Consider the following 72,089-nt stretch of genomic DNA (forward strand, 5'->3'; position numbering starts at 1 on the left):
GCTCCCACCTGCTGTCCCCACTGCAAAGAAAAGAAAAAGACCCTTTTCTTTCTTTTTTTCCTGGTTGTTTTGTTTCAGCATTATTATTCCTGTTATTTTTCCATATACATATCTATGTTTTTTTTTCCTTGGCTCATTTTAGGTCTGTTTCTTACAGAGAGAGAGAGCAGAAGAGAAGAGAAAAAGCCTTGGGTTTTTTGGAGCATGAATAAACCTTGCATTTCCATGAGTTATTCATGAATAATTCATGAAAATGCATGATTAATTCAGGTTCATGAATTATTCAGGAATAATTCTCGAACATTCCTGGTTAATTCATGCTCACACAGCGAGTGAGTTAGGCTCTGGGGCTTGGTGAATTCCTTTCTCCCTGAGACAGGAGCAGAGAGGCTCAGGGATGGCTGCTTTGTGCCCTTCCTGCTTGTTGCATCTCAGAAGAAAACACACACAGGAATCAAAGGGACTTCCCAAACCTAATAGATAAGGCCCTGGGCTCCTAAACCAGGGGTTTGTGGGTTTGAGTCCCAGCTAAGCTGATTCACCACCCTTCCAGCAAGTGCCTCTGTTCAACAGGTGTGAGGTCCTGGATGGGGAAGGAAGGGACCTGAGTTAGTTGGCAATGGGAGCACCTTGCTGCCTGATGCAGAAGGACAAGGGTGCATTCACGAATAGGAAAAAGCACTGCACAAGACCTCCCACATGCAACCTCCTTGCAACCAAACTACAACATTGAGGAAGGTGGTAGGAGGTGACAGGGTCACCCTGCATCAAAAACATCCTCCATCAAAACACCGCCTGCAAAGCAAAACAGGCAGCTTGTGAGAGCCTCCTTTCTAAAGGAAACAGAAGGTTCAACATGCAGAGTTTTCAGAGGAATGCTGCCTTGCCTGGGACAAAGGTGCAAAAAACTTACTGCCCTGGTTAAAGCCTCAAACCATTTAGGAATATCGTTGTGGTTGGACTTGATGATCCAACCAAAATGATGTCCTTGCACGTGTGTTTGCAAGCTCCTTGACTTGGTGACCTGTGCAAGCAGAGATGTTGAGCTGGCCATGCACAGCTCTGCTTTCTCTGTGCATTTCTCCCAAAAACATCACCACTGCGGTTTCCTACCACAGGGCTTTCCATGGCTGGTGTGTACAGGATGGCTGCTCATGGTGAGGGGTGATGGTCCTGGGGTCACCCCTGTGTTGGGACAGTCCCGGGGTGATGCAGACAGGCATTGTCTGGCATTAGGGAGGGAGCCACAAGGCCAGACAATTTATTTTGTTGAGATGCTCATGAGCAAAATGAGGTTTTGCAGCGGAGCCTCTGCTGCAGGGATACTGAGCTCTGCAGCATGTTGAGACCTGCACTTCAGTGCCACTTAACAGGGGGACTTAACCACCTCCTGAAACCAGTTGCAGTTGGTGGCTGAAGACCCCACACCTTGAGAGAGACATCAACACCATCTTCCCAGCTTGATGCTCAGCTTTGCAGGTCAGGCTCTCCATTTCTGTTGTGTTCTCCCCGACGTCCTTGGAGAAACGTGGCTGCAGCACTGATCTGCCTTTGGGGAGGGTTTTCTGGCTGGAAAACAAAGTTCAAATCCTGACAGACCACATCTTCAGCTAAAATACAAACCAGTAGCTTTGTCAGAGTCCACAGTGAAGAAAAGGTCCCATGTGGCATCCAGCCTGTGGTTGTCTGGGCTGGACACCAGCAGGAAAAAGTGCAGTGGGTTGGGACCATCTGCAACTGTCTGCCCACCCAAAAATCCAGCCGCATGTGAGATGGGAACATGGCAAGAGAGTGAATCCAAACAGCACTTTCTCTTAGCCCAAAGCAGGTCCAGAGATTGTTGGAAGAAAGGGAGACTTCAGATGTTCAGCGAAATACTAGAAAAGAAGCTCGATTAGATTCACAGGGCGAGAAGATTTCTGTATCCCTGATTTGCAATATTTACAGCTTAAAGAATACATCTGTCAGCCCAGGCAAAACCAGATGTTAAACAGAGATCTAGCTGAGATAAGGTACCACAGCAGATGCGAGAATAAAAGAAGCCATATCTGAATTCTATGTAGTTTAAAATTATGCTGCTGAAGAGGGAGAACTGCATAGGAAGAAGAAATAGAAAAACAATGATGAGGGGGGAAAATAAGAGAGTTACATGACAACGGAAATGAGATTGGATTCTGTTTTTATGCAGGACCTGGTCCAGATAAAATCTGCTTACAAAGTGGGTTTGCTTGAGCAAGCATTGTTTGCTCTCCTTTGAAGAACAAACAATATGCAAAGCAAACCAGATGAACAGTCCTGGGGCAGGAGTGCAAACCACAGGAGAGGAGAGACTGCAGTGACCACAAGAGGAAGACAAATTCTAGTCTCATCAAACAACAGAAAAGTCAAGTGTCCATGTATAAATACACAGTGTTTGTGTTGAATTATTCCAGGAAAACGAGAGTCTGAAGTAAATCCCCAGTGTTTGACTTCATGAAAATTAGCAAGTCCTGATTAGATTTCCCTCCATGTGTTTGAATACAAAAATCCCTTGGCAGATACTTCATTGTGGGCTGCACATAGAATTACTGTTTTCAGGAACCTCTGCTTCTGCATTTCCCAATTCTTTGACAACAAATCCCACACTGTGCCCCCAGCACCAGAACACGTTTCGCTCTCCAAGCTGCATTTGCTGAGATTTAGATTTCAGCTGCAACTAAGGCACAACAACTGCTTCTTTGTGATCTTACCCAGAGATGCACCAGAGGAATCGTGTTCTGCATCTGTTTGAATGCCCCCTGTCTTTATTAAGACAACAATAACTGATGTTTGAAGGGATTTAAATAGCAAACACAGGTGGTCTCAATCTCCCTTTGCATTTCACTCTTTATCCTGGGTTTAGCAGCCCAGACACACACTTCAGCATTTCAGAATGCAGCCACAGTTCAGTAACTGAGGGACAAGAGCTCTATCACTCATTAATTTTTATTTTCATGAGTAAATGACATGGGAACCATCAAGCACCGAGCCCAGCTCTGCATTCCTCCCACGCCGCAGGGAGAAGGGGGATCAGCATGGCCAGATACACAGCCCCGCTACAAGGAGGACACAGAGACCCAGATATTCAGCGATGTCCCTTGTCACCACTCCCTTTTGGGACGGCAGGTTGGGCTGATGGAGTCATTAGGATGGATCTGGGTGACGGTTTTGCAGCCGTCCGTGACAAACACTGCAGCGCAAGTCACTGGCTGTACCGGAGAGCGACCACCTGGTGGCATTTTGCATTTTTAATGAAATAAATACAAGTCCTATCTCTGCCTGTGGTACAAGGAGCAGTGAAATATGATCCAGGCTAATGAGCCTGGAATTAACTGCATTTTAATTAAAGCTTGTCTCTTTACTAATAAGCTAAATTACTCAGAAATGGAGAGTAAAGCAACAACCCCATATCAGCAGACAGCTAGATTGGCACACGTAAGTCCTACCTACTGCACTTCATTAAATGCTTTTCTAGGCTGGAGCATTTGCATACTATTCCTCATGTGACAGCGGCCATAAAATGATGAGAAAAATCAGACCAAACGTGCAGGGCAGGTTGCAGAGGCAGCATGAGCTCCTGCAGCAAATCCACAGGCCCGCCAGGTCTTCACATTTATCAAAATGCAAGTTATTATTCCCCCTTTTCTGCTGCTCTGAATTCAATTAGATACTTTTTGGAGGCTAAAGCATTCTTTTTCTCCGCAGAAAAGTTTCCCCCTCTTGGAATCCCATTCCAAAAAACCTTTGTTTTCACCTCTTCAGCTTTGCAAAGCCTTTTCCTTGAGCTGCCTGTATTTATTCGACCTTTGTGCTCTACACCATGTGTTTTCTTATCTGCTCATCTGGCTGGTTTCTGGGGTTTCTATTGTGAGCTGACTGGGGAACTGGCATAAGCAGAGTTAGTAAAAAAGAAAAAAATCACAAAAAATATGGAAAGAACTTTGGCTGAGGGAGGGTAGAGTCATAGAACACAACAATGGCTTTTAAATACCCTCAGACCTTTTTCTGATGCTTTCAAGTTTTTAGGTTCGGCCTCCTTTCAGTATTCGTAGGGAAACAAGGGAACTAGCAGGAATTAACTGAACTAAGAATGCACCAGAAGCTAAATAGATCAGTCTTGTGAAACTGAAAAGGAAGAAATTAATGTAATTAAAGCTGTAGGTACCCCAACAATATAAACCTGCTTAATTTCAGGTATCTGAGCAGCTCCTGAGAGGGTGACAGGGCTGACCACATCTTTTAAATTAAGCACACGCCTGCCAAGTCACAAAATCAGGGCTAAAAGCAGAAAACTCCTCAGAGTGTCACATAGTAACAAACCACACTGAAAGCTACAGGGACATTCCTGATGTCCAGGTCAAAGTAGAAAGACCAAAAACATAAGAATGCGTTTTTTAGGTTCAGATTTCCTGAGTGCAACGGTGAAGGAGCAGAAGAAACATCTGAGGGCATCATCTCACAAGGAGAGGAAGCAACCCAGCGAGAAAGGACTGATGTGGGAAATTCATCCCATCGCCTCTTGGCACCACATCCCCAGGGACTCATCACCCTTTTCTGCACTGTTTCTGGATGAAAAGGTGCTGCAGGGACACAAGGTCCCTGCTTGGGAGCACCAAATCTGAGTGTTCAGGTTCCGTGGAGCCAACACTGTGCTCCAGCTGCTGCCAGCGCATCTTCTGAGTCATCCCCCCCTCACCCGGCAAACGCAGGCGCGGGTACCGTCAGAGGAGCTCCAGCGCTGGGAGAACATGCTGTTTCATGTTCCTCCACCAGCACAATTCTGATTCCAGAATCTCAACCTGCTGTTAATTAATTAAATATAATCAGAAGCACACTGGCAGCTGCGGAAGGGACTCAGTGGGTGGCACACAGGGTGTGAGTGCCCACAAGCACGGTCAGGGTGCTGTCTCCAGCCCCCTGCAGAACCGAGTCCTGAGGCCAGCATCACTCAGCTGTTTTTTTCCTCCCGTTTCCTCCTGTTTCTGTCAGAAAACACAAAGAGCAGCGCTTTGCATTGGGAGGGGTTGGGCTGATTTTGGACAGGACACTGGGCCAGGTGGGACAGAGGTGCCCACAGGGAACCTCTTCCCTCTCTCCGTGATGTCCCCAGTTGCTGCATCCTGGATCAGAGCTTCTGCAGCAGCACCCGCTCCACTGCGAAAACACACAAAATCCTCCGCTTTTACCTTACATAACCACAGCTGCTAATTATTTCCTCGCGGGGCCTTTCATGCTGCTGAATAATTCAAATTCCCTCTAATCTGTCACAGCTTTGAATGAAAGGGGACAGAGCGCTCACAGATGCTGGTGCATCATGCAAGTCACATTGGTGCCACCACACTAGCAGGATGGTCTCATGGAGGACCCCATCCACAGGGATGCCAAGGGATTGGAAAACACTATCAAGCAGGCTTGTAGCAATTTCTCAGGTAGCGAAATCATCCTTAACCAAGTGTCTCTCTGGGCTCTGTTTCTGGGGCTGGCATCAGCAAATGGGCTCTTGTGTGAGCAGAGCCGTCAAAACCCTCAGAAGCGCAAGCGATTCCCACCCCTGCCTATTCAGTGACATTATTTTGGTACATGACTACTGAAAAGGTGCAAGCATGCTCTCTCTAATTTGCTAAATTGACAAATTCATTCTTCGCAGGAGACAACCTCATCTCCACCTTCACTCTTTCCAGCCTTGTACACTCGGTTCATAACATGAAAAGGTTTTTATTTAATTTCCATTCCAAGAAAGGATTTGATCTCTTATTCGTAGCAGTTTAAATGGACGTGTTGACTGCAAAAATCCACTGCTCGTCACATCAAAGGCTGATCCAACAGTGCCGATTACTCCAGTAATGGAAGTGGTCTCAGGGGTGAGTGAACTAGTACAAAGGGAAGCAGGAGTGGGAGAGACAAAGTGACAGGACTGAAATGGATGGGTCTTCTCTCCAGAGATGCACATCAGTGCAAGAAAGCAGAGGAAGAATCAAAAGCTTAGGAAACAGTGTCACTTTAAATTAGGATATCTGCTGTATAGGACAAAACATAACATGTTTCTCATGTTGATGGCTGCAATTCAGCCCCCCCATCTCCAGCTGTGGGAATGCGGTGCAGAGTCTGGTCCTTGCTCACTTGGTAAATGGCACAGCTGGTCCAAGCTCAGCCTGAAATCCCCCACATTGACTTCACAGACTTGTACAAGATGCAACAAGCACAGCATCAACCGGTGGGGTTGGCTTCATCCCTTCCACTCCCCAGGTATTTCTCTAGTAAGATGCACTCTGCCCTGTGGACCACTTTTATCTCCTGCCAAATTTACCTGCCCAGAGTAATCATTTTGCTGACATAACTGTATTTATTCCAGAAGAGGCTCAAGCCATGAGAGAGGGCTCAGAAAGCAAGAGTGTTCCTAACATATTAGCATGTATAGAGAAAATATGGCTGAATCCATCCCAGTGCTGTTCTTTAGACTGACCTGATGCCTGGCACAATGTAGGTACAGTGAGTCGCAGACACCTGGCTCAAAATGTGGGTGGCAGAACTGAAAAGTCCACCGATAAGCAATAGAAATAATTAAAATAATATAGGAGTGAGCATGGTGATTAGGCCTTGGAGAAGAAAGAACCTGAAAAGGCTAGACATCATATAATAACGTGTATAATGAGAGTAAAATAGATGCTGCTATTCATTGTGTATCAAAAGAGTGACAGACTGTTCAAAGAAATGAAAAAACAATATATTAACTGTCGGGAAGAACTATATTGAAAGTGACCTAGAATTAGCTCCAAAACAGCAACTTTCAGAGTATCTAAAGTTTTATCAATATACAGATAAAGGCTTAGATTTTCATATAGGTAGCATGATAACCACATTGAGTTGGAGCAGAGAAGGATGCAAGTCTGCACCTTGCAGGCTGTGACAATCAGTGACAGAGAGGGACAAGGAGAGCCCAGCCATGTCTCCTCAACTTCTGCCCCTGCCCTGCTCAAAACAGGTGCTAAAATTACTTGGCATATCTATTCTTTAACACTGATCACTGTACTTTTTAGTCAACAGAATGCTCTTATCCAGCATCATCTTTGCACATTCTCAGCTCAGCTGGGAGCTTTGAAGGAGGAGCTCAGAGCGGCTTGAAGGGGTGGGACCAACCTGCACTCAGGGGGACAAGTGACCCTTCCACATCCCAAGCCCCTTTTCCAGTGCTATGTTGTGCCCCAGAGAAGCGAAACCAGCATCAGTTCACCCTGCCTGGAGCATCCTGCATCCCCCGCCTGCCCGCTGGCTGCCGGCCAGGCTGCACTGCTTAATTACCCCTGCACAGATGGCTAACGACTTTGTCTTCTCCTCACTGACCGACTGGAGGAGGCTGGTACAAGTTTGCTTGTTAGCAGTGTGACCCTTCAGGCTGCCTGGTACAAAATAAAAGAGGCTCCGAGAACTCCAGCAGTGCAAAGAATAGGAGGTGGACATATTGCAGGGATATTTTGAATTTGGGAGCAGCACAGTTGGCCTCTATAGATCATCATCATCTGGGCTCTGCACCCGTCACTTGTTCATTAACACACCCCTTAGTCTTCTGCTGCCTGTTTTGTGATACAAACATGAGGGAAACACCAGAAAAAAAGAACATCCCACTGCTCTGATTTCCCCATATCATGCTATAGAGCATCTCCCTCCTCACTGGCTCCTGCAGCATCATCAACACGTGTGAAACACCACCCAGAAAAATGCATCAGCACTCCTAGAAAATAAGGCAGTTTTTACCTGAAGATCAAGCAGCACTATATTTCTCTGGAAAACCCAGTGCAGGATAAGCAGGGACAGAAAAGGGATGTCTCCCTGGAGCAGCGGGCTGGTTTAAATTCTCATTAGGTCGTTAACTGCTGGTTTCATTAGGCTGCCTACAGACAAAACATAATTGCTTAGCGGCTACTGCACAGTGAATAGCCATTTTGGTTTATTAATGTTCTCACAGTTGTAAACCTGCCAGTGAAGATACTTTAACATGCTTTGTAAAGTTTGCTCCTTCTCAAAGAATGTGTCAGGTTGATGGGCTGGTGGTTGGAATTAACACTCCCATAAAAAGGAGTTTTAGTGAGGTTTAACAGCACTTGAAAGTGTTCTGCTCCGAGATTCTGTCCCACAAATCCAGGTGGACCTTTCTCTGTTGGATCTCATGGAAATCTGTGGAAGTTTTAAATTTTGTGTTAATTTCACAGGAGAATTTACAGCCCAAGAGTCAAGATCAAAGCCATAAAATTCCACTTAGGCCCCGAGCTTTGTCCAACCACAGGAAAACTTGGATCTAAAGGTCTGTTTGAAGCCTGGGACTACTAAGTCCTCTTTAGTAGGGTTCTGTTTTAAAGCTTAACTTGCAATGAAGACAGACTCTTATCTTAATTTAGTTAAATGTTCCCCCTGAGCTGGCATAAATTATAATTGCTCTGCTAAAACTCGTGGTTTGTCCTCTCCTAGTTTACTTTTCCTACTTGTACAAGAGCCAGTTATCTCAGCCGTAAACACTGCCCTTACTCCTACAACAGTCTGATGGCTCCCACTTAACTTGTTGCTATGCAGACAAATGTTTGATTGAAGTCTACCTGAATGAGAACATTATCCAGTTCCTGCTGGAAAAAATGGAGAAGATATTTCAGTGTATTCAATGCAGCTGCTATATGAGAAAAAGAATGTCGCTTACATTAGAATAAAAATTCTGCCAGAATCAGTATTCCTTTGCTTCACGCAACCCTTTGGTAAAAGTTCTCGCTCATTTAGGAGGTTTTTATATCATTTCTAGTGTTCACTACATAGTCAGTTATTTAAAGAGCAGTGTAGTTAATGGTGGTCTCTAGCATATTTTTTACTTTTTTTTTTTTTATCTTTCAATATTTTCTTCAACAACAACTAGCCAGTTGCCCTCCCCCTTTCTATCTCCTGTTTAATCCACTTACTATCATATTTCATGGCACAGAACATGATGTTTCCACAGCACCTCCTGCACATGAGCCCGTACCGGCTGCTATTTCACCATCCACCCATAAAAACCAGCCCCCAGCCTTTCCACTCCCACCTCTTCATCTCGCCGTCCGGGAGGAAAGTCAAGGTCAGCCAGATGCAAATGAGGCATTTGAAGCCGAAGCGTGACAGGGCCGTGATTGCTTGATGAGCAAAAGAGGAGTGAAAGGTCTCGGTTGTGCCTCATTTATTAAATCACCATCAGTTGCGCAGGGAAAATTAAGGATGGAGCGGTGACGCTCCTCCGACCAGCTTCCCTGTGTCATCAGTACTGGCACTAAGAGAAAGGCAGGCAGGTTACATGGATCCTCTTACCCTGACTCCTGCTGTGATAAAAACACTGGGAAGATAATAATAATAATAATAATAATAATAATAATAATAGGAGGAGGAGTAAGGTATTTTCAATCACATGAGGTCTGAATTTCCAGCTTTCTTACAAAGAGGGAAGATTTGGCAGGTAAATAATATGAAGGAGCCCGAAATTCTCCAAAATACCAGTAAAACCATTTTTGCCTAGGCGAGCCTTAGCAATCTAAGCAAAGCAGGTTGGCTTTTCAGACCCTCTTGCACACTCCGTTTCTTTAAGTGCATCTCCCAGGGGTGTGTGTTCCCACTATCCCAGCATCCCAACACAAAACCTCATGGTGTCACACAGAGATGTCCCCAAGGAGCTGCTGCCACCCCTACAATTCACATACTTGCGATGGGCACCTCTGTGCTGATCCAAACCCGTTCCTCCCCAAAATCAGCTGGCCAATTTATCCCTGAAAAGCTGGATAATAGCGTTCTTGCTCTTTCAAGAAGAGTCATCGCTTCACACCTATAATCTCTGCACTTCACTCCCCTAAAATGGCCCAAGGACATGGGCAGCATCAAGGAAAAGCATTTAAGGGAGATGAGTTTAACCCAAGAGAGCTGCTCACCTCCTTGTGACAGCTAGGACAAGCCATAGAGAAAGAATTAATAGTCACAGAAATGGCACCTAACAACCCCAGAGCAAGTGAAAAGTTGAATTCAGAGAATGAGGGAATATAGAAGAAAAAAACAAAGACAGAGAGAGAAAAAGAAACAACATCAAGTAACAAGGAGCAAAAATAAAAATCCATCACTACAAGAGGTAGGGAAATGAAGATAAACAATTCAAAGAAACAGATATGTAGCTAGGGAAAACTGAAAAAGCAATTAACAAATAGCAAGCATGATACCCAGAGCCAAAACAAGCCCAGGGAGATCAGGAAAGAGCCAAGATGTGCTCCAAACACGGGAGAAGGGAGTTCATGTGAAAGGGGAACAGAAGGAAGAAGCAGTCTCAAGAAAGGAAAAAAAAAACCTTCCACACCTCTTCCTAAGTATCTAATCCATCCCCCGCCTGCTATTGTTTTTTTAACCCCTAGCTTCTTGTATCATGCAACAGAAACCCCGAAGCATGAGAGTAAAAGTCAGGAGAACCACGGCTTATTGTGAATATTCCTGCATAGCAGACAAGATGCAAGCTTGTGTATCAGCAGGTTCATGTCTGGGTGGTGCAACATCTCAGAGAGATCAAGAAAAAAGCAAAGAGAAAGAAAAAGGGCTCAGAAAACACAAGAGTTTTCTCCGTCTCTCCTGCAGGGACAGTTTTAGACCCAAAGCTTTCTGCTGGTGATTACGGCAGGTCAGGAGGTGCTGGGGAGGTCCAGATCGCTGCCTCATTTGCAAACGCTCAGGCTAATGATGCAAACGATCCCATGCAGCGCTCACATCTTTAATTGCTTCTTTTCCTCCTCCCAGGGAAGCCACGTTGCCCTAGTTACTACAAGCAATATTTTCCTCCTCCTCCCTGCCAAATAACAAGCCCCCTCCTCCTCTTAGCAAGTGCTCCCAGGGTTACCTAATGCTCATCACACCCCTGATAAGGGGAAAGGAACAGCTTCATTTATCACTAATTACACTGATTAACTTCCCCAGTCACTGAGTTCAAGAGCCCCAGAGAGCCTCAGGTTACAATGATCAGAAGAAAAAAGCTCCTCTGAATTAAGCTACAGACCCGTCCTCTTTGCCTGGCAAATAGATACGGCTGCTCTTTCGCTGCCTTATGAAAATCCCCCAAAAAAATGCAAGTTCTGAAATCCCTCACCCACACAGGGCGCTGCGTGGGGTCTACATTACAAGACGCCGTGGGGTATTTGTGATCTCCCCTTGCAAAGGCAATATTCTCAGGAAAACAGAATGTTTGCTTTGTTCCGCCCATTCTTAAAATCATACCAAAAACCTCAGGGATATATTTCTCTTGAATATTTCTATCTATTTCTATTAAATAGCTACCATTCTTAACGAAAGGCACACATCAAACCCTCTTTTTATTTGTATCCAACTCTTCAAAATCAACGTGAGCTCTTTAGAAAGGGCTGCCAGCCCCTTCTCGTACTTTTCCACATTTGGTGGAACATTTTATTTCTGTTGTTATTGTTTGCAACAGTATTTTTATGTATCTGGCTGAGGCTGCTTAAAATAGTACAATGAGATACCAAGGTGGCAGGGATGGAAAACTGTGTTCTTGCTCATCCAGCGTTCCTGTTGCTGGAAGCCTTAAATCCCACCTCTCTGGTGGGATGAAATAGATGCTGCTAATCTAATTTCTAAAATATCAGGCATGAAGACAACACTATTTTAAGACTGAAAAAAGCAAATTTAATCAAACCTCTGCTATTTTCCCTGTTCCAGAATTTATGATAAAGACAAGAGAAGGAGATGTTTTTGGCAATAGGGTGTTTAAACTTCTAAAAAAACCAAACAATAATAATAGCAGCATTGGAGGGAGCAGAGTAAAAATTGCCTCACCGTTCAGATTTGAACCCCTAAAATCTCTCAGAGGCACATATAGAGTCAAAACCCACCTTCAAACCTCTGCTGAAATATTTATCATTCTGTAGACTCCCACTTCTTCAACATCATATTACAGAATCAGGCTTCTCCCTTCGTGTTTATTTGGCCACTGTTTGTATACCTGTGGGGACAGAAGGTAACTGGAAGGGAGGCAGAAGCTGGGGGTAAAGCAGAAAATAAATCATGAGCGGCGGTTTCACAGCTGGTTTCATTGCTGACCATGAGAAAATGCTCTTGGGCTCCTGATTTGAAAACCAGGACCTTTCTTGTACCTCATGTGAACACCAATGAGGCTGGGAGGAAAACAGCCACAGGTTTGAAAGAGCTGGGATTTATCCCCATAAGCATATAGAAAAGAAACCAATTAATTCTGACTAGATGTAAAGTCGCAGCCCAGAGAGGTGAGCCCAGCACCTCCTGGCAGCATCCATCAAACACCCAGGTCAGAGCACTCCTTCCCCTCCTCACAATTTATTTTTAAAGCACTTCTGCTGTATTGATGTTGGGCCATGAAAGCAACGATGGGAGCAGATGGGAGAGCGGTGGCAATGGGTACAGAGCCGCGCGGTGTGTGACGGGCGGTCGCTGGGCAGCTGTTTGCAGCAGCTGGATGCTGCAAGGGCTGGAAAACATCAGCAGGGGGACACTGGTCTCGTGTGGCTGGGCATAAATTCCTGCTGACCTTTGCAGCTTTTGGGACTGGGATTTCCCTCTGAGGTGGTAGAAGGGGTGGGATTGTCGTGGCTTTTTGCGAAGCAGGAAAGGTGACACCATCATCCTCAGGTCTACATGCACAGTTGGGAGCCTGTGCTGAGCTTTACCCTTCCAAAGAGGAGCTGCGATCTCAGGAGGGGCCAAACATCCCTGAAAAACAGGCGTGAACACTGGGGGATTTCTACAGTGAGAGACAATTTACTTTGTTCTCATGCACTCATCCAAATAGCAAACTTGCACAAAAAAGTTTGCTTTGAAATAAACTTTTCCAAAACCAAAGAGCCAGATTTTGAGTGCATGCTTATTAAAAACAAAATCAAACCCAGTGACTTCAGCATCCCCAATTCTCACTTACCAGGACCCACTGTCACTCTGTGGCAATGATGAAGCCACTGTGATTTACATTAATTGACACCCATAGTCATCTGGGGTCCCCTTTGTCCCCAGAAATGTCCAGCTGCTGTGTGACCACGCAGGGTATCTCTACATGGGAGGTCACTACGAGAGCTCCCCATGGGACAGTCATTTATTGTTCTCCTATGAATAACTACGGCGTTTCTGTGTGGCAAAGCAAACACGAGGCTCTATTAATGGTCCTTGGAATTGGATGTGTGAAATGAGGTACATGGAACCAGAGACCAGCTGAATCCGTGATTTGTGAATGAGTCATCACATTCCTCCCAGGAAGATGAATCGGAATCACTGTTTTGCCAGTGAAACCACATCAGCTGGGAATCTGGCTTAAAAAATGTGCTTTCTGCTCCCTGCTGAGCCAAAATTCCTAAAGATTTCTTGCCCGGTCAGACAAGGATCATGTTCATCTGAGTGACAGTGAAGTGACAATCCAGGAATATACTTTTCTGCACACAGTATCATCCATGTGCATGACTGATGAAGCACAGGCACACATGAATAAGGGAAGGAACCCAAATGCATCACTGTACATAAATAAGGTCATGTTTTTTGAGGAGTGAGAGAGTCCTGCAGACAAACTGGAGATTGCCTGTGAAAACCTGATTTAGGGGAAGCCTGAGCTGTTCCCTGATTCTAGGGATGAAGATGCTTAGGAGCTTCCACGAATGCTCCACAGGCAGCAGGATTGTGCCCAAATCCTGCTCTGGAAATACCAGCGGCTCAATTGAGAACTGTGGGAATGATTTATATCATATTGAGAGGGACCGAGGTCATGCAAGAGCCTTTCGTCAGCAGTAAACCGCAGTCTGGGGAGCTCCATCCTTCACCTTGACATGGAGCTGCCGCAGATGGGGCTGCCGTTTGCCCCCAAAGACACTGTGTATCACTATTTGTATTTCTGCTGTCACATTTATTTTTGAGCAGCTGGTATGCCTGGCTTTTCATGATGATCCTGCAGAAAACTGCCATTTGCAGACTGGGACACACACAACTAACACCGACATCTTATATATATTTTAAGCAATTGCTGGTGAGGTTTACAATGCCAAACTCAAGAAAACATAAGCCAGGCCTGACATACCAGAAGTGACATTTGAGTGGGTGTAGCTGCATCCCTGGGTAGAGCTGGGCTCAGGATCCCCAGCACGTTTGCAGGGTTTACTCTGCACCACCAGCCTGCCCAGCGCTCTGCAAAGGGTGAGGAAGATGAACACTGCACTGAGCTTCTTTTCAAATGGCAAAACCTAGGTGAGCATGACAAACAAAAGCAGGAGGGGAAAAAAGAGACAATATTAATCAGCTCAGCGCACAGACAGGTCATCACACTGTCTGACCCTCTGCTTTTATTAATTTTTGACATTTTTCTTTCAATTTCTGATACAATTTGCCACCCCCAGCTTCTTTTCCTCCTGGTTTAAGTCACTGCTCTCCATGCAGAGCAGAGGAGAAAAGCACCACGGACCGAGTTGTCCCTTTGAGGTCACCTCTGTCCCCAGACACTGGTACAAGCATTACACGACTTGATCCTCCTAGTTTAAAGGTGTGAAGTTAATTGGGATGAGTTTGCTCCTTGGACTTTATATTGCAGCAAATGTCAGCACTCGTAATCCATGTTCTACAGTCCCTGCTCAGGCACCAGAACAGATGAACTCCCAGAACATCTTTAATTAGCACTGACCTGCAGAGAGATACAGGAGGAGAACATAACACCTGCAACGACACAGGGAAATAAAACACTTGGCATTGGTAGTCTGGGTTGTAGCTGAAACCAAAGAGAGAGAATTTTTAACACCAAGGAGGGAGGTTTTTAATGCTGAATTTATTCTCCAAGAAGAACGATAAACTTAATGAAAGCTTTAGGTCTCCTCATCTGCCGCAAATGCACATTGCAAAGGTTTGCTTCTGGTTTACGACTAACTTTTATTAATAGGTTCAGGTCTTAAATATTGTTCCTGGTTAAGATGCAGAGATAATACTTCAGATCAAGATGAGCTCAGCACGGCTTCTGCAACACACAGAATGACTTTTTGGATCCAGACATTTAGGCCACGCAAACTGATACTTTTTCATCCCCATCTAAAGATAATTATTAGTACGTCACCAGTGTGCCAGAGACTTCTCAGAGCTGTCCCATCTGCCCCATGCTCCTGAGTCCCTTTGCTGTTCTCACTCCTGAGCGCTATTGATGCCATTAAGTGACATGTGACATTTCATCCCGGTTTTCCCTTGCCTTCTCCTCCTGAGCCGTCTCCAGACACGGTGTGTGGGCACTGCCTGACAAGCCGACAGCAGCAGCATTAAAGTGTCTCCTCCTTGACATCGAGGTGCCTGTCACAACTTTTCGTCAAGAGCAGCAAACAAACGACTCACAGCAGGTCCCACGCAGCCCCATGGGGACCCTGCGTGGCTGCAGCTCCAGCACCAGCCCTGGTGCGCCGGGGAAACCCAACCAGGAGCACCCGAGGGACAAGGTGAGACATGGCTTGGGGGTGATGCTGCTGGGATGAGGCTTCCACAGGTGATGCAGCCACCCTGCAGCACTGAGCTGGGGTCTCCTGGGGGAAACAGCAGCAACACAAAGCTCTGTGGAGTCTGGCAGAACCTGCGGTTGCATCTTTTTGTATGGTTTTATCTACTGCTTAGCAAACTATTAAAACAGCAAATAAAAAACTTGTCGTGAAAAAAAATCAATAGTAATTCAGTTTTGGAAAGACAAATATCTATTTTTATATATATATATATATATTTAAAATTTCCAGCTGACCCAATTGTCTTTTCTTCGTTTATGATCCAGAGGACTCTTCCAAAACCCAAGGAACCAACTTGACGAGAAGTACAAGCCCTTGATCCCACAGAGGCAGATCGGCCAGAATTAGCATCAGGGCTGGACTTCAATGGTTCCTGTACCAAACAGCTTCCCTATGGCCCAGTGGTGTTCTCTCCAGAGCTGGGACCATTTTTGTTGGGCTACCACCTTCCTCCTGTCTGGAACCTGCTCTGAGGACAACCCATGTTCCTCCCAGGAAATGCTGCTTTTGGGCAGCAGAATAGAAACCAGCTGTGAGTAACTTGTGAATGTATAGAAAAAGATCAAACCCACAAAACTTTTTCATAGTTAATTATTTGCCCAAGCAGAGACCTCTCCTTAAAGAGGTCTGAGCTTGGTGCACAAGCCAAAACCCAAGGCAGAGCATCCCTGGGATGCCGAGCCTAAACTCAGGTCCATGGCAAGGACATTAGTTCAATTACAGCCTCTTCAGATCAGAACTAATGTCTGAGTTTTTCTACATGACATACATTAGTTCAAGCAGAGCTGGCTCAGAACTCCCTAATACAGCAACTCACACCCATCCCAGCTCCTGAGGACTTTGAAATACATTTATTTCCTTTAATCAGCCCATTGCAACCACTCGGGGCAGCTGAGCTTGGGAACAGGAACACTGCAGTGAATTGCCCTTGGTCACTCATCCCCAGCCACGTCCCTTCTGCTGCAGGAGACCCCAGTGCCCAGCACAGCCAACAATGGCTTTTAAAAAAAATTAATTGAAAAAAAGAGCACAAGTGACTGGCTTGTAATGACATGTAATTAGCAGGAGCCTGAAGCGCCCCAGCCAGCTCTGGTTGCCCTCCAAAATTGCACATCCCAAGGGGTTCACTATTTGATACCAGCAGAACAAAGAGCTGGTTGCAAAATGCTGGAGTTTGGTTTTTTTGGATTTTTTTGTTTGTTTGTATTTTTGAAGGCACAATAGACAAAATACAGCCATTTAGCAGCTGGAAATTGTCCTGTTCCCCATGTAGAGAGGTCATTCAGCAGCACGAACATCATTGTTTGCAGGGCATTTCAGCTGCAGCAGCAAGGGGAAATAGCAGGGACCCCCTGGGGACCGTGGTGCATGGTCCCACATATTGTCTGCTTCCAGAAGAGGGACAACAAGAGCCCGAGACAAGCAATATTGTCACTAAGAAGAAAAAATATGTCAAAAAAGTGAAGTAACTATTTATCTGCAGAAAAAAAAAAAACAAACCCGCTACAGAATAATTCATGAGATGAGCTGAAAAGAGCCCAGGTGGTTTTTACTCAGTTAATGTTTAGACTTTTCAGTTGCTTTCCAAAAGGAAGGATGCATTAAAGACACATGGGCAAGGCCAAGAAGGTGATAGATCTGTAAACACACCTCACTCAGAGATGCTCCTCCGTGCCAGCAGGATTTTATCCTCCTGCCAGGCTGGGAACATCTGCTCCCGGTCCCCTTCAGACACAGGACAGACCGTGCTGTTCATCTGGCTCAATTCACCACCTGAGATAACATGTTCGCATCCCATTGCCATTTACGTAGGAATTTCAGGATAAAACACCACAGGAGTCGTCAATTCACAGAGAAAACATTAATTCACCCAGTCCAAATCCCCACTGCAGTGACCCAGACACTACATTTACACTTTTGCCCCTGTGCCTTATTTTTCCCCCTCTCCAAAGTCACCAGCAGCTCTCCCCATGCCCAAATTCCCAAGATAACTAAAAACAGCATTAGGAAAGGGGATGGGTGACTTGTGCAAGCCCAAGGCTCAGTAAAATTTCTCAGGGCTGACATTTCCAGCCAAGGAGGGAGAAAAATCTAATCTGAGTATAATGAGAGAAGCTGGAGAGGTTTTCAACATTCAGAACAACAGTTCCTCCAAGCACAGGAGGAACGTGGTATTTCCCTCACTTTAACGAGTCTGAGGTACGAATTGTACCCAATATCCTTCTCCCCAGTTCTGGGGCCCATTCAGCTGCCGATGTGGTGCTGAATTTTTAAAGCAAAGCACAGGCTGGTAGGAGAGATGGTCTGCAAATAAAATCACAGAGGACAGCTTGGAAGCAAAAAGCAGCAGAGCCAGGGCCCTGGGGTGTAGCCTGAAGCTCCAGGAAATAAATGGCTCTACCAGTTGTTTTCCTCCCCGCAGGAGATACAGAAGATGCTTTACAGACTCTTTGACTCCTTCAGGCTGCGTCAGCGTGCGGGAGGGCACAAGGATGAAGGGTTACACTGTCTTCTGCTGCCATTTCTGTGTCCTGCCCTAAGTGTCTCCAAAAGCTGATGTTTACCAAGTCTCCCCAGAGCCCCCGATGTGCTCGGTCCCTGCAGGATTTCAGGGCTGAAGAGCACAAAGGGAGATGGAGGTGCCTGCAGAGACCAGAGCAGCAATTGCTGCCCCAGGTGCACTTCACTGCCCTTCAAGTGAATGACCCTAAAAATCATTAAAATCAACCACCTTGACAGCATCGAGCCAAGACCAGAACATGAGAGCCCACAAACAGCTGGAAATGTCATTTCTTAATATTTCTATGCCAGTCTCCCATCCCATGGTGCCATCGCAGGCGGTTATCCCGTTACTCGGCAGCAGCCGCAGGGCTTGGCAATTGGCTTCTGGTGGATTTGAGCAAATATGAGGCAATTTTACTTAATCCACAGTAAAAGAGATTTCAGCTAAATCAGATAACTTCTGCTCTGAGGCTGGCCAGCCAGTAACTGCTGCCAGGTCCCCATGCTGAAGCCCCCTGGATGTCAAAGAGCCATCATTTCATCATGAAATGGAGCTGATGGTGTCACTTAACAGCCTGACACAAGTGCTGGGCTCTTGGGGTCAAGGTGGTCATGCCCCAAGGCACAGCTCCTGCGGAAGGAGGGACAGCCCAGGACCTGCCAGCATCTTGCAAACAGTTCAGTAAATTGTAAATCCTTCCCTTTCCGTCTGTGAAAGAAGGAATTGAGTCCTCCAGTCTTGCCCAGGTTCATCTCTGCCTCCAGGGACGATGGGGACATGCCAGGTAAAGGATTAATCAGCCTGTCCTGAGTGAGATGGGGACAATGAGGATCCAGCTGCATTCATCCAGCAACAGCATCTTTACAGTGAAATGCTTTATTGCAGAAAAATGAAGTGAGGAATAGGAAGTTCTTTTGTCCCCCAAGCTGCACAATACCAAGGGGCAGCAAAAAAACATCCAGTTTTCAGTTCTTGTAGTTTAAGGAGAAAACTGAGTATCAGACACAGTGGGAGGAACAGGGCGTCTGTTGGGGGTTCTTGAGGGAGACTAGGGAAATTCCACCCAATTCAAGCAAAACCAGTAAGAACTCCCTCAGAGCAAAAATAAATCAGTTTGACCTAAATGCCTTTCGACTGTAAGCAAGTTGGAAAGGCTGGTGGGAGGCACCAGTTGTGAAGCAAATCGTTCCAGTGGGACCAGTCCTGGCCATGGGACAGGGATGTTCCCCTGGGAATCTTCCAGCATCAGCCATGGGACTCACAAGATCTGACCCCACATCCAAAAAGTTCCACCTTAAGTCTGCAGCTTGGTATTTGGCTTCTCCATCTTCCTGCTGTCACTGGGCAGCTGCTCTATGTCTGCACTCTCTGATGGGCACAAAGTTTCTTATTTCCAGTCTAAATGGCAAGCTCTTTCCATTCATTTTTCTGCAAATACTAGGGGGTTTTGTACCTAATTTTCTCCTTCCCTCCCTGGTGTGCACTTCTACACACAGGATGCCAAGGCAAAGAGCATTTAATTGCTTAAATTATGCCATTTCTCCATGTTATTTTTCTTCCTAGATCATTGCACGGATTTGGTGCTGGCTAAACACTCAGAGCCTTGACACCACCGAGTCGGCAGTTTCCCTACTGATCTCTCCAGGCTTTGGATCAAGCTTGTAAAGAAGAAAATACAACAAAAGTTCCAAACAGAGCCCCTAGAAAAGCTAATAAATTGCCACACGCCTGCATTTGCTGCAGGGAAGGATCAGCTTTCCCTGTTTAGTGTTGCTTATTAAGTCATTACAAACAATTAAAGCAGCAGAGGGGAGGAAGCCGGAGCGACGGTTCCCAGCTCCCCAGCCTGCCTCTCTGCCCCCCGGCATGAATTTCATAAAGCACAAATCTCCCAGCAGGAATCCCTCAGCAATTGATTTCCTACTCGTGAAATACAGCAGGCAGACAGCCTGCCTTTCCTGGCCAGAAAAGGGAAAATTTGCCTCAATTATTTCCCCCCCTAAGTTGTGTGGCTGTGATGTCAAAACTTCCCCTGGCAGGAGGCTCCTGCAGGAACATGTAACAACCCTTTGTAGACGCACCAAGAGCATCATGTGAGCATCAGCGACACCCGCAAGGACAGATCCTCGTTTTCAAGCTCCGTCTTTGCTCACAAGCAGGTCCCAGAAGAAAAGTCAGTGTCTGCATTTCCCCAGAAAAGTTAATTTCCAGCCTATTTTTCTCTGCAGTTATCCTACATCCCACAAAAGCAGCGTGCCTGGGATTGCTTCGGAGCCGAGCAAGCAGCTCCATCACTGGGAAGCAGCAAAAACCTAACGGCTGAGACAATACAAACCCACTTGTCAGTCCATCCTTGTGTCTCCTGGACTCACTTTAATGTTCAAGAGTATTAAAAAAGCAAACCTGCCTCCTAAGAAGCAGCCGTGCAATTGAAACGTAAACGACAGACACAATCTGCTGCGATACAAGTGCCTCTCGGCAGCCGCGGTGCAGAGATCGGAGATGCTCCATCAGTGACAATGATATCAGCTCAATTGATGCTCACTCACTATTTGGGTCACTTTTGTCACTTTTACATTAACAATGAATATCACACTCTGCAGTTGTGGGTTTTTTTCCCCCTCCCTGCAGCCACATTAAAAAAATCCACTGATCGCCCATCTTTTTCTCACAGCTTTCTGCCTGATACCATTTTCCCCTTATATAATGGGCAAAATTGAGCTTGTTTTCGCACTGGAAATAAGCCCGTAAACTCTTCTACCAATTTCAATGCAGTCAATGAAACTACAAAATCTCTGTTATTCAGGTTCCTCAGAGCAACAAGAAAAATAAAACGAATAGAAGTGGGAACACCGGCCTTGGGTAACAGCATCACGCTCTGCCTCTCTCATGAACATTTTTCTTTCCAACCCAGAAAGTCCCCTGTCCCTTGTAGGGCCATAGAAAGATCCTGCTGCTCCACAAAACCCAGAGCAAGCCAAGCAGGAGCTCTGCAGAGCTGCACAGGGAAACCAGGGGAGATGCTGCTCCAGCCCAGAAGGTAACAGGGAGATTCAAAGTCTCAAAAATAAGCCGGCTGCTGAGCAGGGTGTTTTTTGGCTGAGCCCATAAACCCATGAGAGAAGAGGTGCCTGATTGCAAGTGAGGAGCTGATTGGAACCTGCCTGCAGCTCCAGACGGCTCCAAGAACAAGATGTGTAATGATGCACAACCTGCAGACCTGCAGCGGCTCTGCAGTTATCTGGGACTTACTAAGCAACACAAAAAGGTTATTGATGTTGTTGGGGAGTGTTTCCATACAGCATGTGCTTCCACACCTCCTGACATCCACTGCAGAGAAACACATCACTTGGCACTTAGAAGAAGGCAGCAATTCTTATTACCAAAATAAAATAAGATAAACACAAAGGGAAAAGTTCAACTTCCCAGTCAGGAACCTCAGTGTGAGTTTGCAGAAGTCTGTAGAAACGGGTCATTTACAAGGAAATCATTTTCCTCAGCCTTCAAGTGGAATTGAGAAAGAGATGGAGAAGTCTCAAAGAGGCAAGTGTGCTCCTTACTGATAAAATGAAACTGATATTGCCGACAGTCACTGGTATCAGAAGTGGAAAGACTGACGTGGTCCTAACTCGGCCCTCCAACACAAAACTACTTCTCCTACTCGCTCAGCTCTCGTCTGGAAGTACTCACGCGGTAGCAGGCCCAGGGAGTGTTATGCTTTGGAAATTATTCCCAGTGGAAAATGCAGAAATATATATTTTTCTTCTTCCTCCCCATAAATATCTTCCTTATGGTGTAGTTATCTATAATTAATTCTGATGGGAACCCCACTTTCCATGCCATGCTCTGAAAACCTCAGTCAGTGACCCAGCAGCTTCAGTTCCCTGGAGAATTCAATTTTGGGGGTTTGCTTGGGTGCTGCCCAGGATTTGGGGTCCAAATTAGATTTTTAAAGGGAGAAGAACCAGGTCCTACTGACTTGCTGTTCCATTGGTTATTTCTGGTGCTCATATCGAATCCACTTGCTCAGGGACAAATATCCATGGCCAAGGGCTATAGATGAGCAGATGGCACCACCTGGAAACCTCAATTTGCAGCAGCATCTTCCCTTGGATTTTATTTTTTGCCTGGCTTTTTGCAGCACACCATTTCCTACTGAAGTTCACCTCCATTATCCATCTTCCATTTGGTCCATCACACTGACACATCCAACTAGGATCACACTCTCTAAACTGAATTTTCATCAGCAGACATTTGGCCAAATTACAGTGACCTATTTAAACAGGTCAGGCTGGCATTAATTGCAAAAGTGAACTCTAAAAAGTGATTCTAATTCAAAGCCGTAGAGTCAAGTTTCACTAAGATCAAATCAGGCCGCCTGCTTTTCACTTTTTCTCCTTTTTGACAGTATTGTAAGCCTTGTACTCCACTGTGTTTGTTGGCCTGAAGAACATATGGAGAAAGGTGCTGGCTCCTTCTAATTGCACCAGAATAAGTTGTCCTAGAAGATGGATTTCAAGTGGTGTGGGGTTTTTTTTAAGCAATGAACATTGTACAAAGTATTAAAACATTTTTCTAAAACATGATACTAAGGTGAAGATGAGTCACTTCGCTGTCATAACACAGGAAGAAGGGGAAACTGGAGTGAACAAAGGAGCAAATTCATTCAGCAGCAATTTGCACTCCATAACCCTCTGATTAGGCTTTTAGGCCAGACGAGCTCTACTACTTCAGCAGACGAGATGACACATCTAGCTGTTGCTTGGAGATATTGGAATATATTGCACAGAGCCTGCTTGCCAGCGAGCATCCTCGAAGGGCTCCGCACTGGTGTTCCAAGAGTGTTTATAACCCCATTGTTTGCAAAGCCTCGGAGCTTTCAAAGTGGGTCAAGCAGCGACAGAAAGGGATGACTCTTCAGAAGCAACAGTTCAGATGCCATTAAAAGTCAAGATGACAACTTATATCATCTGAAAGTGCACAGATGCCAAAGACCTTTAGCAGCTGTATAATAACCAGCTTAATAGCAACTAAATAATGTATAGCTCCTGCATGAGATGTTGGTGTCTTGCAGCATGTGCCCTCATCCCCAGCAGCACAGCATGAGAAAACAGTGCGGAACGGGACCCAGGAGAAGAGCAGATCTCTACCTGACTCACATCCATTTGTTTTCGACCCAGTTAGGGCAACTAACATCCTTTTATTTCTCTTTTACTCCAGTTCTTTTGAAACTAGGATTCCTTCTTATGTCTTTCTTGTTACCTCTGCAATCCAACAACTGTGCTGTCCTTTAAACATGCCCTGCATGTCTGCTAAAGGCAACCAGCAGGAAAACGGAATCCTGTGAACATTTCAGCAGTCATTGATAGTTTCAAGAGTTAACAGCATTCCAAGATAGCTGCGCAAGTGAGCAATTAACTACTGCAGCACAAGGTACTATCACACATGATGCTTTTTCCTCATAGGCATAAGTCCTGCAGTCAGATTACACGAACGCTGTGACTCACGTGAGCTGACTGAGGAATCCCAAGATGGGGACCAGCAAAATCTCAAAGTGCAGAAAACAAATCACTCCAGTAACTGATCCAATGCAGTAATTTCCCCTGTTTCTAGATAGAGTTAAGGAGGATGAGGCAGCAGCATCCTGAACCATGGCAGGACATGCTGTGGGACATGCTTGGTGCTGGTGGCACCTCCAGCACCTGCCCCAGCCCCTCAAAGGGGATGAGCAGCATGAAACAGGGCAATGGCCCCCTTCCAAAAACCCTCCTCCCCAAAAAGGACCCTGCTCTGGACAGATTCAGAAGGCCCAGGGCAGAAAACAAACCAAGGTACAGACTCACATCCAGCTCTAGGGAAAATAGGAAAAAATACTGGAGAACTAAAGCATCCTAGAATGGAAACCTGTTTTAACTTCTCTCTGGAGCAAGGCTGTTTGAAGCACAACCAAAGGGGCGTGAAAAATGAGTGTTTAAAGAAACTTCATAGTGTTCTGCCTGCAATTTTTAAATCCTGTATTAATTGACATGCTGCTGCCAGCACAAGCTCCTTGCTGGGAGCCAGGCAGCCCCTTGCAAAGCCACTCACCCTCTTCAGCTGGATGGCACCTCCAGGAACATGCCCTGGCCAGGGCTGTGACTGTCTCATGGGCCTGGGGATGTCCTGCACAAGAGCTGGGGACAGTTATTGATGCCTCCCTTGCCTGACAAAACCAGGCCATTTACAAGTAAGATTCATTATTCTGGTTTTCTTTAAAGCAACTCCAGTACCACTTAAGTGTCACTGGCTGCTGGATCCATTGCAATTGTTATTACCATTGGAAGGCACTTTCTTCACCCACAACACACCAGTTCCCTGATGCAGACATCTGCTCTGCCCTCCTTCCCCTGAAAAATCAGCATTACACCCCTTTCCTGGTTCCCACGGGTGTCCCACAAGCTGAACACCATCACCTGCCTAAATCAACCTGGCTCACCTTGGCTGGGAAGGGTTAGGAAGCAGAAGAACACATCCCAGCATGAGCAGCCAGCACAGGGGTGATGAATAAGCTTGAGATTCCCCTTTCCAGCTCAACCCAACACTCAACAACTGCTCCTTGGTTGAGCCAGCACCACAGCCAGGAGGAGCAGGTGGCTCCTGGGGACACAATGGCCACACTCTGAGAATCCCCAGGTGGAACCAGAGCAGCTCCAGGACACTCAGCCCAAGGCAGAGGTTACAACAGTTCATGTTACCTTACCATACATAAATAACCCGACTGGGCACAGTGGCCTTACTTACCAAAAGCCATCACTTACAGACCATTCGTCACAATCAGTTCTGGATATTAACCCGGAGTGCTGCATCACCTTTTGAAAAGCCTGAACACCTCACACAAATAAATCACCCTAATCACCAGCCACCGCAAGATAGTTAGCCGAGAACATTTTGTTTTGGTGAGCAAAGAGTATCGATTGTGTATCTGTGTCCTTGAGACGAACTTCACTCTTTGACAGCAGCTAGAGACCAAGAGAACAGGATGATCACCCCTGCCTGCCCCTCAGGGGGCAGGGGAGGGAAGCAAAACAGTTTTATCTAACTAGACCCAGTCATAGGGCTTCTCTGGGGCTGCAGGAGCTCCATGGTCATGCTTCATGTGAAGCAATGAGCATCAAGTGAAGGGATACCCAGCCATACAAAACCACATTAATAAAACATCCATCCCTCCAGGCGCTCCCTGTTCACATCACCCATGTTTCTCCTCCGTGCTCAGCCACAGGCTCTGGCTGGACCCAGAGACACAAGGGAAAGATTTTCTTTGTTGATGTCAGTGCTCCTGCTGCAGTACAACTTCATACATCAATTTAGATGTTTGCAATTGTTTTCCCCAGAGCAGGTGAGTTTTACTGCAAATCTGTTAAAAGGAACTAGGTGAGGAGAAGAACTCAGAAAGCAGGTGCCGTGAATTTGCCTGGGGGATAGAAAAGAAACAAAAACCCCTTCTATTCTCACCAGACAATGAGATTCAATTCTTTATCTCCATCTCATCTCTGACAAGGTTGTTTTAATCAAACACATCCTAACCAAGACACGCTGTGGATAATGAGAAATAAGGTGGCACAGGCACCACCCATGAGTGATCCGCAGGAGCCCCGCTGCCCTCCCTAGACCCCAAAATCCCATTCCCTGAGGAATATATCCCAAAAAATGCAGCACCTGGGCACATATGCGCTGGCCAAGGCAGCCTGGCAGCTGGTTCCAAGATAACACAGTTTGGGCAGTGAGAGGACAGATTTCAGCTCTCCCAGGGACCCAAGAGATGTGCTTTCTGCTTCAGGGGGATGGGGGGAAAGTCACAATGGAAGGATTTTCAAAGCAAAATACTTTTACAGCCTTTTACACTGGAAACTAGTTACAGATCAGAAAATTTAACATCATGTTCTCCTGATTTTTTCTATCTTCCAGTATTTCCTTCTCTTTGTCAGAGAAAACAGTAATTCCTGGAAAACTGCCTCCCCCCACAGACCTGTCATAACTCCCTTTTTCTTACAACTATTTACAAACTGTGCCAGTTTTCCCGAAAGAGGCAAGGGGAGGGCTCTGGAGGTCTTAATCTGAAGAAATATCATCCTTATAATTCCTATGGATTTTCTTAGTTGCTCTTCAGTTTGTTTAATTTTGCTTAGGCCTAACAGCTGGTCAGATTTTGGTTGGAATACAGAAAATAACTGTAAGAGTTGTACATTGGGTACAAAAAACCAAATACTATCTGCTGAAAAGTCCATTGTACCCATGGCCTTAAGGAGTTGCCTCCCTGAGTGCAATGAAGTGTTTTGTTCCCACTCAGTTACCGGCGCACAGCAATCTTGCCAGAAAAGGTTAAACATCCCCAGAAGAGGAGCAAAGTCAAACCGAGTTCTGAGCGACAGGGCTCATTTAAACGAGGTGACCTGCTTGGTTCAATGGCACTGCACAATCCCAGGCACAGCGCTGATGGATGCTCGCGTTTTCTCTCCCCTGGTATTGAAACAAAGGTCAGGCAACCTACAATTAATTGGGGGATACATTTAAAGGACCCTTGATTTCCTTTTTCCTCTTTTTGTAGAGACATGAAGGGAGAGTGATTTTGCGTTGTTGCTGGTTTTGCTGTATAACCTGGGGTGGGTTTCTGCTGAGCTTTACGGAACTCCTGCACCCTGTGCTGTACAGCTGAATTATTTAGCTGCATTTCCAAAGCTGGACCAGAGATCCAGCTGGGAAAAGAAAAAAACAGCTGAGCTCCTCCAGAGCAGCCAAAACCTGCACATATCTGATAAGGTACGGCTGTTTATTTGTTCATTTTGAGCACTGTAATGTTGTGTACCCTCCCCCTCACCCCACATTTGTGCATCTTTCTTTATTAAAACCTGCCAGTGTTCCCTATTGAAGCAGTTTAACCCTCTCGCTTCCCACCATTTCACACATCCCTTGCTCAGCCAGCCCTGGGTGCTGCCCCTCAACATCCCCCTCATTCCTCCAGAAAACAGCCCTGGAGCACCAGCTGCTCACCAGGATCCACCTTATTTAACATTTAAATAACCCTGCAGAGAGACAACTGTTATTTTTTTTGTTTCCCCTCCTTCCCTGTTGTTCACAAGTTCTAATTGCTCCGACACGCGAGGCACACGCAGAGCCACCATGTAGATATGATTGCAAAGCCGGGTAACGTCAGCAGCCCAGAGACCGTCAGCATCCCAGAGACCCTCCTCCAACTCGGATCAGAGAGAAGCAGCTCAACAGTGCGGAGCAGCAGGTGCCAGAGGAGGCAGCCGGAGCCGCTCACACCAGGTAAGAGCCACTTCACCCCTCAATTCCCAAATCTCAGCTTTATTGCTGTGAGATAACAAAATGCAAGCAAATCACTTCTCTTTGCAGAGCCGGGGGAACAGTTGCCAGAGCTTTGATCTCCACAGAGGGTCGGTGGTTTGTTCACTTTACTGCGGAGAAATTCTTGGAAGGATGGGTCAGGCGATAGCAATGGATGTGGCAACTACTACAGACATGAGCAGAGGGGGTAATTCTTGCTTTGACTTTCAAGTGGGTTTGTGTTCAGGTTACTTCTCCCCCCACTTTCCTGAATAATCCTGAAGTTCTGAGATTTACAGGTTTATCTCTCCACCTGTGCCAAGTTTTGTGTGCTGCTACAGTTGTTTGCAATGGGTATGGGCTTCATATTGAATAAGATCATAACATACCCTTGCTTAAAGAGTTACTTTAATTGCAGGCTAAGCTCCTTTAACCCTTAGTTTTGAAAGTACTCCTTGAATTCGCATTTTTTTCCCACCTCCTTCTTTTGCTAGGGGACCCTGGGAGTGGGGAGCAGCCACGTCGGAAACTTCGTTGTTTGTGAAATCTCAGTCAATGAAGAGAGTCTGAACTCCGAGACAAAGAAAGGCAATAATTAAACACCACAACACTTCTGCTCCAGTGTGAAAAAGCAAACGCTGTGCAAGTGAAGAGCCACCATCCCTCAAGTCCTCAGAGGGCTGGGAGGAGTCGAACAGGCACAGAGCTCCTGCTGCCCTCCCCAACAGGGACTCCAGCTGCCAACCGCTGAACTGGAGCCACTTGATTCCCCCAGCAGAGAAAAGCCAAAGCTCACCAGCATGCTCTCGAAGAGAAGAGTTCCCTGACTTAAATAGGGAGTTATAATTCTCCTGTTTGCTTTGTTCCTGGAGCCTCATGTGTGTCTTTCAGTTGTTTCCGCCCCCAAACCCCTCACTTCTGATCACTTCAAAATCTAAATTCTCCAAGGTGGGGGACAGGAGAGGTAAGTTATATAGTCCATGCTGCCTCACAACCCACTTCTAAATGAGATAGCAGCTGCTTCTCACAATAAAATAAAATTTAAAAAAGCTGTCCCTTCTGGTCTAGCAAGGCTTTCGGTGACATCTGAGGGCAGCCTGTGACCAGCAGGCATGGGAAACAGCTCTGTTTGGGATGAGCTGAACAGCACCTGCAGCAATGCTGGCAACAGCTGCTATCTGGACAACAGCATGAGGTTCAACTTGACCTTCCAAGAGCAGGCAGCAGATTTCTATGTCGTCCTCCCTGTCATTTACTCTGTGATCTGCGCTGTTGGGCTCACAGGCAACACCGCCGTCATCTACGTGATCCTCAAGGCCCCCAAGATGAAGACTGTGACAAACATGTTCATCCTGAACCTTGCTATAGCTGATGACTTGTTCACACTCGTCTTGCCCATTAATATTGCTGAACACCTTCTCCACTACTGGCCCTTTGGAGAAGTCCTCTGCAAGGTCATCTTGTCCATAGACCACTACAATATCTTCTCCAGCATTTATTTCCTAACAGTGATGAGCATAGACAGGTATCTGGTAGTACTGGCAACAGTCAAGTCCAAGAGGATGCCACATCGTACATACAGAGCTGCCAGGATTGTCAGTTTGTGCATCTGGATTCTAGTCACCATCATAGTCCTCCCTTTCATCATCTTTGCCAATGTCTATGTAGATGACCTGGAGATCAAAAGTTGTGGTCTCAATTTCCCCAAGCCTGAAAGGTTTTGGTTCAAAGCCAGCAGGATTTACACTCTCATCCTTGGCTTTGCCATTCCAGTATCCACCATCTGCATCCTCTACATCATGATGCTCTACAAGCTGAGGAACATGCACTTGAACTCTAATGCTAAAGCCTTGGACAAAGCCAAGAAGAAAGTCACTGTTATGGTCTTCATAGTCCTGGCTGTGTGTCTCTTCTGTTGGACCCCCTTCCACTTGGCCACCATTGTGGCTTTGACCACAGACTTGCCCCAGACCTCCATGGTCATTGGTCTATCCTACTTCATCACCAGCCTAAGCTATGCTAACTCATGCTTGAATCCCTTCTTGTATGCTTTCCTGGATGACAGTTTTCGGAAAAGTTTCCGGAAGATGCTGGAATGCAGAACTTCTTGAATAGTGGGGGCTGGGACTCGTGGATCCCTTCCCTCACGTGGCTTTGCAGACTGGTGGGGTGGCTACTGAATGCACAATGTTCTTTCTTTCATTTACATGTAACATATGTGTCTGCTTATCATTACTATCCACATGGTCTGCCCTGCTTGCTTTCAGCTCTTGCATTTTCCCTCCCTGCACCTTCCAGCTCCTCAAAGTTGCATTTCCATGTTCTTATTTTTTAATGACACACTCTGAAGCATTAAGGACAGAAAACTTCCTTTTCAGAGGTGAACTTCTGCTGTGTAGTGGTCCTTTATTGCCATCTGCTGTACAGCACAGACAAGCTGGAGAGCAGCTTTCAGATTAGTGTAATGCTCAGTATTTAATAGCTGTTATTGGAAGGGTTGTTTCACAGAGCAGAGCTAATGAGCACTTTCAATGAAATATCAATAAAACAGACAGAGGATGCAATATGAGTATTTGGAAGAGAAAACAAACCACTTTCATGTCCATGTATGTGCATACGTGTGTTATTGCTTTTTTTTTGAGGGATGTTTGTTTTCCACCCCTACCCCAAATTCCCTCTTTCCTGAACTCTTAACACAAGTTAAATTTAAACCAGAAGCAACATTTGGGTCTCAGAGAAAGTGTTAAACAACACACCATACAAATAATATGGCACCTGTGGGAATTTGTGGTAGAAATTATTTTTAACTAATTGTTCCTGTTAAATGTCAAATAAATATTTCTTTAAGAGTGATTAATGAAATAAACCTCATGAAAAAAAAAAAAAAAAAGACTGGTCCTCCTTTCACCAGAGAAAATTTATGCTACTTGTCCCATATCTTTGCTAGATATATTGCATTTTACTTACTGTAAAATAAAATAGTGTAGATTTGTAACAAAATTAAGTTGTTATGCAAGCCACAAGAAAAACTCTAGCAAGCACTGCTAGTTCCTTCTTTAACAGATAAACAGTAAAAGTACTTCAACAGAACCAGGGCTTAAGAGGAAGAGTCTGGAGCTGCAGCTCCCTTGTTTTGGCTCTATATTGGCCACTAAAGCACCTTGTTGAATGCAAGTGGACTTTTTTTAGCCAAAGCAATGCCAGAGACCACCTCCCTTTATCACCTCCCCAAAACCCAAACTGCTCCCAGCCCTTGTCCTGGAGGGTGATGCCCAGTTCAATACAGTACTACACTGTCTTGTAGGGCTGTGGAAAGGGGGAAATTGGTGAAATGCTTATTCTCACACCCTTTAATCTCTGGTTTGAGGCAGGCTGTGTCAGTTAATACTTTCCTCTCCAGCTTTCCCCAAATCCACAAGCACCAAGCTGGGCTCTTAGCTCTCCACACCCCCACAGGAAAGTACAGAACAGATAAAACAAAAGAAGACGGAGTTATACTGCACATACCAGAGCCCATCCAGGGGACAAGGCACATGCAGCAGTCATCCAAGGTCTATCCCAAAAATGAGACAGGAGACAAGGCTGTAACATGAGTCCAAAGTCCATTCAAGAGACAGAGCTGGAAACACATATGCCTCCCAAAAGAAAGGATGTGAGTTGCTGGGCTTAAATGGAGCAAAGGGTGAGGGTGTGGCCCCAGGTGAGGCCACTCAATGGGTAATTCAGTCCCATCTGTGCTCTCTGACACTAAAATGAACCACCTTCAATAAATGATGGCAATTTCATGTTTCCCTTTTAGAGAACTGAGATTTGTGAATACAAGATCATTTATGTTGCCTTCTCAGTATTAAAGGTGTTAACTTTGGAAGAACAATGAAGGAGAACACATTCTTCCAGGTGAAACTTCTCTGGGAACTTTAATTTTTTTTAATACATATATACCATCACATTAACTTCCTGTAAAGATCAAGAGATGAACCCCCTGTCCCAGCCAGCCTGACGAGGAGCAGATCGCAGCGGTGGGTCCTTAATCCCACAGTATTAAACCTCCCAGACATACCGCCCACAAGGTTCCCAGGGCCAAGTTTCATGGCTCATCTCTGTTTCGTATTAGCTGCACCTTGCAACTATCAGCAAACACAAGGTTTTTCCAAACCTGGTCCTGACAGCGTGTGTTGGCACGTGCTGGTTTGTGTCCCAAGAGCAGGAGCACAGAGACACCTGGAGAAGACATCAGCTCCACTTAGAAGGTCCTGATGGATCTCAAGAGGTACCAAATGACTTAAAGAATTTGGAGAAGAGGGGAAAGATCTGGAAGATGGAGGAGCAGGGACCACAGAGGCAGCTGATTCTGGAAAGAGAGTTGGGTGCTGTGTGCTGACCAGCCTATGCAGGATGGGACACTGGTGGCATCAGCAGATGAGAGGGCACAGGGGGGTTGCACGACTCCTTGGAGCAGCCCAGCCCAGCCCAGGGAGCAGAGCCAGCCTGGGCAGGTGGGGACCAAGGCACCCATTGCCTTGGCACGGTTGCCACCTGCTGGCAATGGCCTCCCGAGGTGGAAAAACCTCTCTGTGTGAAAAATACTGACTCAAATGGTGCCACCTCACAGACAAATTCCCTAGATAACTGCAACGCCGCTGTTCATTGGCATCAGGGCTGTGGGAAAGGCAACATATTTCATTAGGCAGAAAACCTAATGTATTTCATTAGGTGGAAAGGACCTTTCAAGTATAAGTCACCCACTTTCAGACCTGACAGTGTCGTTGCTGGAGCTTTTCCCTTTGAATTAAATGTCATGATTGTCACAGGATCACAGTGGCTGAGGTTGGAGACACCTCTGGGAATGCCCAGTCCAACCTGCTGTTCAAGCAGGGTCATGTCTGCCCAGGACATGTCCACTTGGGTTTGAATGTCTCTGAGGATGGAGATGCCAAAACATCTTCGGGTAACCTGTTCCAGTACTTCACCACTCTCACAATATTTTTTTTCCCCTATGTTTAAATGGAATTTCCCATACTTCACTCTGTGCCTCCTGTCCTGCAACTGGACCCCACTGAGAAGAGTCTGGCTCCCTCTTCTCTGCACCCTCCACCAGGCACTTCCACACATCACTCAGCTTCGCCCCCTCCCGAGGATGAGCATCCTATCTCTCAGCATCTCCTCTTAACACAGCATCCTCCCCACCTCTGTGCTTTTCTTTATGTAAAATGCTTAACACAGGAGTGTCAGCTCCTCTCTGCTCTCATGGGGTGCAAGATTACAAAGGGAGAAGGGTCCTTCTCTAGCCAAGGTCTCCCTAGGAGGGGCTCTGGCTCCCATGGGTGCCGTGAGCTGGCCGGTGTGCCGGTGGCAGAGCATCCAGCGGGTCCCTGTGTTTCAGGCCAGCGGCACTAAGCGGCACTGTCTGCTTTCAGCTCAGCATCGCTGCATCTCCCGCAAAGCTGCTCAACCTAACATGAGAGCTGGTACCACGCTTCTGCAGGGAAAGGCTGCAAATTCAGGCTGTCCATGCCCGGGCAGACCCTCTCTGAGCACACCAGCCCAGGCCAGGGTGCTACAGCTGTTTTTGAAAGAGCAGAAACCACCTTGGAGGAGACACTTGCCCGCTCATTGCACGAATTCACCCAGGGAAAACCTACTCATTCATTTGAATTTCCTCAGGCTGCTGGGAATCACACCAGCCCACATTAACCCCATCTTGATTGGAGGAGAGCAGACAAATCCCCTTAACAATTCGATGAATAAATCCCTCTCTAAAACAAGCATCCCTTCCAGGGTCTGCAGGATCATGGGAGGCTGAGTTAGTGACCCTCACATCTCCCTTCCATCCCAACCCCCTTTCCAGCCAGCTCTGCATCAAGCAGGGAAAACTCAGCCCTGGAACCCAGGAAATTTCCTTCTGGGCCAGTCCAGGGTGTCTTAATGAGTGCAAAGGTGCCAGGTAACCTCACAGCTCCCCGGTTACAGCAGGAGTTGATGGTTTCCTCTTGCTCCTGCGCACTGAGCAGCATGGAGGAAGGCAGCGGGTTCCTGCCTCCTCCTCCTCTCTGGGAAGGACATCACCTTCCCCGCTCCGGCTGCACCCACAGAAACAGACATCCTTAGAGGACTCAGCTTCATCCCTGCGAGAGGGAGAAGAAGCCATTTTCCAACCCAGAAACAGGAATTAGGGCTCATATTCCCACTGCAGGCTTTAAACACAGGCGTTGGAGATAAGAGGCGGGGATCGGAAATTGCTATTGCTTTTTAAGTCTTTGTGCTGCAGCAATAATGATTGTTTCGATCATCCTCGTCCGAGCTGTGCTGCAGCTTGTTCCCCTGTGAAGCTGTAATCCTCTGGTACCTGTGCAGTCTTGCACTGTCTCCTGCTGCTGGTCACGATTTTGGGTGAGAAAAGAAACAATACACCACTGAGGGATGAAGGCCCGGCTCTCAGAAGCATCTTTAGATGGGGAAAAAAATATATATATATATATAAAAAATGAATGAGTAAAAACTTGGAATACAGAAGACATGAAGCAGAAGCATCTCTAGAGGATACTGTTAAAAGTAATCCAAGAGAGAGAAATTGTCCCTTTTCTGTACAGCCTTACTCATCCATAGTACTCGCTGTGTCACTTGTGGGATGCTGGGAGCCCCTAGGTGTCATGTGCTAATGTGACAGTGATGTTCCCACTGCTGAAGAGACATTCCCACCTACTGTTGAAGAGAAGGGGCTCACCAGGCTGGGGTCCCTTTGTGGGATATGGGGACACAGCGCTGGCATGTTCCTGTCCCATGCTCAGGGCAGACAGAATAGTGACAGTAAATATTGCCAAGAGTTTCTCATTGGCATTTGTTTTTGGTAAGCAAAGATGCAAAAATGCGGAGGGAAAAATCAAAGCGGTCTGAATAGCTTTTAATCACAAGCCTCAATTGCTCTATTTTCTCTCAGAAAAGTATCACAATTATCTAACAAAGCTGTTTGAGTTGAATTAGACACTAGCCCCAAGCTTCAAGGGCTGTTTAGTGGCTGTTTGCCCTTTAAAAAAGAAATCATGTTTGATGTCTAGATAAAAACCAGGCACTCCCAGAAGTGCTTACAGCCAAGTCCAGTGCTCATTGGGAAAACAGAGTGAGGCTGGAAAGCTTTTCCCAGGAGGAGATGGGCAGCCTGGGCTGCGTCGATGGTGGCTAAAGGACCCCACCATAGTGTCCCATCACTGCCACCAGTGGGAAGGGGGAATTCCCAGCAAATGGAAAATAAAGTGTAGTCTGGGGAGAAGACCTCCCGCAACAGGCCCCTTTCCCCATTTTCAGTTTTTCTGAGATGTCACTTCTTTCTATGTCTTTCTCCAAGACATGTGTACATCTCCATCTCCCCTTGTGCCGCTGTTTCTCCTGCACAGCTCGTGCCTGAAGAACAAGACACCTCCGAGGCCCAGAACATCCACTGCATGAAACTCAATAAGGCAGCCGGATAAGGACAACAGCGAAATAAGGATTTGGTTTCATAAACTTAACCCTCAAATGAGATCAGAGGCTGGTAATTAATAAAGTCAGATTTCAACGCAATGAAAAACCTCCCCCGAGACACAGCCTGCTGCTGCTTGGTATTGATGGAAACGCTGTGGCTGTAATTACACTTCTCTTAGCTGTGTGATGGAGACAGCAGGCTCCTCTGTGCCATGGGCTGCTCTCGGCCGAGCTTTGTCCTCCTAAGCTGATCCTAAGCTGGGGAGATGAGGCTGATAGTCACCATTTCACCATGGATGGGGCAGGTCAGAGCCAGCAGCTCATCGTACACCATCCTGAAGGGCTCAGCGGCATCGCTAACACACACTCATCAGAAAACAAGAGGTGGTTTTTCCAAGCAAGCACATTCAAGCTAAACCTCAGTGCAGATGCCAAAGCAAACTGTGGGGAGAAGAGCCCTGGTCGAGTTTCCAGACCCACCCCTGAGCCGCCGCAGGAATGCAGGGAGCCAGGATACACACCAGCACCAGAGCCTGGGCTCCTTTTCTGCTCTTTTATGCTTAATTCCTGGAGGCAAGTGATTATCTCCGGGAATTTCCTCTGTGGTTAAGCAAAGCAAGAACAGTGCAAGGCTGAGTTGAGGGCAAGTCCAAAATATGTGACCAAATGACCTGTGCATGTGGAGAAGTTGCTATTAATGCCTAACATTGAACAAACATTAAATAGCCAAATCACAACACAAGATTCGTTTCACACAGAGGAACTCAAGCTGAAAAGCCACTAATCTTGATTTCATATTAACTACATAGCTTTTGTTTTTATTCCCCGTCACTGAATGAGCCAGAATGGCATGAGCCTCTTGGAGCACTCACTGCATATGGCAGACTGAAAACACACAGAGAAATAAATGTTTATAGGACAGACAGAGCCAGTTCCAACTTTGACTGGTCTCTGTGGCCAGGAGAAAGGTGATCTGATGCAATCAAAACCACACTGGGGGAAGATGCTAATTCTGTCCATGGTTTCCTTGGAAAAAATCAAGTTTCCTGCTTGGTTTCTCACAGATTCATCCTTCATTTCACTTCACTGAAAATCTGCTGTTGGGCAGGGCTGGTGCCCCTCGGCCCTTGGCTCCAGCCCATCCTGCTTGGCTGCAGATGCAGTGCATGCTCTCCCTGACCACTGCAGGCTACATCCCTTCACAGCAGTAACATATACAGGGGGAAAACACCTTTTTGCTGCAAGAATGGGCTGGCTGCAAAGGTACCAAGACCTTCTAGTAATATCTGCTTGCACGGGCTCTGCAGGTAGCATTTACCACACAGCACCTACAAATTGCAAAAGGTACAAAGATTTGAGAGGAAAGCAGGAGGAAGAGGCGAGGACATGTGTAACACCATGCTATACGAACCCACAAATGATCCAACCTGCTGATTACTCAGGAAGATCCTGAGCGATGCCACATGCCAGCACAGAGTGATGGGTTTGCTCCTGAAGGCCCTTCCAGCAGCTTGACCACGGGAGGACCAAATTCCCAAGAATTCGAACCTGAGAGTTGTTCTCCAGGAGGGTGAAGGTGGTCCCAGCTGGTGTTGGATATTACCGTGCACTTTCTACCCCAAAGAGTGTTTAGCGAGATTTTGGGTTGCTGAAGCAGCAACCTGGTGTAGCAGGAGAGGCAGGAGGTGGGGGACAGGGCTCTGTGTCCCTAGCATCACTGCTGCAGACATCTGGGATTTCACTGCATTAAGGGAGAGAGAGAGAAAAGACGGTTTACATCGTTGATTAGCATCATCGTTGCCAAGATACATAACGGTGTTGCTCTCTTTATTGATTATTTAATTCTGTCATGCAATTTATTCACGTTTCAGGGTACTGAAAAAAGGACCAAGGGGAGTTTGTGAGCTGTGAGGCTCTGACCTAAAGTGCATCCACTCCAACAGCAGTCCCTTTGCTTGAAAAAATCCTGAGATTTTTTCTTTCAAAGTGAATGATGGCCTCAACAAATCTGTTAGCCTATCTTGAGCAAAGGTAGCCCCAATCTGAATGAGCAAGAGGGCAGGTGCAGGCAGCCAAAATAGACGTGCATCAGCTCAGCCATGGCACGGAGGGGCTACAGATCCTGTAACATTACATCCCCATCCCTAAAAAACCCTGTGCCAAGCACCTATTCGCATAACACAGCATATTCTCTAGTTTCTTATAGTCCATCTCTGTCCCTCATGCAGCTCTTGGGTTATGGGCTGATGATGAAGCCTCAGGTCCACCTCCCATTTTCTCTCCCTTCTTCCAGCATCACCGCCTCACAAGCCATTTTGCACCACAAAGCTGAGATAGTTTTCCCTCCTGCAACCCTCCATCCCTTCCATCTCAGCTTCGTGGTTCTCCTCAGCATAGGAGAAGAACAGGGAATAAGAGCTGGTCCTTCAGACAGGCCCAGGCAGGGCTTGGGAGGTGCAGATGACAATTACCAGCTGATTCTGCAAAGTCACAGCCATGAAGCTTCACTGCCACAGATTCACATGGAAACATGACATGAAGCCATGAATGCACAATGAGGGCTACAGCTCAGGGTCCGTCCGAAGGAGATTCTGCCTGTTGAAGGAAGGAGAAAATTGCTTATGCATAAATATCCACAAAAATAGCTGAAGGGAAGCCCAGGAAGATGAGTGGGAAATCAAACCAGAGTTTTTTCTGGCAGTCTGAATCCCTTTTCTGAGCAGACAGCTAAGGCTGCTCCAGCGCCAGCTGCTTCTGGAGATCCTTTTCATTTAAACAAAGATGCAGCTATGGAGAGCACCCACCTTCCCTACAAAGCATTGCAGGGCAGAGGCATCCCCCTCTGGGCGCACATGGTCCTACCCAGCAATGATGGCCCAAAGTGCTCAGAGAGAGATCAGAGCCCAGTCACAGCTCTTTAAGGAGTTAAGAAATCTTTCTCTGGGGTTAAAAAAAAATACATTTACAGCTGATTTCTGCTGAATATTCACCTAAACCAGCTAACCCGTTTGACCTGCAGCTCAGTAAAGAATAATTCTTCCCATGGTATGAAAACACCCAAACTTCAGTGAAGGTGTAAATTCTGCACCTTATTTCTACTTTTAGAAATTGCGATTCATGTTGGGGAGCAAGTTGCTGGCTGAAGAACCTGGGTGGGGGAGAGGAGGGAGAAGTGGCACCAGGAGAGCGGAGCATCCTTCAGACCCAGAGCTGTGCCCAGGACCTCCTGGGGGAGAGCTCAGTCCCCCCTCATCCATTCCTCGGCCTTCCCAGCAGTTATTTCCAGCCAGCAGCAGCAGGGAGAACACTTAGTACATTAATAAATCACATAATACTGAATAAAGCACTTTGGTTTATAGTTTTGCTTTAAGAACTCATCCCTGGGTACTTATCATTAACTAAAGTAGAAAACAAATAAGATTTCAATTGTTTCCCATCAATTTTTTTTTTTTTTTTGCTTTTAAGAAAATCATCACTGCTAATAAAAAACCTCTCCTGATACTTACCTGCCTGGGTAGGTACATTGATCTCTGTGCAAAGAAAAGGCAGTTTCCTTATTGCACATCTCACTGGCTAACTCCTCTTTCCTGGCTACAAAACATAGCTTTGGATTTATTTACAGAGCAGTTCTGTAATTCATCATTCTCCATGATTATGTCTAACCCTGTAACTCCTGGGAAGTGTGTGGGGAGTCACTGGGAAGAGCTGGTTTTAGTCACGCATCTTGCCCTCTAACATCAGGCAGCTGCCCGCACCGGGACCCAGAGCATCTGGGGTGGTTTGCAGCATACAGGCAGCTCCAACCACCTATTTTCTATCATTTTCACATCTTCTGTTTCCAGATTGAGTGCAGAAAATTTTGCCCACACACAAAAGCTCCTACTGACCTCTATAAAAAGGGATGGGATGCTTTGGTGTTATCGCACGTGCTCGGCAGCCCTTTTGGCTGGAAAAATAAATGCACGTGCGAAGATCCCGGCGGCGCCGGGGTTGAAATAACCCCCTCATCCATGCAGTCAAGTCTTTCAGTCTCCACATCACTCCAAGTACAAGGTTTTATTTTCCTTTATTGAAGCACACAAGTAGCCACCTAGGAAATTGTCATGTACACTGCAGTAATTGTAAAATCGAACCAACACAACCATTTCAGCAGAGAATTCAAGAGCCTGCGCTTCAGCCAATCGCAAGCCTTTAATTCCATAGGCACAGTACAATAAAGCTTTTGCTCTCAGGTTTTTGTTGCTCTTCTCATAACAAACTCCACTGAGCATTGAACAGAATGCCGGAACACATTCACTGCAAGGGCCACAGAATTACCCAAAAGCTTAGTAAATGCACATTTATTGAGTACTTCATCATGTAAGATCATCGCAGCATTGTCATTATAACAAAATCCATATTTAAAAAAATGCCAAACACTGGTATATTTTCTTTTTTCAGAGGACATAAATCTATTTAAAAACCCACCCAAGAACTACAAAGGTAGGGTGGCTGTTCCTTAGCCAAACACTAATGAAAACTTCCCTGCTCCCTAATGGCACTGTAAGAAGAGCCCGGCCAGTGACTCCCAGCTCCATGCACAACCATACAGCAGGTGATGGGCTGGGAAACTCAAGGCTGCTCACTGACCAAGGCTACTATTTAATCCATGAACACAAGAGCCCACCAAACTCATTTTTTTCCAGGGCATGGATGCAGCTTGCTGGCAATGCAGTTCTCAGGGAGTTCTCCCAAGTGTGCTTGGGGGTTGTAAGAGATTTCCTAGTGAGTGCTTGGGGATAAACATCCATCACAAAGTGCTTAAAGTGCCCAGATTTCCTCCTCCCCCTGCATTATTCAGAGGAAGTGCTAATTGCAAAGTTTGCTATGGTATCCCTCTGGATTCCCAATCAAATGCTAATCAGCATGAAAATCCTCCCAGCTTGACCAGTTTACAAGGGATCTGGGTCCTATACATGGGACACTGGTATTGCATCTATATTTTAAGCCCAACCATAAGGGAAACACTCTACATAGAAATATAACATTTGATTCTTTTATACAGCATATATAAATAACATGACAGCATTAAAATATTGGCAAATTGATACATTAAAAATACAGAATCTCATAGACCAGAGCACAAGAAATATATTCACATGAAATCTGTACAGTCCGGACAAAGCTGCCGGTTCTCGCGTTGGAGTTGACCTCCCGTCTCCAAACGGAGGTTGTTGCTTTGCTTCCCCATCAGCACCACTGGCCACTGCTGCCCAGATTTCCCCAGGGTTTTGTGCCACAGGGAGAACACAAGTCTGCTGTCCCCGCCAGCACGGAGGGCACTCAGTGGCTAAAATCTTTGGGAACGCTTTCATTATCAAATGAAACGATGGGGTATTTCATTTTCCACAGAGGTCTGGCCTACTGGGAGAGGAAAAATCCATCTGTGATTGACAGGAGGGGTCAGACCTCAGCAGCATTTCCCCAAGTGTTCTAAGCATCATGGATCTCATTTCATTTAAAAAATAATAATAACAATAAACTATCTTTTATATGGTTTCTGCATCACTTATCTCATGTGGAACAGGTGAGACTGGTTTAGACTGCCCCTCCCACCAGAAATGTCCATGTCTCCTGGAGGAGCTGCTGTTCTGACTTGTCTGAAATGTTTTCCTCTATACATAAATACATGTATATATAGGCCACTTCGTTCCTTCCTCCTCTCACCAAGGAAGATCCCCAAGGCGTGCTTGGCAAGATGAAATCCTATGTTATAGTTGTTCCTATAGCACTATAGAAATGTGTATATACAGACGCATTCTGTCCATTATTACAATGGAAAAACAGGCTTAAAAACCAAGCAAACAAAAAGCAATAGCAGCATGTAAACAAGGATTTGTGTTCCTTTCATCCATCTTCCTCCTCTTCTGAGGGACATTCCTCAGTTTTGACAGTCCCTTCTCATCCCCTGTTCCCCTCTCAGGGGTTTTACTGCAGGTCCCGTCCCCAGGAGCTGCCGTTGTCCCCAAGCTCCCATCACGGGGCAGGTTGAATTTCCCTTTCGAGCAGCTCCCTCCTCCTCCCGCATCCTTCCCTTCCTGATGACTCATCCCGGAGATGATCTTGGGTTTGGTTTTTTTTTGTCTGACGGCTGCTGCCCACTTTGGCTTCAGCAGAGTCTAATTTCAGAGCGATGCCGCAGGAACAAAACCTGCACACAAGCGCCTGGTGAGACACATGAGCTGTTGGTATCTTCAACAACTCAGAGGAAAAAAAGAAATGGAACAGTCTGCATTTTGTCTGTCTCCCAGCAGCAAAAGTGTAAGTTGCAGGAGCAATGCCTGTTTCAAACCCTTAATTCCTGAATTCTCAACACTGTTGCAAACCACCAGGGTTCCGCAGGAATCAAAGGGCTGATTTCAAACGTTCCTCAGCGCAAGGTGCACTGAAAGTAAAAAGCATCAAACAGGCTCACTTTTCCTGCATGCTCTCGCAGTATCCGCTTTTCCCAACCCCCAAAATTGTTTCCTTGGTTTCTCGGCTCTGAGTTTTGAGGTCCTGCTAAAGAGCCGTTATCTGAGTTAGCTCTGACGTGGGGGTGGTTGGACTCTGCTGGGCGACAGCCACCATGGGAATTTCCATGCCTAGTCATGCCGGATTGTTAGTCCCCTCTGAGTTCTTGCAGGCATAAGCCACATCCTTGGCGATGCTGCACATTCTGTTGGACATCTGGAGCTCGGTCCTGAAGGCAGTGGGGAAGCAGAACTTCTTGAAGCATGCCTTGAAGTTCTCGTCTAAGAAGGCGTAGAGCACCGGGTTCAGGCTGCTGTTGGCATAGCCCAGCGCGGTGCAGAAGCAGGAGATGGCCAGCTCCAGCTCGCTCTCTGCCTTGGCGCCCAAACACTGGACCAGCACGAAAATCTGGATGGGAGTCCAGCAAATGATGAAGACGGCAACAACCACCAGGACCATTCGGGTGATGCGCCTCAGGTTGCGATCCTTCTCCTTGGAGCCTGAGAGGACACGGACATTCTTCAGTCTTCTGATCATGAGACTGTAGCAAATGGTGATGATCAACACGGGGATCATAAAGGAGAAGAGAAAGACACAGATGCCAAACACTGGATCCCAGTAATCCACAGGTGAAGGGAGTTTAATTAGACAATCGATTTCTGTGAGTCAAAAAAACAAAAAGGAAGGGAAGATCAGCAAACCCATATCAAGAAGAAAAAACATTTAGTTTAGTTTAGGCATGTTTAATACTGGGGGGAAAAAGTGGTGCAGAGATGCAAAGAGCTAAGGTGGCTTTACAATAGAGAGCTCATCACACCGACAAAACTAGTACTCCTTCTCCTGGCCACCAACACTCTCACCCTATGGATGCCTTTTTACTGACCGTTGTTTTCATTCTCTGCAGACCCCATGACCATCGCTGGGATGCCGAAGACGGAGGCCAGTGCCCAGATGCAGACATTCACCACTTTGGCCTTGTGGGGAGTGCGGATGTCCAGCGCTTTGATGGGGTGGCAGATAGCGATGTAGCGGTCCACGCTCATCATCGTCAGGGTGAAGGTGCTTGTGAACATGTTGTAGTAGTCTATGGAGATGGCAATCTTGCAGAGGACATTGCCAAAGGGCCAGAAGCCCAGGAACGTGTCTGTACCCTGGAAGGGTAAGGTCATCAGACACAAGGTGTCAGCCAGAGCGAGGTTAAAGATGTAGATGTTGGTTGCTGTCTTCATCTTGGTGAATCTGAAATGTCAGAACGAGCAACGGTTAGAGCTCCACCGGACCGTGATGGGTAAGACATTGAAGTCTACGATTTCTGTCACTTTAGGAAGAAAATGCTGTATTTTCCTTATGTAACAAGAGCCTGAACCCCACCCTTTGCTTTCTACCCCCCACTTGCTTATCAACACACAGCTCAGCCCCTACAACAGCACAAACGGTGCCTTCACAATCACTTTCATGGGCAGAAGCTTATTCCCAAAGACTGCAAGTGAGGACTGTGACAGCCTGAGGCTGGCAACTCGGACTGTGCTTTTTGAAAAGTCACTTTAGCGAGGCTAATCTAGGATGTCATCAGATCTAGCTTCTTTATTATAAGTAGTGGTGAGAGCTTTACTCAGTAAGCTAATCTGAAAGGCATCATATGGTCCAGGGGGAAGTTGATTAGCCATTTTGTATGGGCTCGTAGCCAAAGACTGTGGCTAATGTGAGCTACCGAATCAGAAAGAGCAAATGGCCGGCGGAAAACTAGTGATGAATGAAGTTTGTATCAGAAATCAAAATATCGCAATGAATCTTTCTAAAGAAAGAGGTAGTTTGGGGATAAAGTCATGAATAAACTCTACTTTAAAAGGGTTTTTTTAATTTCCATGTTACTTTTATCACAGGAACCAACTGCCCCAAAAGAAGATTCACCTTGCTTATCACCTTTTTACGGATGGGAAATGATGCAAAGAAAGATATGATCACACACCCAAGGACACATGCAGAGTCTGCAGAAAGGGAAACTCAACTGCGATTCTGCGAATCTAATGTTTCAGCTCCAGGATGTTCCTCTCACGGGCAAAATAAGAGCTCAAATAGGTATCATTTCAAAACTACAGCTCATCTACCATTTACTACACTAATGGCTTTTGCAGAAATGTTGCCAGAAACGGCAGACAGTGATGTGTGTTATTAACAGAGAGCAAGTTCATTTGATGGTAACACTTAAACCCTTAAACTGCCGCACTATTTGCAGTTTGACATGTGTTGGAATATTACAGGGTCTGATCTGACCTAAAAAGCCCTTTTTGTCAAACCGATTCAGAACAGCAAACCCACAACTGCAGTCCTCAGCACTGTATCCTCCCTGACGATCCAAGTCCCATCTCTTGATAGATTATTTAAATGCTCAGAGGAACATTATCACTGCCACACTCTGAACTCTGCTGAGACACATGGTGACCTGGCCAGATTTGCAAGAATAACAGCCAGAAAATCCACAATCCAGAATATAAAGTCTTTTTTTTACTTCTCTTAGAGCTCTGAGCTGTGCTTGTATTACAAGTCAGATGCTTGGAAGTGCTATCTACCCAACTGTGGCTTCAGAACGCAAGAAAAACAATCCTACGTTGGACCTTGAAAGCCAAGGTAAGCTTTTGGAGCACTGATGGAAATGCTTGAGGTCCTCACACAAATCTGGACCAGGCTCCTCCTGGCCCAGAAATCCCAGCAGCCAACAAAGGCGGTGGGTTCTCAGAAAGCCAGCCCAGATAAACTCATATAACCCAAACCAGAAGAGGAAAAATACCTACTTTGAAGGAATAAACAAGCAAAATGCTTTGCAAATCCAACTAGGCAACTGTCAGGGCTTTAACACTTTGGGATTTTCTAATCAGAATTACACAGAAACAAACCCCAGAGCAGCATCTCGGGTCTGTGAGTTTTGCTTTATTTGTTTGAATTCTTGCACTTGGAATAAAGGAGGTGATGAATCCAGGGAGCATGAGATAGGTCTGTGAATGGATTCAGACACTTTCCCCTCTAGGTTAGCACGGGCATAATTAAATTAAGTTAAATCACTGCTCTTTACCAGCCCACACAAAAATAAGTATTGGCAGCTCAGGACATTATTCAGTCACCTAAGCCTGTGCTAGCAAAGCTCTCCTGGAAGCTCTAGTCTCCCTCTGCACACCACAGACCTGGCTGGGCTTGCTCAAGCTTCCCAAAGGTCAAGTTTATTTCAGTCTGTTATTCCTGGAGGACTGGACTTGCAGGCAATTCATCACAACACACCTCTAACCTTCGCTGCTTTTACTGGTGTTGCAACTTGAGGGAATAACACTTGTGGTTTTGAACAAGTGATGAGCAACTTCACTGTGAAACAGGAAAATGAGAGGTCACTTCGGTTTTCTTTTATTGACGAGTGGGAGAAACAAGCAGCTATTCACCCACCTCTACCACCCATCCAGCATCCACAGGGGACAATGTCACCTTAGACACAGCCCTGTCCCCAACACAGGGAAAAGTTTGGGGCATCTCAATGAACCCTGAGCTTGGGATGTGCAGGTTACAAACCTTCAGCTTTGTCCTCTCCACCCCAGGAGACCCCATGGCCCCACTCCAGGACAATTCTCAGCAAGAATTCAGAGTCCAAGTGCAATTGCTCAGCCTGGTCCTGCAAAAACTGCTCTCCCCAATGCACAGATCCTTCTCTGCTGCCCCTTTCGTCACTTACCTTCTCCCCGAGGTGACAGCACAGCCACCATCCCTCGATGCAGGGACATACTGGGGCAGCTGTTCCATCGCTTACCTCCTTCAAGTGGATTTTAAGGCTGATTTTGTGCTCTTGAAAAGGTGGGGAAAATTAATTTGCACCTAATTAATTACTTCTAGCTCTGCTTTCTCTGCACTCTGAGAGCCAACAGCCATTATCCCAAACAACTAATGTTCCCAAACATCTCCAGAATGTTCAGTACAAACAAAAAAATCAATTAATCACTTCTCGGTAGGATTAACCTCTTTTTTCCTTTTCCTCTGGGAACTGAAAGTGTTCTCTTTCTTAATCTACACAAAAAAAAATATATACAAATTAAATCCTCAGGCTCCAGGAGGCACCTCAGGTCCCCCCCACAGCACAGCTTTGATGCACTCCACTGAGGACATTAACTCCCCACTGAGCCACTTTCTTGCACTGGGTCACGGAGGCAATTTCCTAATGGATCATCTCCCACCGGGCAGTTCTCAGCTCTCCAGCCAGCTCCACCTTTGTCACCAAAGTAATCGCTTTTGCTCTGCTTGTCCTGCTCTCCTGCCTGCTGAAGCCTACAAGAAAAAAAAACAACACCTGGATATCAGCTCAGCACTCAGCTTCCCCCTCCTTTTTGCTGAAGAAGAGCTCATGCAGCGTTACCTGGAACAAAGCTGGGCTTTAGTGAGGGGACCCACGGTTTGGGAGAGGAGATGGGTAGAAAAAGGCTCTTCCACATATGGGGCTTTGAGGTCCCGTTTTTCACCAGGATGGATTCTGTCCCTGGCTGAGCTGCAAACCTGTTTGAGCATCACTCCCTCCTTCGCACCCACGGACAGGCCAGGGTGAAGGACCAGCCAGCTGCTAGAAACCCACCACACGGCTGCAGAGCGACGAGAGCGAAGCCTTCAGCCTTGGGGAGCTGCGGCATCACCTCCACGAGCCCTCTGCCTCTTGATTTTGGTTGTCGTAGCTCCAGCTAATTGGGATGCAGACAGTGCTGTTCACCTCAAGCAGCTCCCTCCGTCCCCACCCCACGCCCTGGCAGCAGCGGCAGCTTTGGCCACCCTCCCCAGACAAGCACAGGGAAGCAAAACTAAGCAGAAAAGGCTCAGGGAGGATTTTTGCAGAGCTGTTCCCAGCCTCTGATGGTGGAAATAAGCACCAGTTCACTGACATCTCTGCTCCCAACCTGCTCTCATGCCATCGGTTGTATGAAGCTGATATTTGATGTGGCACGTACCACCATAATCTGTCTTCCCAGCCATACACCCACACCGTGCTCTCCATGTCCCTGCTGCTCTGATCACCTTTTCAGAGTCCACATCATCCTGAAATTACCCAATTCAAGACAGTTTATTTTTAATGGCCACCAAAAAAAAAAAAAAAAAAAAAGGAAAAAGTTAAATAACTTTGGACTATGAAGCCAGGCACTACAGCACAAGCAGCCACCAATGCCAAGATATAAAAAGCCATTAATTACCTGGCAGGATGGTGATGGACTAGCAGGGGTTAATGACTCTGCTGCCAGCCAGGGTGAGCACTGATGCTTTGGGAAAGAGGATTTTCTTGCCCTTTAAGCCTGGACACTGTGTTTAGGTGACTGCAATGAAAAAAAGAGCACTGCCCTCCCTCATTCACGCACTCCATGGGGACCTGTATGGACGGGGACATTGTGTGGCCCCAATTGCTGCCGTGCCGAGGGCAGAGCTGGGTGGCTGCTGCTGCAAAAGCCTCTGTGACTCACAGTGATGCTCACGCACCCCTGAGCAGGCAATTGGCCACCAGGAACGATGCTTTGGTTTAAGGGGGGCATTTGTCAGCATCCCTCCTGCAGTAAGGTGTTCTCATCCCTGTTCACCTGCCACATCTGCCTCTGCTGAACTGCTCGTCTCCTAAATGTCGCTGGGAATCACCCAGTCCCTGAAAAGCACTGGGAACACCTCACACTAAACAAAGAATTACTGCTGCACAAGAGTAATCCCTTCCCACTGAAGGCAAGGGAAACCAAGAGCCCTCCAGCACATATCAGAGTCGCAGGAGCTGTTTTAGCAGGGGACACACAGGGCTGCTATGAGCCATATGGCTCATAGAGGGCTTGGAAAGTGGGGAGCTGCAGACCTGTCCCTTGCAGCAGGTCCCCCTGCTGCTCACCTCACCATCCTCCCTCAGCTCCAGTCACTCCACGCAGCACAGAGCCCTTGGCGCGGGTTTCCTTTCTCTACGAATTGCAACAACTGCATTCTATTTTTTTCCAGGAAAAACTAAAAGAGGCTAATTTGGAGAGAGCTGAAGTCTCAGATGGCCCCACCAATGTCTGCTGGGTCCCCACTGCCTTAAACACTCACTCGATTTCAGCTCTGAGACACACAGCTGGTCGAGGCTCTTCCCTTAGAAAGCTTTCTATTAAGCAATCAGCATCTCCGCAATGTCATAATTAACTTCATTTTCCCTGTCTCAGCACAGCCAGCTGCCCTCACCCTGTTCTCAGGGATCGGTGCTGTTTTCAAGCAGAATAACAGCTGGCACAGCCATCCCCAGGCACGTCCCCATCACATCCTCATCCTAGTGCTTCAGCTGGAAGCAGGGAGCAAAAGTGTAGTGGCCTGACAGCCCTAATCTGCCTAAAATGCTCTGAAACAGTGTTCTTCACCAGGGAGAGCTGAGCATCCTCAGCACTTTGCTGGCTCCCAACAGAGAGCTGCAAAGAGAAGGGCCCCAGAAATGAGGCATCATCGCTGCTGTGTGCAAACCAGGTGAGCAGAGCTGACGCTGAGGAAGGAAAAATCCTCCAAACCAGCCCTGCTGAGCATCGCAGCAGCATGATGGAGAAGCGGACAAGAAAGGACTTCCTGGGCCAGAAGCTGCACATTGTCCCTGGTCTCTTTGGTGGAAGCTTGGGGGTCTCTGTCACGACCTGTGCAGCAACACTTGGGTCACCATCACCACCAGCCCCATGGGTCAGCATCACCTCCAGCCCCATGGGTCACCCACCCTCAGGGCCACTGCAAGAACAATACACCCCCTTCCTCTTTGCTTTTCTTCCTAAAAAAATAATTTCCAAACTAATTTACAGTTCATTCAATTTTCTTCTTAGCATCATGTCAAGAAAACCACCAGCGTTGTGCCCAAAGATAATATGTCACTGATTCAATCAGATACTAAAAGCAATTGGCTTACGAAGTCTGGGTAACAACAGGAGCCACTAGTGCAAGTTCTTTCCCTGCTCATGGCAATGGGGTGGGAGGAGATGACCTTTGAAGGTCCCTTCTAACCCAAACTATTCTGTGGAAGCTCTCAGGCATACAGCCAATAGATCAGAGGGACCTCAGCAGCTTCGCTTCCCCCATTCTCCCCCCAAACCCTCTCTGCCTTGCGCCGTTCAGCTCCTTGTTTCACATTAATTAAAGCACAGTACAGGAAATATATGCAGCGGAGAGCAAACAGCAGCAGGAGGAGAGGCTTTATCTCTGCTGGAGGAACCCCACAACGAGCAGAACAAAGCCCAGGCCAGGCAGGTTCCCACAACAGACCCTTCACCATCCAGGAAACTGTGTTCCTGACAAGAGCCTTTCTCCATCTTATCCAATTAGTGCTGCTCAGCATTAGGAGTGGATTGATAGTCACATGATGACCATCTCTATAAATTAATCATTCCAACTGTTAAATCGCTCCAAATGTAATAGAGGTGTAGGCTGGGTTCTCCAACAGAGGGGAAAACCCAGAGGAGGCTTTGAATCTGTATTTTTTTTGTGCAAAATACCAGGAAATTTTAAACTTTTCCCTTGGTGATGCAAAAAACTCATTCAAGAGGAACAAACAACAAGCCTTGCTGATGCCTCCAATTTCCTAAAGTGGCAATATTAGAGTCTTTGTATTTCCCAACTCCCTCAAAAACAGGAAACAATTACTGACTACATCACTGTACCATTCTTTTTATGGAAGATAATACACCATTTTCTTACAGGTCATGTAACATGTTGAAGACTGGTTATCCCTAGTGAAATATAAGCATGAAAAGAGGAAAAAAAACCAGCTTTTGGAGAGTGCATCATACCTACAGATGGCAGGGGTGCAGCACAGAGGGTTTACCAGTCTTTTTTCCATTAATAGAAGAGATGTATCATTATGAATCCCAAAACCTCACATTGACTTACCAGCAACCAACTTTCAACCTGCTGAAAAAGATGCTGTTTAAGGCATGATGCCCAGAAGCACCAAAGCTCCAGGCTGAGGAGAAAAGCCTGTGCTTAGGACGTTATTACCATCCTCCTTGCATGGCCACTAATTTGGCAGCTCTCCTTGAGCCCACATACATGGCCAGGGTCAAGAATTTGAAATATTGAGTCCAGTTTATCACCATACTTGTTCATGATCTCAACAGACAGGCCAAGGAGAAGAAAATCCTGGGCAGAAATAACCAAAAGTTGCAATTACGGACCCAAGGAGGGTCATTTCCCTGGGTATAACTCAGTGTTAGTCTCAGCTCAGCCCTGAGCTCCCAGGAGACACTGATGGGGAGGACCAGGGGAAGCAGCAGCTTCTTCACACTGCTCTACTTCAGTTATAACTTCCTCAGCCCACATTATTCAAGGGGCCCCTCCAAGCTCACAGAAAAGGTTTTTTGGAAAAACAGAGGTGAATCTAAAAAAAAAAAAAAAAAAAAAGGAATTCCCAAGTAATTAAAGCTTCTTTTAGCTCTCCATATATGTAGGGATTGACTGAATAAAGGAGAAACACATGGAGAAGGCCTGGGGGTGACACCTGTCTCCTGTTTTCAATTGCTTAGAACAAGCAAAATGCAGAAGACATGGAAAAAAAACCAAACCTAACTTTGAGGGCAATTCCAGTGCTAAATCCCACTTTCTTTTCTTGGGTCTCATCCAGCCAGAAGGTACCAAAGCCAAAAAGAAGCAGAACAGAAGCCACATTTTGAAAGCCTGGTCCAACACAGACATGGCACATGGCCACCCGACCAGAATGCTGCTTTGGGACATTCATATCATTGGTGATGCCCCAGGCTGGGTCCTGCTGTCCACATCCCACGAGACCTTTGCAAACAGGGAGAAGACTTCTGCCAAGGCTTCTCCTCCTGACACACATCTGAGGTTCACCCATGGGACAGCAGATCCCCTGCACACTGGTCACCCCCAGGGAGCTGCATCACCACGGGACAGGGACTTCTCAGTCCTCACCACGCTTACACACACAAACACCGAGCTTACTCTGATGTTTGCTACCACACTGAACAGAAACACGAGCTCTCCAAACATGGCACTGCTGCCCTGCAAACCTCCTCTCTGCATCTCCAGACTCCCCAGGGCCAACATGATCCCTTCTCCCTGCCACAAACTCCTTGGCAGAAAGAGCATGGACAGACTGCCTGATGAACAGTCATGTTGCTTTGCCCTTGCAGCAGAGAATTAGCCACCGTTCACCAGCCTGCGATACCAAAGACTTCATTTTGCAGCCTCTCCCCCAGCCAAGTTGTCTGTATTCAAGGGAAAGATGCTTTGGAAGCAGCAGGGCTCCTGGCAGGAGTGAGACTGAATCTCATCAGTGTCTGAATACCTGCTAAATATTTTCATCCTCTGTTGGAGGAAAAGACATATTCAAATTTTCCGCTGAGGGTGGTGAGAGCCTGGCCCAGGTTCCCCAGAGAGGTGGTGGATGAACCATCCCTGGAGACATCCCAGGCCAGGCTGGACGGGGCTCTGAGCAACCTGAGCTGGTGAAGATGTCCCTGCTCACGGCAGGGGTGGCACTGGATGAGCCAGGAAGGTCCCTTCCCACCCAAACTATTCTATGATCCTGTCTTTTCTGTGTTGGCAGCACCCACCTGCACTAGGATTCTGCTCCAAGACATGAATAAAATGGAAGCTCACTCCTTAACACACAGGGTACAGAGATCAGAAGTGAGTTGCTGGCATTTCACACAGAATCACAGCCCCAATGGTTACATGAACTTATTTTGTGCTTACAGGAGGGAACAGAGTTTCTGATTCCAGGAAAGAGGGTGGTTCAAACCACAGCAGAATCAGACAGGGACACTTAAAATGCCATCAAAGTGCAGGGAGGCCGGATAGAACACACTTCGTGCCCTGTCCCTCTGCAAAGGTCCTGCTGCTCTCCCAACTTCAACATGAACAGCCAGAGAAGTTGCCTTTGACTCTGCAGCATCCTGTCACATTTTTGCCTATAGTTTCCAAAGGGTTGGCAGAGCTACACCTGTGATTTTTTTTCCTCTGTAAAATAAGACTGAGCCTCCCAGCAGACCCTTTCCCTTGCAACTATATGGAGGTTTGGGAAGTGCCAGCTCCCAGACGGAGCAGCACCTGCAGCCACAGCTGAGGAGCCAGACAGGGCATGGGAGGGACAGGTCCTGGTAAAGGTCCAGCACACCCTGGCAGCAGGAGATGCTCCTGGCACTTCGCTGTCCCTCCCCAGGGACATCCAGCTCCCTGCCCGGCAGTTTGCAAAAAATTTTTTAAAAAGCCATTTTTTTAGCAGATCTGATCACTCTGTTCCATTCTCTGGGTTAAACTTTAGGAGGCACCAGAGGGCAGCTGAAAGCTGATGGGAACCTTCATCACAGCCTGGGAAGGGAGAAAAACAAATAAAGCCAAAACAGTAAAACAAATGCCACATCGTTATCTCTAGAGCACATCGCAGTCACCAGGAAAGCACCTGCCTGCTTCACCAGCAGCAGGGATTTCGGGGGAAGGTCTGTCTGGCTCACAGCCCTCCCCGGAGCCCCCATCTTGCTCCTGCATGTCCTACCTGACGATGACATACATGACGGAGCAGTTGCCCACCAGCCCCACAATGCACACAATGGAGTAGACAACCACGATGGTGATCTTGATGCTCAGCGGCAGGAAACTGTCCCCGGTGCCGTTATTGAACCAGTTACTGGGGAGAAAGCTCAGGTTCAGCATGGAGGAGTCATTCAGTAGCTTTCTCAGGTCAGGATCTTCCAAAATATGGGCAGGGAAGAGCGGGTCCATCCTGAAACACCAGCCTGTGCCAAGGACCTGGAGCACCAAAGAGACAGTTTTAAGATCCACGGGTAGCACGGGACCATAGCAAAGCATGTGCATGAGAAAGCGGGGGGAGAAGAGTGATTTATTGCCAGGGAGCACACAGCTCCCCTCAAACCTCCCCAAAAGCATTTTAAAGGGATGCAACCCCAAGAGCTTGGTGCATCCTGAGTGCTCAGGAAGCTCCCGCATTTCTCCACACCTCCGGCGCAGGGGACGTGCGGTCTGCACAACGCCAGCTCTCTCCAGCCTTGGATGCTCCCACCTGCCTCCTCCAGCTCCGTGAGTCCCCATATGCGGCTTTGTGTCCCCAAACCTCCCTGCTGTGCCCCTTCGAGAACCACCGCAGCCTCCCGCTGGGGCTGGGGGCTCAACCTGCCGCTCAGGCACACCCCCCCCGGCCTTGATTCAGCCCCGGTAAAACAGCAGGAAAAGACTAAAGTTGAAAATAAACCCCACTGGCTCCTTACCTGGGTGGAGGGATCCTCTCTAGCGCTGCTCCCTGCCCCGTGGCTCCGCTCCTCGGGGCCGCATCCAGGTACCGCGGGATGGAGGTGACTAAGCCGGGCTGGGGGGGGACAAAGCCGGAGGCTCCGCTTCGGAGGCAGCCGGTGGAAGGGGGAGGCGGTGAGGGGCTGCTCCTCGCAGGCAGGGATGCTGCCAGAGCAGGGGGCTGCACCCTGGAGCCCACGTTTTTAAGGAAAAGGGAGGGATGGGGAGAGGGAGGGAGGACGGACGGCGGCTGGGCAGAGCCAGCCCCGGCTGCCTGGCTGCTCCCACTGCGTAAGAGAAAAGCGGAGGGGGGAAGGAGAAAAAGGAGGGGGGAAGCATAATAAATAACCAAAGGCACCAAACAGAAAGCGAGCCCACACCTGCGAACCCAAGGGCAGCGTCCTCCCCCCGCTCCGACCTTCCACCGCTCCATCCCATCACCGGAGCGGGGTCCAGAACCGCCCCCCCCAAACCTGTCGCAGCCCCCATCGGGGGAGGGGACCCACATACCTGGGGGGCTCTCCTGGCTGGAGGTGATGGAAGGAAGAGGTATGGGGATATATGGGGGACACGTTTTCAGGAAGTGAATTCCGCCCTCCTCTGCAATCGTGCAACCTGAAGGTTGTGCTAGCGCAGGAGAAGCGGAATGGGGAATATGACCTAGAAACTGGCAAAGATACAAGGAGGACTAAGAGCTGAGGGGGGAGAAAAATTGTCAGTATTTAGTATTCTCATAGCAGCACTTGCTAAAGGTCATTTTTGTAAGCCAAAACATCCTGCACTTCGGATCAGAGTTAGAGCAGCACATTTCTTTTCAGAAGCTGCAGTGGCACATTCATCATCTCCAGACAGGGTGATCCATGCAGAGCCCACAGGTCCCAGTCTGGCCGTGGGACACTGACCTTGACAGACCCAGTGCTGAAGAGCTGCAGAGCCACCCTGTATGCCAGTCCCCCACACAAGGTGCAAAGAGAACTTTGGGGTCCATCCCCAGTTTGATCCCAGCTCAGGGGCAGATTGACCACTGAGAACTAGAGCTGAATGGTCCAGTGCCTCTGGCCATCTGTAGAATTTCCCTGAAAAAGCCATTTCCCAAGAATTTGTGTTGGGGATACAAAGAGAGACACACAGATCAGATCCAATTTGGGGCACATCGCTATTGCCCAGGAGATGGAGAGGAGGAAAACGAGCTTTTGGACAGCAAATGCTGCTTCTCTTCCAAAGCCCATGCACAAACCAATGCAGAAGACACATTCTGCTCCAGTTCTGCTTCAATGAATATCTGGCGATATTTAGCACAGAAGCTGCACCTTCTTTACATTGAATGTAGCAGTATGGTAATGCATGGTGATTTTCCTGAATGCTTCCACAAGAACAGGTCTCAGCTCTATCAGAGAACAACGGGAAAAAAAAACATGACCCAAGGATACAGCCTTCTTGTGACAGATATCAGGTCCTAATGCTTGAAGAAGTTTTTTTTGTCAGTCCATTAACAGGAGAGTGTGAAAAAAATACTAAGCATTACTTTAATTGTTAATGGATTGATTTTCAAAGGCTGAAAGAAGGACAGCAGTAAATCAGCACAAGAGAGCCCAGCTGGACAGCCCAGGAGTCCATGGGAGTGTTTGCAAATTCAGCTTTGCTCCTCTCTGCTGGCTCGCGCCCCAAGAAATGCACTTAGCCCTTCACACACTCATTTTATGGTAATTCCGTGCAGCAAATACAGCATGTTCACCTATTTATCTTCCTGTTGTGCTTGTTTTGACTCGAGACAGCCTAGTGTTTCAGAATGACTGCTGTAAAAGGGGACCAGGCTTGCCACCTTGAACTACTGACAGCCAAGACATGCTTTGTGTCTGGGGTAAAACTCTGTTCCAAAAATTCTCCTCCTCCTCCCATCTAGCATCTTCACACTGCTCAGCCCTTTGCACAAGAAAAAGCCCAGGGTGCTCATGCTGCACCTTTGGTCCTAGTCTCACTATTCTGTATGATTTGAGCCCAATGTTAATTCAACCATTAAGAGACCCGTCCCTCCAAAACATCTCATGGTACCTCCCATTCCAGTCTTCTCAGGATCCCTGGCATGAGGGGGACAGTCATTTTGAGAGCAGGAGACTGGCCAGATTTCTTCCTCATCAGAAGTCTCCCCCATATCCACTGGGATCTCTGCACCAAGGCTGAGAAGGAAGGGCACCAACATTTCACCCACATGACAAAACGAGCAAGTCAAAAACACATTCATGGTGTAAATATATATTTTATTTCCTCAACCCCACTTTCCATTGAATATCTGCAAAATAAGATTCAAACTGAATATACAGAAAAGTCTTTTAATTGGCTAAATAATTAGAATAGTCATAAAAAATTAAAATCTATCTCAAAGCAAGCTTTGCACATATTTGGGGCTTTTGAGGCTTGGGGTTTTTTGCAAATTTTCAGAGGCTTATATTATAAAGAACTACAGCTGTGGCCCAAGCAGGCTTGTTCTCTACTTGGTTAACAGATATCTATACACTGGCAGAGGCAGCACCCTGGGCTTTCCCCACATACCTATAGCATAACTATCCCAAACTCCTGTAGCATCAGTACAGCCTACCCAGCCAAGGATGAACAAACCTTATCTATTTCAAGATAATCTAGTTCAAGCACCAATAATTACATCTACTATTGTTTCAACCAGGTTAACTTGACAGACACTGTTCTTAAATGTGGAAAATTTTTGCTGCTTTTGCAGAAAACAGCCCACAGCCACCTGCATCTCATAATAGCAACAGCCCACAGGTTTTTTGCCTTTCAGGAGGGGAAGACATCTGCATATCAGAGCTGTTTTGCCACCTTTAGCACAGTTTGCCAACCTGTTTAATCAAGGCCATCGTGAGCAGAGAATTAATTTTGCAAGCAGTGAAATAATTTCTCATGCAGGGAACAAGCGCTTGAGGAGGATGGGAGGAAGGCTGGGGGGATGTGGAGAGGCTGGAAAGCGAAGGTTCAAAAATGCAGCTGTCACCCCAACAATGACGGGCACCTGCCAAAGGCTAATTAGCTGACTTTGTACCACAGCCGCTAGTGGCGGGTGAAATTTGTTCTTAGGACACGAGCAGTCGTGTAAATTCAGCAACCAAGAACAGGCACACACAGAGGGATGAGCAGCCTCATCTCTCCCACCAGTGTCCACACCACAACCACTGGAAACACCTCTGGTTAATACAAACACCATCGTCCACCCATCAGAGCGGATGGTGCTGGCAGAACTTTGCCACTGGAAGCCCATTCCCACAGGTGTCACAGCTCACGCTATGACTGGGGACTCAGCAGTTCTCCACAAAGTGGTGACAAATTCTGTTCCTTGTGTGATTTTATAAATCATGTAACAACGCAAGGCAAGAGAGGCTCCAGAAGTGGATTATCTGCCCTCCATTGCCAAAGGACTTGTTCAAAGAATGAGAAATAGCATCTATTAAGAAGGGAGACATTGACTTCTTCGATATTTGCAATAATACATATTCATTGTAGCTTCTGTATTTGCTCCACCAGACTCCTTTAGAGACGGCAGAAATCTCTGCAGAGCCTCTTTGGCAATGCGAGGCATCAGAATAAAGAAAGAAAACCAGAATAACTGTTCACAAGGAGCAAACAGGGGCTTGGGAACAAACACACCATGGAAAAAAGATTCCCACTGACTTCAGCCCATGTTGGGACACTACTTAAAAAGCCAGGCCCACTGAGGGTCAGCAGGATGTCACAGGCCATGTCCGCACCTCTTTCAAAGTCCCCATTTCCCTCCCATGACCATTGAACTTCTCAGGGAGAGCCCATCAGAGACAAGATCTCAGGATGCACACAGTAGGGTGATGGTGAGGGTCCAGTCCACATCACAGGGACTGATCCAGTATATCCCATCTACTCTTGGACCTAGCCATATATATAACAAGCCCAGACACTTCCACACAGCCTTTGGTTCCAGCCAGCAGAGAGAAGCAGCCGAGCTCCCATAGCCCCGCGTCCCTGCGAGGCAGCTCCACCTGCCCACTCTGGGGTCAGCAACCTGAAAACCCAACAGCGCTGCTGGCTGGTAACCCCCTGCCCATCCCTGAGCCTGCAAGCCAGAAAACGATCCATAGGAATGGGCGTATTATACAATAAAACAATTTAATGTAAGAGACAGCTGATCCCCAGGGGCACCTCGCTAACAGAGCTGGCGTCAATTGATTCCTCTTTCTAAAATAGCAGGACAGCAAAACAAGTATAATTCATTCCCATTTCAAGCACAAATACAAAGAAAATCTCTACACTTCTACCTATCTTTTTCCTCCAATTTGTTCTCCGGTTCCCAAAGCCGCAGAGTTACAATATCAAGAAATACATCAGCTCTTGCTACATTCCCTGGGACCACGTAAGGGGAGAAGAAGGAGCCACTTAGCCCCCAAAACTTGAGCACAACCCCACAGGAGGAGTCGGTTCAGTCCTATTCCAGTCTCTCCCATGTCTCCATGACCTGCTCGTGCCCTTTGGTCACATCCAAATACAGCAGCCACCAAGATCAGAGGCCCCACACCTCCAAGCTACAAGGGTTCATGATAAGGAAAATAACCAGATGCATTTAATGCCAGCAGCATTTTGAAGAATATCACGTGCAGTGGTGAGCCTGATCCTCACCACTTAAAAATAATTAAAGTGGGTTCTGCTTTCACCAAAACTTCATTTAGAGCAAAATCCCTCAAGCTCTAGCAGGAAAAAGAGAGTACATGATGCTACCCACTTCACTGATATTTTATTGTTTGCCATCATTATTTGCAATTTTCCAGGGACTGATTATTTCAGGTGATTGTGCATGAGGCCATTAACAATCCTCTCCGCAATATCATACGCTTTTTTTACAGCCTTATTCCCCTTTGCACCTCAAACCCATCAACCTTAAGGTGAGCAAATCCCTAAACTCTTGCAAGAGAGAAACCCCTCCTCCCTTCTTCCTCCTGTCATTACCTCACTTGGGACACTGATTCTGGTTTTTTAAATCTATCATTCTGGGAATGGGCTCTCAGCATCCAGGGCTCACTATCTGGGGGTCTCCACAGCCCCAATTCTGGGAGAGGAAAGGTCTCTGATTTCGGGAAAGGAAATGATGGTTGCATGATTTACACAGGTACTCAGTATGAAACTGAAGCAGATGCTGAATTCAGATTCTCCAAGCTCCATCCCAGCACTTTAACCTCTTACCCCTTCAGGAGGAAAACATCTTTGTGCTCAGATGGCGATTTTCACAGAAGTCCTTCAAAGCAAGGACCCGCTTATCACCTCTGTGCTGAAGTCATTTTATGTAGTGAACAGCCTTAAGAGCAGCAAATTCACTGCAAAAAACTCCAGCACCCAGATATTCAGCATCCATTTGCTGTCTGCCTTCCCCAATGAGGTGTCACTCAAGATCTTACTGTTATTTGGATCAATAGCAGCTGATGCCTGATAACTTGCTTTTGGGCAGTTTGTTTTCACAGTTTCAACCCACCTGGATGCAGTTTCAGCAGCTTTCCCTTGTTCCATTTTCTAGCAAGAGGAAACAATAGATGTTTTCTGCAGATTAGAAGCAACTGTAGAGAGAAATATATTCCCATCAGTTTTTCAAAGGCTTGAATATCTGTCTTGAAAAGACTCCAGTCTTTAACAGATCTATAACTAAGAAGAACTAGGTGGAGGATATGTATGTAAATAATATGCAACAAGCAGCAGATATGCAATATCTCCTCACATATGCTATTTAAGCAGCTGTCATGCTCATTCTGAAGATGTCACGCACAGAGCCATGCCAGGAGGACCGTACACATGCTCCAACTCCCCATCGTTTTATGTGGGACCGAGAGTCAACAGCCCTGCTGGGATAAGCTGGTTCCAGCAAAGCTGTGCTGCTTCACAGGAGCCAAAAACCCTGGGGTGAAGGTCTGAGAGAATAGGAAAACACTTCTACATTTGTGTCATAGGGATGCCAGTGACTGCAGCCACCACTAGGACCACGAGCACACATACACCGAGTGTGCACAAGTGCACTGGTGACCATGAGAGGGGCTCTCCACCACCCCAAGCTGCTTAGCCGTCCCTCCCATGAAGGAAATTGTACTATTCTCCTACTAAAATAATATTTAACCCCCATCAAGGACCTCACCCACCTCACCCCAAGTCAAAGCCTTACCTAGAGGTTGCTTGGTCCCACAGGGTTGATCTGCTCCACATGCCCCTCACCCTCCACACCACCAAACCTCCTTCCCCAACCCCACATTGACCTTTTATCCCTCACCCACCCAACCTGCATCATCTGCACTCATTACAGGGTGAAATCATGTCACCTGGGGCTGCTCCTCTCCATGGGCTCTTCCAGCCTCAGCAAAGCTCGGTGCACAAATTGTGGCTTGGGAACTGCAAGAGGTTTTCAGACCTGGCTCAGCAAAAGCATCGATGCTGGGACTGAGTGTATGTGATTAAGCCAGGCCTCAGGATGTGAAAAACTGTGCAAAAAGTCCCTAAGAAACACATATCCTACTACAATCTCCTCTCCTGAATGTGAAAAATTGTGTGAAAGATCTTTAAGAAATAGATACCCTACTGCAATTTTCACTACTGGGCTCTCAGAAACACAAATGGAACAAATTTAGGGGCTGTTATTTAAGAGGTGAAGAGATTGAGACCTTCCAAGAGAGCGACACGTTGTAGAAGTGGTTGGATTGCTCGCTGACCATCACGTGTCTCAGAAGCCACCCCAGGTGGGTTCAGCTGCACTTTGGCATCTCATCCTTTCCCTCGCACTTCTGCCAGGCCTGTTCCCAGCTCAGTCCCAGCCTCTGGACCTCTCATTACTTCCCCTAAATTGTCCTCAAGATCATTTTGCTTCATATCTTCTGCTTTGTCCAGACTTTCGTCCTCCATCTCCTTTGCTGAGGCAGCATCTACTTGAGTCCCTCTCCCAGAGCAATGTGAGCTCAGTGCCGGAGGCAGGATCTGCCAGCTACACTAATCGCACAAATAAAGATTGACTTTTTACACTGTGCTTCTCCTGCAGAAACCCGGACAGTGCTGCACACTCTACAAACTCATTTACAAGATGGATAGAGGGGGAGAGATACTAGGAGATAAGAGTAAAGGAGCATCCTGGAGAGGTAAAAATGTCTGAGCCTTGCAAAGTGCTGCCATGCCAGAAGATCTGCAGCCATGAGAGCCATACAAATCAAGGGCAATGTCATCTGAAAGGAACACCCCACCAGTGACAGGACACCCACCCCTCCATGGCTTTACCACCCATCCCCTCGCCAACACCAGCCCAGCCATGAGCATCCCCAGTCCCCATTTATCACATCCTCTGCTCACATCACCTTCTCTCAAAGCATTTTTGTTTGCCCTGTTCCAAACAGTCCAGCACCAATACAAAACTGATCTGATCTTGCCCTTGAAACCATCCCAGGTTGCTGAGAAATTCAAATAGCATCCACAAGAGCTAAAGCTTTGAGACCACAGACATGCCCAGATATCACATTGCTCAGATCTCAGCAACATCAAAGGGTGGAACAGCTGTGACACACGAAACTGGGACATTTCACATGCTTTTGTGAAATCTTATTACTAATTTGTTTTGTTGTTTGTTTTTTTTTTTTTTCCACTATAAAGTAGTGTCTTAGATTTAATCCAGTAAGTAAGGGAGATTTTCTAATTTTTTGGCACACTCTGTGGGACAGGAAACCTATTTCCCCCACCCAGGTCTCATCAAGATATCCAAGCACCAAACTTCCACATTTTGGAGTGATAAAGTAGTGACAGAGCTGCCTTGAGGAACTTAAAAACAGTTTTAAACATCTAATTCCACTGGGATCTCATTTAATTCATTTCTGTGGGCACTTCAGGAGACCTTTGCCATATCTGTATTATTATTATTACTATTACTATGTATGTTGAATGCTTCCAGCTACCACTGCTGATGTGTGGTTGAAGCTGCCTAGTTCTAACATAATAAAAATGCTGCACAGGTCAGGGACAACCCTGGGAGCAATTTCTCCTCCCTGCCCTGACAGCCTGTGTCCCACGATTCTGAAACAGCCACCACACGCTGCCTGAGCTTTCACCACATCTCCATATATCAGTGTATCCCCAAGACTGGCTGTTCTAGGAAGATGTTCCTACAGGTTGTTCCCAAGGGCTGAGGTTTGGTGCAGTTGGCCTAAGTCCTTGCTCTGCATTGAGGGTCAATCCATGTGAGAAGACAGACTCAAGAACAAAAAAAATCTTCAAGCTGTTTTGGAAATTAATTCTTTTTTTTTTTTTTTAAAGCCCCAAAATTAGAAAGCTCAGTTGAGATCTTACCCTCATATGAGATCACCCCACAAGCTGAAGCGTCATCTCATGCAATCAAATTGTTTCACAAAAATCTCAATGTGGGCTGAGGAAAGGGAAAAAGCAGGGAAATGGCATCTTCAATATTGTGCCTGAAGCTCAGGGGCAATTACACTTGTGGAGGTCTGGATCTGTGCTTTCCTGCAGACTTTGATCTTTCAGACAAGATGAATTAGATTTGACAATATACTTGGAGTTGCTTCTACTGACTTTAAACTGGATACTGAAGCAGTTTAATGCCACAGTCACCAAGGCTGCTTGTTAAATTTTTCCCAAGGACGCCTTTTACTGCATCCTCATTGTGAATCTCAGAGTAAGACAGTAAAATTTAAGTTATTTAATGAGCCTGTCTTATTACTGTCCTCCTCCTTGTCCTTGTTTTCTTCATTTAAGCCTTCAGGTCATGAGCCATCACAGAGCAGTACCCATTTAAAACTCCTAAGCCCATGAAATGGGCTCCTTTGCACCTCCTGAGCTCTTCCATAGGTTTGCAAATCCCCTTGGAACCAGCAGGTGATGCTGAAGCAGAAAACATGGAGTTCATTCTTCCTTCCATTAGGCTTTTTATTTTCCTTCCATAAACTTCATAAGTGAGAAAAATACTGTAATCTTGGTGGGGGATTTAGAAAGTGTAGGATATAAATGATGACAAGTAGCATATGGCTCTGTTCTCACTGTGTAGTCAGCTTTTCAATCGCAGGGAATATACACGGGCTCTCTCACACCTAGGATGGAGTGAGGACACCTGAAAGAAAACGGGAGTATTTCTCTAGTGGAAGGTTAGTGTGGTCTCAGCTTCCCTTGAGCTGATCTTCTCACAGCAAAGCCCCAAAGCTGCACTTTTCTGACCTCACTGTGACATTCCCAGGGTGTGACAGACACCACAGGTCCCTGGGCAGGTGTCGGAGTGAACACTGTGGGCAGCAGCTGCACCAGGAGACTTGTGCTCAGCATCTTCCTAATGTCTAGTGCAAACATAAGGCTGGCAGTAAATGACCCTGTCTGAAGCCAGAAGAGGTGGCTTTTTCCTCTCCAAGGAACACATCAGCAGCAGGTCATGGGAGTCATACTGATTTGCAAGTCTCCCCAGCAAATCACCTTGATAGTTTTCCCTTGAAGCCTGAACATCGCAAGGGTTAGCAGTGCTACCGATCCACCTCTCCGGGTTGTTTTGCTGCCTTTAGTGCTTGAGCTGATTCTACATATAAACATTTCAGGTGAGATCTCTGCTTGTGAGAGAGATCATAATTACTAGATATTATTTAGATAAGAAGAAAAATAAGAAATCGATATGTCACCTCTAAATATCAGCAAAATCTCTTACTGTTGCCAGCGTTCCTGGATAGACACAAAATCTTCACCACCCACCACTGCAGGGGAGCCTGGACCCCAGCACAGCCCCCACTCAGCTCCTACCTCCAGCCAGCCCCAGCACACATCTGGCCAGTCCATCCAGATGTGCAGCCACCTCCTCCTCCCCAGCTGCCATCAAGGGCAGGCACAGCTGCAGCGGCATCCTCGCCCCAAAACATTCATACCTGTAACTGGGGCAGACCCTGTCCCAGTGCCCTACATGCCACTCACCTTCTGTCACTGTCACCCACGTGATGTGAAAAGAGGGATCCCATGGACTAAAAATGGCTTTTGCCTTGTAGGGTTGGGCTACTGATGTAGCTCCAGGAGGGATAACTTGTTTTGTTCCCCTGACCATTCCTTGGCTTTTCCTTTAACCGGCAGCCCAAGTATGTGATATGTGCTAATTCTGTTCAGACAAAAATCTAAAAAAAAAAAATAAAAAAATCAAATCAGTAGTTTTACCAGAAACATTAAACTGCAGAGAAGAGACACTTGATAGGCAGCCTCCACTCCAGGGGATGGGAAATGAAAAAGATCTTCCTGACAAGCAATGACATTTGAAAGTGTTGCCAAACTCCAGGAGCTGCAGCGGAAACAAACTTAAGTATTCTAAGGGAAGAGTTTGACACCCTCAGTCCTGCCCCACTCAAGACCCAAACATCCAGAAGACCGTGGCCACCAGCAAATTCACCAGTGGCTCCACAACACCCCACTTTCTGTGCATTATATTTACAACACTGTGTGTAAATTGGGAATTGGGGGCTGCAACACACTGAACTGCGCATGCAAAGACATGGGTGGGCACGCAGAGAGAATCTGCACACAGGTTTTCATCCATCCTGCTGATGGGTTTGCACAGGGGATGTCTTTGTCTCTCCATCCTCCATCGCTACACCTACAAAAATGCTTGTTGATTCACCACTGAATCCCCTGGTTCCTTCCACAAAAAACAACAGCAACCCCTGGTAGCTCAGGGCTCTGTAGCATGCCTTTATTTCCAGCATGGAAATGTACTGGCCTTAAAAGTTTTGCTTGATGCATATTTTTGTAAAGGTTTTAGCTCCTTTTATTTTCCTTCCCCTGGGGATTTAGTTCAGTTGATGTGCACTGATCTCCCTGAAAGCACAGGCACCACGAGGATCCAAACAAAACAAAGACCACAAGTTCAAGGAAAACTTTCATATTCACTCAATCCTAGATGAATTCCATCCAAATTTTCCTGCAGTTCCAGCCTTGCACAGCCTTTTTCCCCAGAAAGAAATGATGCCACAAACATTTTCTTAAAAGCTCCAGCTAAGGTAAGAGTCATGGTGACCTTGATGGAAAATAAATGTGAAACACTCCAAGTCCTCCATGGTGTCCTCCCATGACATGGGCTACCCCAGCTGCAGAAAATGTCACCTCTGGCAACCAGATGGTGTGACTGAAAATTAATTTCTAGGGAAAAAAAAAAGGAAGAAACAAAGAAAGACAGAAAAAATATTTGCTTTCATTCTAAGAAATACCAGGTGCAGCTGCTGTCCTCAGGAGAGCGTTGGAAAAATCACTTTCTGGTTAGCTGGGGGCTGTTGGGTTTTTTGCTCCTTAATGTGACAGATACAGCAAAACCTGACAAGGGAGTTGTCCGAGGCACATGAAAGCCTGGGAAGCCAGAGGACAGCTCTGCTCTGTCTGCCGGCAGCTGCCTGTGCCCGAGATGCAGCGAAGGGCTCTCGAGAGTCAGCCGTGAATTCAGGAGCGACGAGACTGTTTATGGAAGGCAGTAAACACGTGCTGCTCCAAATGCGAGCCCTGCCAGCGCTGCCATAAACACACACAGCAGTGACTTCCAAATTCTTCCCCCTGCAAGTCTATGCTCATCCATTTTCTGTTAATCTGTTTGCAGTGCATTTGCAGCACTCTGGGCTGAAGCATTGCCCCAATCCTCTGTGCAGGTCTGTCAGCACCATGGAACAGTTTGGGTTGAAGGGACCTTCCCAGCTCATCCAGTGCCCCCCCTGCCATGAGCAGGGACATCTTCACCAGCTCAGGTTGCTCAGAGCCCCGTCCAGCCTGGCCTGGGATGTCTCCAGGGATGGGGCATCCACCACCTCTCGGGGCAACCTGGGCCAGGCTCTCACTGTAAAAAATTTCTTCCTCATCCTCTTACCCCAAAAAAGCACAAGGGCCTTTCTCATCCTCAGCAATCCCCTTGCCGGTGCTGAGCCTCCACCCTGAGTCACAGTAGAGCACCAGCCAGATCTCTGCTTCATCACAGCCCTAGACAACGGGGTATATTTAAAAACCACATAAAAGCCTTTAAGAAGTCATGTAGGAAATCACACTTTCCAGTTCCCAGGTCACTCCTCAGGTTGTGGATCAGAGTCAGGAGCAGGGGCTATGCCCTCCCCAGCTCCCAGGAGCATCTTCAGAAGAATGCAGCTCTCTGCAGATGCTAAATAAATCCTGTTCCCCACCATGGCAGATCTGTTGTACAATCCTGTAGAACAGCAAAAGCCTCAGCAGCACTAGGATCTGGATAAGCTGCTGTCTGTAGATCTGTAGCATCAGCCATGCACAACTGTCAGGTTCACCCATTTGGATGTCCCTAAGCCTGCAGTAAAAGAAGTTGACTTGGTCCAAGCCTTGGAGCCCCCTTGAAATTTTGCAAAGGCAGAACCCAACAGCATCCAGTGCCTTTGCACAGGCCACAAAGGAGCCAGCAAAGATCCGTTCTCCACTCACCTTGTCTTAGACCAAGTTAGGGACCCTGGGAGGTACCTACTGGTGGTCCCAGCCCCATCCATCAGCTTTGACTTGCTGCCCTGGGACCTCACTCACTCCTGGAGAACAGCAGGGCTGTTGCACTGATTCACCTGGGACTCTACCGAGGGTTTCAGACAGTGATGAAGATGCTCAAGATAATTTCTCTTGGGATCAAGCATTACTCCCAGCCCTACTGAGATAGATCTCTGAGCTTCTCTCAACCCAGCTGAGCAGCTGCTGCTCTCACTCAGTTCTAATCCATCCCCTCAAGTGTTTATGCGCTGGAAATGCACTACGTGTCTTTTTTCCTGGTTAACTCCTGGTTTTGTCTTTTATGTGTACAGCGAATCTCGCTCAGCTCTGAATCATCAGCTCCAGCTCTTCTTTACAAATTCCTGTCTTTCAGCAAGTCCAGTGCACACATCTCAAGGTTGTTCCTCACATGAAGCATTTACGTGGCTCTGGGCTGAATATTTAGGTGGGCTGTTTGGAGGATTTCATCCTTCGATGTAAACATGCAGCTGCATAACTACAGCTCCTAATTTTTCTTTCTTTTTTAATGTGAAAGCATTAATGTCTGAGGACAGCTGCTGTCCCTATGACTGACTCATTTTGAGAGTACAGCTGTATTTTTCTGGCCTGTCTTCTTTTTGCCTCCTCATGCAGTATTTGTTTCCTGTGAGAAAACAACAGATCAATTTTGCTCCATTACATTCACTGCACAATTTTAGACATTTCTTACAAAATTCACCGCATTGTTCCACCCTGTTTATCTGAAAGGTTGCAGGAACTTGAAGCATCATTAGATCCTTGATAGGATTTTTTTTTTTTTTCCCTACAATTTACCATCCCTGCCTGGAGAAAAGCCTGAAATCAAAGGCAGATGAGCTGCCCTGGAGCTTGTTAGCTGTGTGAGGCTATGCCCTTTGTGCAGATCATATCAACAGCTCACCAAGGGCTTCCAAAACCTGATGTTTTGTGAAAGAAACCCCCCCAGGCCCCACTAGAGGACCAGCCTCACTTTGCTGCCCACACTCTGCTCCCAAACCAAGTTTCCCAGCTCATTTGCAGCAGCTTTTTTTCAACAACTAAATCCTAGTGGAAAAATAAAAGTCTTTCCTTCACCTCTTAGTATGTGTTTCCTGAACCCGGGTGGATATGAGCATGTCCAATACCATTGATTAAAATAATGGCTCATATTTCACCACTGATCCCTCATACTCACCCAATCCTCTCCATTTAGCTTTAATTGCAAACTCTTTGAGGCATGACCCGCTGTTCTGTTTGTGTGCTCTGTGACTGTACACCTGGCTGCTGCCAATGGACAACAAGTGCTGGGAGCTTTATCCCATCACTTTGCAACCACCATTTCACCCTTCTGATGCCACAAATGAGGAGGAACAGCTTGAAAACTTGACAGCTTATAATTTTTTTAACTTGGCCCAAGGTAGTTACAAGTTTCCCTTTACTTTGTAATATGTTCTGAAGAGAGAGCATTCAGGCATTAAAATCATTTGCTACAATGGACTAAAATATCTCCTTTGTCCTCTTAGAAGAAACAACCTTAAAAGACTTGCTCATTGATTCCCCTCTAGTATCACTGGGCAACTGCCAAAACAGCATTTAACCTGAAACCATGCCTTACCTGTGAAACCAGGGGGAAGATCAGCCAAACAACTTTGTTATGCTATAACTGTCTTTAACTTGAGAAATTCATTTAAAAACTTGGAAGTCCACAGTCACAAGTACGTGCTTGCACACCCAGAGGGGTCTATGCCTGCACCCCAGTCCTGGCTACACCTGGAACTGGTCACTCCACCTTTCCACCCTGACCTTAGAATCACAGAATCATTTTGGTTGCAAGAGACCCTCAAGATAATTGATTCCAACCATTCTCCCACCCCTGGCACTACCCATGTCCCTGAGAACCTCATCTCTGTGTCTGTTCAACCCCTCCAGGGATGGTGACTCCACCACTGCCCTGGGCAGCCTGTTCCAATGTCCAACAGCCCCTTCCACGAATAAACTTTTCCTAATATCCATTCTAAACATCTCCAGCGCAACTTGAGGCCATTTCCTCTCATCCTACCATTTGTTATTTGGGACTCCTATCTTGGTCTCCCCATCTTTACAGTCAGGCTGTGAAAGGCTTCTCTGCCCTCCAAAGACAGTTCAAAAAATTTGGATGTGTCTTTGTCCATTATCCAAATAGTAGTGGCCAGACATCCCTTTTTGTTGCTATTGCTGTGCTGTGTGTCAAGAGCAGCTCTTCAGTGGGTGATTGGGATGCTCCCTGGGGCCAACCCCAGCCCAGCAGGAGACGTTTCCTCTGGGGGCTGAGCACTTCCAGGATGGCAGGAGCCTTTCTTGGCCACCCGCATCACCCATTGCTCCCAGCGGGAATGACGCAAGCAGCAAGACCCAAGGGACAGCGTTTTTGTCCAATGGATGCAAACGAGATGCGTTTCTCATGTTGGGAGCGGGCGGGATTGGGGAATCGTGCCCTGAGGGCAGCAGTCACCTAGCAACTCCGAGAGGCTCTGCCTGCGCTCATCAGCTCTCCTGGCACGTCTTCCACAGCAGCCTCGTGTCCTTCCAAGCGAATGTTAGAAATAAATTAGGAGCGCAAGAAGAATGAATAGCTCAGGTCCTCTTTCGGAGGGAATTTGTGATTCTCCTTGGGCTTCGTGGCAGTTTCAGCTGATCCTCTTGTCCACGTGGAGCCTTCGGCATCTTTGGGAAGACAGAAAGATGAAGATCCTGCCTCCTGGCTTTGGAAGACGCTGTTTGCAAGTGCTGCTCTGGGCACTGTAGAGAAGGAATCTCTGGACACAGATTCTACCATAGCCATGTGTTGGTAGATGGGTTAAAAGTTGAGCACTGAGAACTTATCCAAGTGCCTTCTTGGCTGGAGGACGGCTACATCAGTAGATTATGCCATTATTTTTTAGCTGCTTTAAAAAAAAAAAAAAAAAAACCACAATAAAATTGGTTTGATGCAAAGGCCGTGTGAAAATATGTCAAATGCTTCACAAAACATTCAGTGCATTAGAGCTCCCTAATAACCACGACTAAGCTGATGAATTCAGACTTTTTCTGAAAGCCCATGTTTTATAAACCCATTAGTTTTATTCCTAGCCTTTAATTCTTCATTGTTTGAATTCCCTTTCACCTATTCCATTATTTTGTCCAGGATTACTAGCTTGTAGTTATCTGGGACATAATGACAGCCTTTTTAAAATATAAACTAGCCCTTTCCCAGAGTTTCTGTTGCTGATTAAAAATGAACATCTGCAAACCTCAATATTCTGAGCTGGCTTGGCTGAGACTGACAAATACAAGTTATATGGACACTGATTTCTCAGCACACCCCCTAACAATACAGATATAATTTATTACCCTGCTGATTAGAGATGAAACAGGAAAGATTATTTTCTCCCATCAGGGAGATAAAGCACATCGTTTTGTCTTTCCAAATGCCACAAAGAAATACTGACCAGATATTATTGCGCTGATTGAACCATGTCATCCAGTGATGAAACCACCAGCTGCTACCATTTTAAAAATAAAGATTTTTGTCCTTACTCTTGATAGCCACAGATTTCACGTTATTTTAATAACTGTCCTTCATCAGCTGCCTAAGCATCATATTTCTAGTACACACCATTTACTATCTAGTTCCTTTTTCAAAGTACTGATTTTTGTTGTTTTGTTTGTTTGTTTGGGGGGTTTTTTGTATGTGTTTTGTTTTTGCTTTTGGGGGGTTTGGGAGATCTTCAAGGCAAAAAACCCATCTCTTTTAGATGAAATCCAAGGGTTCATCCATATTATGATCTCCATCTAAATATTCCAAATGTTCATTTACCCTTTTCTGCCTATATTTTACCTCCTAAAGAATTTCAAGCTCAATTTTCCCCGGCTCTGGAGAGTTGGCCCTTTGGAAGCTGCCATATGGCTGTAAAAAATGATGATATTGATGAAAATACCCTTTGTCAGCCCATATCGGACGTAATCAGGCTCTGATCACCAGTTTCTAGGCAACCACAAAACTCCTGTCCAGCAACCAGGTCCAGAATAGGCTTAGGGTTTGCTTTGGTCAAAACACCTTTTGTGTTAGAAAATTATTAGTTATCATTATGAGAAACCTTTTACGGCATCTTAATTACTGGCTGCACAGGAGAAGTTGCCCTCAGTGCCACCTGCAATGACAGCAGTTTTATTCCTACAGATCATCAGCTGGAACAGCAGATCCCACTCCCCAGTGCAGCATCCCCTGGGGAAAAGGAGCCCCAGGGACCCCACTCACCCACCTCAGGCTTCTCCAACATGAGGCGGGAGATCTCACAGAAGAACAGGCAAAAGCAATCCCTGCTCACGGGGATGGTAATCACCCTTCCCAGAAAGGCAATTTCTCAAATTTTCAGCTTCCTAGCATTTCCCATCACATTTCTGAGCAGTTATTTACAGGAGTTGGGTCTCTGTAGGCTTCTGCACCTACTTGCCTGTCTTAAGCCACTTATAATTCCACCCTCCCCCCATTCTAAACAGAAATTAAATCCAGATAAGGAAATTCTTGGTGGAAAATAACATTCTCTCTCCAAAGGATATATTTTTTTCTTCAATTAATAAGAAAGTGAATTAGACTCATCCTTTTCCACATTTTCTGAGGGTCCTAACCAGTCTGGAGGTTGCAGGCAACTTAAAAGCACAAGGTCTCAAAAGATCATGCAACCACCTTCTGCAGCAAGAGATGAGAGTCAACGCACACAACGAACCTTCCAGCATGCTTCAAAGGAGCCGAGTGTCAGCAGCTGACCCTCAGGAGGGCAAGGTTGAAACGGAGACCACGGGAAGCGTTTGTCACATGAACCTGCTCTCAGATCCCAGCAGGACCCCAGGAGAATGATGTCTTGAAATACAAATGGTCCAAAGACAACTGTCAGTTGGAAAACCGTACCGTGGCCACCTTGTCACATCTCCTTTGTGACCTCTGCAGAGGGCATGTGGCCATCACAGCCCAGGTCACCAGCAAGAAGAGTCCACAGCCACCCACAACAATCGAACACCAAAACAACCTCCTTCTCCCTCCATCCTCAAGTTCTTTTTGACTCAGTTTTAGGGCAACCATCTGCAGTCTGAGCTCCCTCTTAGTCCTCAGCACATTTAAGGCCTCCTCAAATCTCACATCCTTCCTCCCATGTATCCAAGATCTCCCAGACTTGCTGAACTATGAGCATCATCCCCAACGAGCAGATCATTGGGAAGCTCGGCTCATGCTTTGTTCTGTTGTCCTCATTTTGGGGACAAGAGAAACTGTCCTATAAGAACATTTCATCCCATGGCTAGTGATACATCTGCTTTCAGAGCAACACAGCAGTTTCTTGGGCTGTGTGAAACCCAAAGCCTCTGCATGTCCAGGCATTACCACTGTCAGCAAATTGGAGATCCAACCCATATTTCTTTTAATAAGGCTTTTCAGCCCAGCAGACAGAAAGCAAGACAAAGTTTCTCTGCTAAAACCCCACTGAATCAAAACTCCGCTTTTGCTGGGACATTCCAGGTAAGTGACAACTCCTGGAGTCCTCCTCACCCAGAACATTCAGTAGCTTTGCTGACTTATTGAAGGATTCAGCTCCAAAGGTGGGGATTTAAAGATTTTTCCACATCTTCTCTCCTGTTAGAGCTGTGCTTCCCTGGAGTAGCGCATCTGGAAGGTAAAAGCCAGTGAACACCACCCTGAATTCAGCACAATGTTATTTATCTAAGCGGAGAGCAATAATAACACAGCAGATATTTCATTTCCTTGCAGCACACAAGAATTCCACTGAGCAAAGGTGAGATTAAATAATACAATAGACAGAAAGAGAGCAAGGCAAAGGAAGGTTTTCAAGTCCTTTTCTTTCACCAGGAAAGGCAAAAAGCCTTCACATCTAAAGCTCCCTGGATATGTTCAGCCTCTTAACAAAGATGGTCCAAATACAGACTCATCACTTGCCCTCCCAGGCAGCTCCAGCAGGACCCTACTCCACAGCTAATAGAATATAATATAGATTGCTTTGGGTTTTGCCACTCAAGCCATAGACCCAACTCCTTCATTATACTGCAAAACTACAGGGTTTTTTTCTTTCATACGTCCAAAAAGGTGCTGCTTATTTCTAGAGGATAATGAGCAGCATAAAGGAATCTAAATTCCTGATGCTGTTACCAGCAAAACATAATGGGTGTGCTGGCATGGGCTGTGCAGACACAGCACGGGGTCTGGCTCAATGCTGACAAACTGTGAAACAACCAACTCTGACAAAAGTGGAAAGAATACACATGCAAGATGCACAGAAGGAGGAGTGACATCTTGGCATTTGGTTGTGATCAAAAAGCTGGGTTTTGGCTGTGCCTTGTGGCTTTACTTTCAGCCAATACAACAGAAAATGCCATGCCTCCCGTGCAAGCTACTGCAAGAACCCATCAGTCTCATTCGAAGTCAAAATACTCCTTATCAAAGACTTCTTGAGATCTGAACGTGAGCCAAGGACTGCAATGAAATGTAGGACTTAATTATGTCTGACAAAAGCAAATCAATTAAAGGCTGTTTCACATACGTGTCTTTTGATCGGGGCTTCTGCTTTATAATCTCTTCTCTGCTGCCTTGCAGAAACTGAATATTTATGGCCAGGAATTAGGTCAAAGCCCAGGAATGAGTAAATGTTTGCTGTGCTGTGCAGGAGACAAGGAAAATTTCAGATTGGTAAATGTGAAGTAAAAAAAACACCAAACAACTTTAGTTCTCAAAATGGTCAGATGAAGCCTCCACCAGCAAGGAAAGAGCCTCATTCAAGGGTGAGCAGGACCTGGGAACACTGGGACTGAGCAGAAGACGCACAGAGTGGGGATGTTCCATCCACAGAGCCACTGCCCATCGCTGGGTGGTTTATTTCTCTGGCATCCATTAGATTTGCTCTTCAAGCTGATGTTAGAAATGACCCTTTTAGAAGAGCTCAGGTATTCTGCAATTCACTGGGTTTTAAGTGCCCAGAAGCGATGCT

At 46.6% G+C, this 72,089-nt stretch overlaps 2 protein-coding genes across 2 annotated transcripts; one reads left to right on the forward strand and one right to left on the reverse strand.

Moving 5' to 3' along the window:
• Positions 1-28,484: 28,484 nt before the first annotated feature.
• NPBWR2 (neuropeptides B and W receptor 2) lies at positions 28,485-29,483 on the forward strand (the record flags this gene model as incomplete). Its single annotated transcript, XM_080354757.1, has 1 exon — positions 28,485-29,483. The coding sequence occupies one exon, from the start codon at positions 28,485-28,487 to the stop codon at positions 29,481-29,483; it is 999 nt and encodes a 332-aa protein (XP_080210883.1).
• Positions 29,484-41,457: 11,974 nt separating this feature from the next.
• Positions 41,458-52,056, reverse strand: OPRL1 (opioid related nociceptin receptor 1; the record flags this gene model as incomplete). Its single annotated transcript, XM_080354913.1, has 3 exons — positions 41,458-41,981; positions 42,206-42,561; positions 51,830-52,056. 3 exons carry the CDS (start codon positions 52,054-52,056, stop codon positions 41,458-41,460), a joined length of 1,107 nt encoding a protein of 368 aa, XP_080211039.1.
• Positions 52,057-72,089: the final 20,033 nt, after the last annotated feature.

This window comes from Nesoenas mayeri (genome assembly GCF_963082525.1).
Source record: "Nesoenas mayeri genome assembly, chromosome: 16".
Lineage (NCBI taxonomy): Eukaryota > Metazoa > Chordata > Aves > Columbiformes > Columbidae > Nesoenas > Nesoenas mayeri.